This window comes from Falco punctatus, assembly GCF_963210335.1.
Source record: "Falco punctatus genome assembly, chromosome: 8".
NCBI classification, from domain to species: Eukaryota; Metazoa; Chordata; class Aves; order Falconiformes; family Falconidae; genus Falco; species Falco punctatus.
Window position 1 is genome coordinate 36871 of NC_137588.1, and position 70361 is coordinate 107231.

At 49.1% G+C, this 70361-nt stretch overlaps 2 protein-coding genes and 1 long non-coding RNA gene across 4 annotated transcripts; 2 read left to right on the top strand and 1 right to left on the bottom strand.

Annotated features, from left to right (window-relative positions):
* Positions 1 to 4763: 4763 nt before the first annotated feature.
* On the top strand, positions 4764 to 26665 carry LOC308068990 (heat shock factor protein 5-like). The gene is made up of 6 exons (XM_080400606.1): positions 4764 to 4950; positions 7714 to 8088; positions 11308 to 11405; positions 16426 to 16938; positions 21634 to 21793; positions 26052 to 26665. The coding sequence occupies exons 1-6, from the start codon at positions 4830 to 4832 to the stop codon at positions 26117 to 26119; spliced, it is 1335 nt and encodes a 444-aa protein (XP_080256732.1). The 5' UTR covers positions 4764 to 4829; the 3' UTR covers positions 26120 to 26665.
* Positions 26666 to 44091: 17426 nt separating this feature from the next.
* LOC308068331 lies at positions 44092 to 45819 on the bottom strand. Its single transcript, XR_013929933.1, has 2 exons — positions 44917 to 45819; positions 44092 to 44883 (listed from the first exon to the last, which is right to left on the bottom strand). It is a non-coding gene; the product is annotated as an uncharacterized lncRNA (long non-coding RNA).
* A 2986-nt stretch (positions 45820 to 48805) lies between these two features.
* On the top strand, positions 48806 to 53599 carry LOC308068084 (uncharacterized protein). Of its 2 annotated transcripts, none has more exons than XM_080398054.1 (2): positions 48806 to 52609; positions 52727 to 53599. In XM_080398054.1, exons 1-2 carry the CDS (start codon positions 52500 to 52502, stop codon positions 53484 to 53486), a joined length of 870 nt encoding a protein of 289 aa, XP_080254180.1. In that variant the 5' UTR covers positions 48806 to 52499; the 3' UTR covers positions 53487 to 53599. The 2 variants fall into 2 exon arrangements, 1 of the variants encoding a protein (XP_080254180.1); XR_013929851.1 differs by having other exon boundaries at positions 48807 to 52609; positions 52727 to 53060.
* The last annotated feature ends 16762 nt before the right edge of the window (positions 53600 to 70361 follow it).

Consider the following 70361-nt stretch of genomic DNA (forward strand, 5'->3'; position numbering starts at 1 on the left):
ATCCTGCAACAAAATTAGAAAATTCTAACATGTTTTATGGCAACAGTTTTAAATGAAACTGTTTCAGCATTGAAAATCCATTAGAAGTGGGACAAAACCTCCCAGCATAAAGACAACTATCTAGGGATTCAATTACTGAAACTCCTTGTAATCAACTTATTTCAGTGGAATATTCTTTTTTCAAGCTTACAAGAAAAAAACATTCTTGAAACGAATCAGAGAAATCAACACCAAAGTTTCTCTGCATCAAAAAGCAATAAGGCAATTTAATACGGTATTAACACATGAAAGAGGTTAACTATGCTTCTCAAAGATCACTTAAGACAGAACTGAGAAAAATGGGCTGATGATATGTTCTTAGGCTTCTGTTCTAAAATTGTCATGTTCCATAGTTTCAGATGAGTCAGCTGAGTAGGAAAGTTGGTTGTCTTGTACTGTGCTTGTGCTTCCGGACCTAATCCCATCCCTAATTAAAAATAGAGATTATTTGCCAAAATTTGACAGATCTGAAAACAGTTTTGAGTTTAATCTTATCTGACTTATTAGCAAAGCATCTAGGTCCTTCTTTCCTTCCTAACTAAGATGAAATGGATAGAAATACTCAATGTTTACTTATGTTGATCCAGAACAAATTAAAATGTAGTAGTATGAGACTCTGTCTTAGCTGCGTTACAAGAGGTCTGGAGCTCAAAGATTTGTACTGCTATACATTCAATAAGAAAATAATACCCATCCTTCTGTACTAGCTAATTATTTCTTTAGCTAGAAAAAAAATGTAAGAAAAATCACTTTTCTTCCAAAATGTTAATTCTCTAGGGAATGTTTCTCAACGGTTCTTTGTTATCTTCCTAACAAAACTGAAAATAATTACAGCAACACTTCTTACCACTCACAAATCTAACATGCCTATAATCATGGTAAGAACAGTTATTTTCCAGCTTTGTATTATATATGTACATTCCTCTTATGCATTTAGAGGTGGACATTTTCAGCCCAGGAAGGGTGACTGTACGTAGCATGTCTGGCCTTCTGCAAATTACAGGCTTGATAACGTAAACTGGTCACTTCCTCAACTAACTGGTAGCTGAACAAAAGCACACATTGATTTACATTTTCCAAGTGATGAAAAATCCTCCACTTAACCTGGTAAAACCTTCCAGGGATTAAGTGCTGCCTTTACTAACAGTGGTATGTCCTTGGATGGTAGTCAGGGTCAGCACACTGCATGGAAATGCAGCTGTCCTTGCCCTGACATACAGTAGACAAGCTAACAATAACATTTTTGTTCAGCTCTGCAGAATCAGTTTGCAAAATGTGTAATCTACATCGTTAAGTTGGTAGGGGGTTTTTGTACTATATATAGATGTATAAGCAAGGGAAATGTAGAAAACCAGGAGGTTATTACAAAGGGTTGGAATGGAGGTTAAGCACTGGCAGAAGAGGATTATGAATTTCTGGCAAAGGCCCACCTTCTCGTCTGTACAATGGACACATCGCTGGTGTCCCGCAGCAGGGAAGGAGGAAGAAAGCTAGCTGCAGAGAAAGGCACAGCTGTGAGAGAGGCAGACACCAGAGAGTAACTGCCGTGGTACATGGCAAATAGGGGCGTGCGGGCTAACAGCAATTTGAGTTCACATGGGTGAAAAAGAAGGAAAGCACTGAGTCCATATGTCAATGACGCAAATTAGTAATAAGCTATTTATTCTTGCAGCTCCCATCACCTTTGGCTAATAACAATCTTTGACAGTAAAGTAACAATTAAAGTCCTCAGGACCAAATTTAACCCACTGACCAAGAAGTGGCAAATGAACCCACTCTTGTGGCTGAAGTCAAGAATGGCCAGTGGTACGAAAGGGACCGCTGTTTCTGTGTGTTAGTTTTAGGGAATCATGCTCTGCATTTCAGTTATGGACGACGTATTGCTGGCTCTGCCCTGATTTACGGATGATACACTAAAAACCTCACCTGTCCCACCATCAGGTAGTCATGGTCTTCTGGCACTCTTGCTGCACAGGGAGAAAGAAACCCAAATTCATTTCACTGAAGTAATGCAAAAGACAACCTCAAGAATGCCGAGAAGCATTTCTTTGTGGACATTTTTCTGGATTTTTCAGATTTGCTTTACTTAAGTTTTGGCTGTTTACACTGAGCAACGTAATTCTGAATAAATTATTACAGAGGGGGAAAAAATGCAAAGCCTCTTGAGAAGATGACAGCATGAGCTTACTAGAATTGTAGGCCATTAATTCCTTGGGTAAAGCAGCATCCTTCTGTGGTGCTGGATTTCAGCTTTGATGACAACATTGACAAAATTTCTGCTTCTGGTTTAATTTGAAGTGTGAAACTCTGTTAGCAACCCCACCCAAACATCATTTTCCTCACTTCAGCTATGCAGAAGAGCAGAGGGATATTACTTTCAGTTTAAAAATAGGAACAGTTTCCCATCAGTTTATTCAATTTTGTCCCCTTTCTGGAAGTTACTGCACTTTTACTTGCCTTGGTGGTTAGGGGCTGTGCTGTAAACCAAAGCAATAAGGACGACTTTAGTTGAAGAAGAGGTTTGGTTTTGTACCTTCTTGCTAAGAAATCTTACGACAACTCCAAGATAATATATTTGAGGTCAAGATAATATATTTGAGCTCACAAAACACACAGGTGCTCAGTTTTCTCACTGTCTTGCTTTGAGGGCAGCCAAGACAGAGGAATGTCATTTTCTTCTGCCACTGCTGGTGACCTGTGGGCAAGATGCAAGCAGAGAGAGATCACCGCACTCTTCCTTCCCTGGCTCCCTGCTCTTCTTTGCCTGTTGGTTCATAGCAGATTGCTGTTCTGCAGCGGTAAGGATGGTTCTGCTGGCTCCTGCAGTCTGCCTGCAGTCACAGCTGACAGCACAAGGCTGAGGAGAGGGCAGATCTGCACCAGTGCAGCTCAGGCACCGCCTCAGAGCTGTGCCAGCGCACAGTGCAAGCCCTCGCAGTGACAAAGGTGCCGCTTTAAGAGTTCTAGTCTTTGTGAATGTAGCTAATCTTGTTCTTTTTTCCTCTCTCTTTTCTTCACACACACGCACCCCCCCACACCCTCCCTTAGCCAAGTAACATTATGGTACCCAAAACATCCTGTGGCAATCAGTTCCCCGGTTTCTCTGTGATTTGATTTCTCCTGTTTGAAATCCTCCATTATTACGACGCTTGCCTCCTTTACACTAACTACAACTTTACTACCTATCTTTTTATACAATAACTGCCCCTCTGAAGATTCCTTCTTCAGTATTTCCTTCCGCTGAAGCTAGTTCTTATCCTCGCTGCTGATTTTCTCTGCCCCATTTTAACTCCACCTGATCTGTTCTGGCGTGGGGATCAGAGCTGCACAGGTCTGGGGTGGGTTTAGGGCGAATGTGACACAATTCCCGATTTGTTCCGTGTTCCTCTGCACTCTTTATAAATTTGCTTTTCCTTTTGTGAACTGCCAGTGGTTTTCAAGCCGACACTTTGCAACACCTGCTCTGCCGGCAGCATTCCTCCCGGCGGGGTACGCACCAGCCCGGGGTGCCCCCGGCACATGGAGCAGCTCCCCAGCCCCCGCCGCCCGCACCCACTCCGCCCCCTCCGTCCCCGCCGCCCGCACCCCGCGGCAGCCGCGGCGGCCCGGGCAGGTCCGGCTGCTCAGCAGAACCCGCCCCCGCCCCGCCCCCCCCCGGGATTCGATGTTGTGTCACGTGGCGCTGCGGCCCCGCCCCCTTTCCCGCGCGCCGTCCCGGGGCGCCGGGCAGCCATGGCGGGGTGTGGGGCCGCGGAGTGCGTGTTCCCCGCTCTGCCCCGCCTGCAGCCGCTTTCCACGGCCCGGCGCCCACCCGCGCCGTGGTTCAAGGACCTCCAGGCTGCCCCCGGGACGGCTCTGGGCTGGCAGCGGGGCCGCCCCGAGCGGCAGCTTTCGGCCCCGGGCCTCAGCCGCCCGGTCGCTCACAGAAGCTACGGGAGATGCTGGTGGCAGCGGAGCTGAGGGGCCGGCGGGGTGAGGGGACCGGCGGGGCGGAGGGGGTGGCCGAGGGGACTGGCGGGGCGGAGGGGGATGGGGGGGCTGAGGGGCATGGCCCGGCTGAGGGGACTTGGGGAGCTGAATGGACGGGGGGAGCTGAGGGGGGTGGCGGGGCCGCGGGGGATGGCGGGGCCGAGGGGATGGCGGGGCTGAGGGGGGGCCGGGCTGCGGCCGTGCCGTGCCGAGGGACCGGGGCGCTGCGCGGACCAGCGCCGCGGCGGGGCTGAGGGCCGGGGGCCGCGCGCGGCGGGCAGCGCCTCGCGGGCGGGGCACGTGCCGTTCGGCGCGTGGCGGGGGGAGCGGAGGCCGCGCGGGCGGCGGTTGAGCGCGGCGTTGGTGCCACCTACCGACACGGACGCGTCGCAGCAGCCCGTCCCCGTCAGTGCCGACACCTTCCCCGCCAGACTGTGGCGACTGGTCAGCAGCCCGCGCTGCCGCTCCGTTCGCTGGGATGGCTCCGGCCAGGGGCTGCTCATCAACCAGCCGCTCTTTGGGTGCGAGCTGCTGGGCGCCGGGCCGGCCGTCGCCGCGCAGCCGGGTGGCGACGGGGCAGCGGCAGCCGCCGGTTTCAGCAGCTTCATCCGGCAGCTCAGTCTCTATGGCTTCCGCAAGGTGGGGATGTTGCCGGGGAGCAGTGTGGTGGGGCCCGGGCCTGGGCCGGGCCCAGAGGGTGGACAAGGCAGCGGTGGCAACTGCACCGGGCCCTGCATCACTTCCGCAGCCCCCGCTTTTGCCGCGGCCGCCCCGACCTCCTCGTCCACCTGAAGCGCCTGACGAAAGGCAACAGGGCGAAGATGGCAGCGGGCCTGGCTGTGACCAGCCGCCCACCCAACCGCTTCCAGCGCTTGCTCGGCACGCCGCTGAACGGGCAGCTGCTGCCTCCGCCCTCGACGCTCAGCAATGCCAACAGGCCTGGTGAGTCGGAGTGGGCCATGTGGGATCTTGGTGGGTTTTTGAGAAGCACTGGGTGGCATGGGATTTGAAAATCAACGCTCTCCTGAGGGAGAAGGGTTACCTGTCCTTGCCGGTGGCATCTCAGTTCACCTGGTGTAGGGAAGCTGTTGTTGTTTATGCAGGTAGATCTGCTGCCAGTAAGCATGAGTAGCATGGTTCACATGTATTTCAGGCTGCCTGTAGACTACAGTACAGTCTCTGTTGCGTACTACACTAAGAACACCCTTGCTCGATCTCTGGAGCTGGCACAGCTCTACCAGATGAACGTTACTGCTTCTTGCCCGTCAGTAAGGATGCCCATCAGTAGGGATGCTTAATAAGCTCTCATTAAATGTGTGTGAAACAGTGAGTCATGTGAAGTGGTAACTAGAGCATCCTGTTAGTTTTGTACAAAGGAGACAAGACCTGGTAGTAAGATTTTTGTTAGTTGTCTCCTGAAAAAGAATTCACAAGCTACGTAGTTTTTAAAAGGGATTGAATGAGTAGGTGAGAGCTAATTAGAAAATAATACTGCTGAAAAGCCCTAGAACGTGTTTTCTTTCTTTCTAACCCTCTTTGAGAGGGTCTGAGTTTTCCCAAGACAAGTCTGAGCCCTCAGGATTATTCCACAAAATTTGTATCGGCCCTAAAGCTTTGTAGTTGGCGCTGTGTAAGGGAGATGTGAATATTTTGCTTTGCAGTGCTCTTGGGCTGCTGCCAGAAGAGCACTCCGGCTTCCCATTCCCTTGGTGGCATGTTAACTGTCATCTTCCTTGCAGCTGATACAGCAACGTGTTGGTTCAGCGCAGTGATCGGAGAAGACTTTAATAGCCTATTTGTGGCTGGCTCTTGGACCCGGGTGATGCACCCCATGGGTGCAGAGCTGTAAGGCGTGGTGTAGGAGAAGCGGCAGGACTGTGCGACCAGGAGAAGGGGAGAAGCAGTTGACGGTACTGCTCTCTGCAGCACCGGCTGGCGTTTAGAGCAGAGTAGGGTATCCCCATACTCTTGGTTACTGTGTCAGGGTAGGAACTGTCATCTAATTCAAGTGGTGTTTTCCGTGATGTGTGTGGAACTGCACGTGCAATACCAAGAAGACAAAATGAAGCATCTGAGAAGGGATGGAACTTATTTCAGTAGGGAGGCTAGGAAGCATTTAAACTAATGATTTGATGTTAACCTTGTTAAGGCTAAGGTGAGTCATTGCAGACTTCAGTGACATGTGGTTTGTCTGATGTAATGCAGACCATTGGTAAAGGAAATTATGAGAAAGAGATGACTCTCATTTTTTGTCCTCTGTTTTTATGGCTGCAGTTTCAGAGTTTTTGCTCTAGGAGTCTCATTTTCTAGAAAGACAGAACAAGGAAAACATTGGGGTTTCTATGCAGTCAAGTTCTGACAGGCTGACAATGCACTGTGCGCTCTGTACTGACTGTTCAGGGGCACGTCTGTTCCCAGTGTCTTGCAGGGTGTAACGCTCTGTTAAACATTCAGGAACAATTCCTGGACAGCAACTGGAGGTTGGTAACTTGGCATCCCGTGGTGTCTTGTTTACGTGTTAGAACTAGATAATCTTCATGTCCCTATCCAAAGGTAAAATATAAACAAAAGAATTTTCATACCCCTGTTCCTTCTCTGTTTATAAATGGTGAAAGTACCGAACAGGAAATAAACGGTCCTATACATTAAGTCTTAGCAAATCTTCAGGGTCAGCTGGTATTTATTTAGTGATTCTTGATGGTTAAATGTGAACTTGCAGAATAATGACTGTATGTTACTGATTTCTTGAATTAGTTTTCATCAGAGGAGTGCAAGAGGTAAATGTGAGGCTATTTTTAAAAAAAGTCCTTTTGAGTGAGAATTGGAAACTTCAGGTCTGAGAAAGCCTGGCTTCTAGATAAACCCTATTGACGTGAACCGTCCTGAAACTCGTAATTCTCATGGCTAAATGCAATCCTGCAGGGGAGTCACAAATGCAGTAGTTCTTGCAGAAATCAATGAGCACAGGCGTTTGCGGTGTTACTGTCAGTGTTTCCACAAAGTCACTAAAACAGAAATTGAGCTGTCATGGTATAAAAGCAAATACCATTTCATGAAACAGTAACTGTCTGAGAGAGGAAACTATAAAATAATAGAGAAGAATAAAAGGACTCTCTAGGAAATAACAAAATGGCAAAGTCTGGGATATTTTAGTCTGCACTGAACTAGTTGAGCTGACTGCGAAAAAAATTGGCTTTGAAATTTTTTTCTTGACCAAATAAATGACTTGTCATAAAGTACTTGCAAAGTCCTTTGGAGGATTTTGACATTGCCCTTCCCTTAGCTGTTTGTGAGCTGTCAGTACTGGAGTTTGGTCAAATCTTGCTTTATGATGTCCCTTTTTTAGAATGTATTGTCTGATTTAACACACCGTACTTTCAAAATTGCTTTTGTTTGGTTTAGTAAGTTACTACGCATTTTGATTTATAGCACGTTTCTAAATATAGGTAACTCGTTACTGCCAGTTTAAGGAGATTTTGAATGCTACGCAGACACCTCTGTGTTGGCGCTTCGCTCGTGTGCCACACAGCAGTTACTGCATGCTCGGGTCTAAGAGTACAGTCTCCTTTCTGGATTAAGTACGCTGGAGCAAAGGTCGTCTTCCCAAATCATGTTGTAGAGCCTTGGCTCCTCATATTGCCTTTCTTTGCCTGTGAAAACTCCTTTCCTTAACACTTGTTTCGCTTTATTTTGTACCCACTGCAGGACTGCTGACTGTAGGACAGTTTCATCAACTTTACGGTCAAGGTGTTTTCTCTCCTTACTCCTACACGGCAACCTCGTGCCAAGCCCCCAGCACTTTACCAGCACAAAGATTAGATACGACTCCAGTCCCTTCCACTTGGATCCAGCAGGGACCACTTGGGTTGCTGCCAGGGCAAGGGGCTTCCCCAGCTTTTCCAGATAAAGGGGCTGCCTTTCCTGTACTCCAGACACTTCCAACAGGAGCCACGTACACACTCCAGCCTGTGGCTTCTCTTCCACCACTTCAGCAAGGGACTCAAAGCGTTGCCACATCCATTGCAAATTGCAGCAGCTCTGCATCTTCAGTGCCGTACTCACAAGCCTGCTATCCAACAGGTATGAAAAAAAATATCTGCATTTGCTTTTCAAAAATAGATTTTAAAGTGAGACTTTCAAATATTTTTCTACAATACTCCGCCATGTGTATATCTCAAGTGAGAATTAGAAAGTGTCAAGTCTAAAAGGAAGATGGACCTAAAGCAAAAGGAGTTTCTGTTTGGTATTCGTGTCCTTTCTCTAGATTTTGTGTGTCCCCTGGTGATTTTCTGGATAGCCTTTCTGTTGAGGTGAAAGGGCGAGGAGAAGAACATTTGTCCAAAACTAGTCGGTGTGAGGCTAACTTTCATTTTTGTTTTTTTAATTAAGCAAAACTTGGACAATGATATTAAAGCACTGAGACCTTGTTAAGAAGTAGTATCGTAGGCCTTGGTCTCATGTTTTTCCAGGTTGAGGTTTTAAACTCAAAGATCAGTCAAAAGTATTGTGCAGAACAGGGGTCCTCAAACTTTTTAAACAGGGGGCCGGCGTGCGGATTAGATGGCAGGAAGTCATCTGCAGCTGCTTGGTTTCCCCCTCCAACCCCCGGCGGGGGTGGGGGTGGTGTGGGGGTTCTGTAAATACGGGGGGCTGGATTGAGGACCCTGGGGGGCCATATCCGGCCCGTGGGCCGTAGTTTGAGGACTCCTGGTGTAGAATATTTCATTCTGCTCATACTATTTTTGTATCTGAATTTTTTTTCTTGCTTAGCTTCTTTATGTTGTATTTTTTGATGCACTGAAGACTAGAAAGTACAAAAGTCTTGGCTCCTTTCTTTTTTCTAAATTATTTCTGCCACAATTGTCAGTCTCACTTAATCACTCAATTACAAAATAAATCAGTCTCACTTAAGTGTTTTTATTCTTCAGAAGAGGAGTTGAAGCAAATTACTGTTCTTTTCCTTGCCCTTACCTTGAATGGGAAAAATCACATGATAGGGTATTTTCTGGGGAGTGGTGGTGTATTTGTTGTGGGTTTGTGGTGTTTTTTTTAATTTCCCTAAAACTTCTGAAATTCAGAACAGTGACTCTTGCCTTGAACAAACTAAAGCTCAGTTATTATTCTTTCCTTCTGCCTGCTCCTCCTTTGGCAGCCGCACCTTCACAAAGACAGCTATCTATCCGTGTTTAGAAATCCTACACAGTGAAATCATTAAATCTTTTGTGCATCTCTTCTGAGACCTCTGCTGAGAACATTTCAGACAATAATCAACAGTTCCCGTAACGTCATTTTTGTCAAGGAAGGGTTCTGAGGAGCTGGGCATTTCTTGTAGACACACTTAAATGTTTAAGAGACAGGCAACTTCTGCCACGTGCGCCTTATGCAGAGATTACTGCGGTGGCCAGAGTGTGGAGCCTGCCTTACCAGCTGCTAACTATTAAGTCTTCTCCCAGGAGCAGGTGTCCTGAGAATCACAGAATGGTTTGGGTTGGAAGGGGCCTTAAAGATCAGCAAGTTCCCACCCCCCTGCCGTGGGCAGGGACACCTTCTATTAGACCAGGTAGCTCCAAGCCTCATCCAGAATACTTGCTTCATTAAGGTGGGAGGTGGTCCCCGCTTTGCGTCTCTATTGGTACAGAGCATAGGCTGAAACTCATCATGATGAATTGTAGTTGTCTCTGTCTCAGCTAAGGCCCCAGCCCTCTCCCGTAGTCAAGGGAAGGAAAGGGGCGTCTCGGGTGCGATTCACGTAGCTCGGTTTAGAGTTTGTCTTGGGGTAAGATTACTGGTGTCCTGGAAGTGCCTGTTTTGAAGTACTGCCTGCAGGGGAGCTGAGGGAGACCAGCGTAGATTCAGACATGAATATGGAGATCTCTCTCACTGGATGACGCTCCTTTTGCTTTAAGTTTAAAGGACAACTTGGCTATGTTGCTCAGGTAGAATCTTCTGGGGTGGGAGGTGGGTGTGAGAACGCAGTGAAAACATACCAAATTTTGCAAGGTGTAATCAAAACTAAAATACAGAAACTTAGGGAACCTGAGGCGTTTGAAACCTCCAGTGAATTAATTAGCGTTTCTGAGAGTGTAAGTGACATTTCACTGGAGTATGATAAATCTTTTAATTTTCACTGTCACTCTAGGACTGTCTCAGTGGTTTTACTTCTGTGCCTGTGTATCTGTTAATCTCTCCGCTATCCTTTCTTCTATATATTATACAGAATGCTGAAAGCGTGTTTCTTCATATGTCCACATGAAAAAGTCTGGTTTCCTTCATCATGAGAGCACAGCAGCAAGATTAGTTTGTTTGGAAAGTGATAGTTAACCTTAAGATACGTATTTAGTAAGTGAGAGAACTAAAGAATGTATGTTCAATCTTATGCTTGACTCTATTCATTTCACTTTTGAAGTCCCATTAAATGAAATCAAAGTAGAACTTTGTCAAAAGATTTCTTTTTGTGTGTATTCAAACTTGTTTGTTAACTTCCGTGACAAAAAGATTTCCCTGGTTTTTCATTATGATTCTTATTGAAAAGTCAGTAACATAAAATATGCTCATCTAAGTCTTTTTTTTCCCCACTAGCCTTAGACCATAATTAAAGGATTTAGTTCTGTTTACTTTCAACTATCTGCAAAACCTTTGACAGTAGTAGAATCGCATCAAAGAAATGCGTTGAAGCTTTATTATCCGAGAGTGTCTAATAATGAAAAATCAGTCATGGAGACCATGTGAGACATATTAGTTATTGGTGCCACCTGACAGTGCAAGTCCAGTCGCGCCTTTTGAATGCATCTGTGCCTGTAGGGTTCATTTACATAAGAAGACCTTTCTGGTGAGTGGTAGTTTAGGAGTAGTCATGATATTCTTCGGAATGATACACTCTTGGTTAAGATAATTCATTTTCTTTGCAAGTCTTAAAATTCACATGGTTACAAGTGTGTATGAACACCTAGGCTCAGCTATGTGAATACGCTTTCTGTGGTGTATTGTGACAAGAAACTCAAGCAGCCAAATCAGAGAGGTGATACTAAGACACAAAAGACTCTGATTATGAAGTTTCTGCATGTATGTATGTGTGTGTGTTACCAATTTTACAATATATATTTTTAATGTATTTATACATATCTTAAATATTTTTAAGATTAAGAAATTGGTCTTAAAATGACTTGGGAGGTAACAATAAATTTCTGGAATTTCGTTTACTGTGTGATTATTGAAATGTTTAATCAAAGTAAGCAATAGAACTCTGCACACCAGACAACAAGTTCTTGCAGTCTGACAGCTGTGTTTGAATTCTTGCAGCCACACCACAGAGCTGTTCAGCAGCAGCCCACACAGATCCTCTGGCTGGCTCCGCTGGTCCTGCTGCTTCAGCGTGCACCCACGACAGCTTTGTCCAGGTGAGCGTAGCCTACTGAAAGGAGGTGAAAGCGAAGGAGACTGTATGAATGAACTGCAGGTTTATACACTTGTGAAATTAAGGATATAAATTTGAAAATGGATCTGCTTGATAAAGTGAAAGTGATGTGGTTTACAAATACCTATTTCAAAGAACCACTGAATGTTAAACGGGTAGTTTTGTAATTCAGGTTAGGTTTCAGGGTAGCAGCATAGTGGATGTCCTCATCAGTGGAGTGTTTTTGCTTGACTTCACCAGAATCACTTTTAGTTAATGAGCCTGCATTTGTATTTGAAGAATGTTCTTGCCTGGACAAAAAGAGATTCTTTAATATTATGAAAATACTGAGAAGCAGCTCCACTTCTTTGTCTCAGATAGTTTCCTGCAGTCCTGAGTTTGATTTGATGAACGAGAAAAACTAAGGTGACTTTTTGGAATGGGTCTCACCTCAGAGATCTCTTATTAAAGATAACTCCAGTCTTCCTGTAAAATGCGTTATGTAATTCTAGTGGAAACTGCACCTTATTTGGAGGGCCTGGCTTATCAGATATCAGAAGATCTGAAGTAAAAATGCAAGAGCTTCCTTTTTTATTACAGCATAACGCATATACTTTTTTCCCCTCACAGAGGACAAGCGAAGCAAGTTATGCTTATGCGTGTTGAAAAAGGGTTGACCTACCCAAGCTTGATCATCCAGTTTCCTGTCTTGCAAATATCAACCTTTCTCTTTTATTCGTGACTTCTTTTAAAAAATAAGCTTATCCAAGATGGGCAGGTTATGGCCAGGATAACACGTTAGTGTAAGGCTATAAATAGCCAACAGCCAGTCATGCCGTCGATATTGTAGTATTTGTTTTTCGCACAGTACATCTTTGTCCTCTCACTTTGATTGTGAGCTGCTTTTTTCATCCAGGACATGAGGATCCGTCTGAGCGATGGGCAGTCACAATTAAATAGCTTATCTCGGAAGGCCGAGATCCATGGGATAGTAAATCATTCCAAAGGAGTTGTCAAAGGTGGTGTTGTGGCTAGATTGAAGGATAATATACAGTGTCCAAAGGGTCTAGTAAAAATCAGTTGTTTGGAGAAGCAAGTCCGTGGGCAGTGTGTGGAGTCAGAAGAGCTTTAGGCCACTTGCTAGTGGTTGCTTTGTTTCCTGGAAACCCCCAGCAAAAAGCTGCCGAGCATCTGGGCAGACTGCGGGAAGGCGATCCTCTGCGTGAGAAGGCCAAAGGCGAGCAGTGCCCTGTATCAGTTCCACCAGGTCAGTAACCGGCTGTCTCTGAGCAGGGTAACACAACTATCGTACCGTGTGGATCAACGGGACTTCTAGAGATTTCTGAGTCTTAGCATAGCATAGGTCATTTCTCCTGGAACGTGGTGACAGGCTGTGCAGGTGGTACAGAAGACAGCAGTTTGCCTGCGGTTCTTGCTGAGCTGTGGGGAATAATCAGTTTGCCTTTTGTGTGTTCTGGGGCATATACTTCCCCAGACTTCTGCTGGGGGATGTGGCAAGCTGCAGTATTGAGCATCCTGCCCTGTTGGTGTATTGATCATCCATCAGTAATCACTTGCACAAATCCTCAAAAGTGGTAAAATTCATCAGCCCTGGCTGACTAAGCATTTTTATTGTTCTTCACAAAAAATAGAACTATTGCATGGTATATTTCCTATCGTTCCACTCAATACCTTCTACCAGTTGCAGGAATTCAGTGCAATGCTGTTGAAGCGTGGTTTGCGGGGCGCTTTAGGCTGTTTGGTCCCGCTGTGTGCTGCTAGGTAGGAGTGGCAAAGCCTATACGAAACTGCTGGACCAGTCCCGAAGACAGCAAACCGTATCGGCGCGCTAGTAGTCAGCAAGCTGGTTACCAGCCCCGTTTCTGTTGGATCCAGACGGTGCTTTGTGGTCTCAGAAGGAAAAGCGGGCACTCTTGGACAAGGAAGCCTAAACCTTGTGCTGTTCCTTACTGGGTCTTGCAGAGAGCATCGCTTTTAAGTTTAGGAGAGATTTAAGACAGGTGGAGTTTCTGGGTCTTGGAGGCCAGCTGCTGGGCTTGTACAGTACACACCTGAGCTGCTGAAAGTGTTAGGTGACCCTGACTGGAACATGGGCAGACCAGGCCGGTAACTTAACTGGTTGGTTGGCTGCAGTTTGCTCTCCAGAAAAAGCTACAGAGAATTACTGCGTGGAATGGCAAGGGGACATAGGTGGTTATACCCAGACATGGTGGCTGATGATGGTGTATCTCACCAGGTTTCTGAAATCGGGGTTTCAGAGGTTTGTATTACACTCTCATCACGGTTGGTTACAAAACAGGGAGCTCAGGTACAACTTCTTACCCATTTTTCATTTGGGTTCTCTCAAGTGGGGTTTGGATTAGTGTGATGAATCAGTATCGTTGGGTAGGAATGAGTCTTTTGAGAGACCTCCTGCTATCTTCTGCAACAGCAGTGCTGGCAGCTCACAACCATTAGCTCAATACTTCCCCACTGCTTTTATCATAGATGTGAACTGAGGCTACATATTGGATTTCAGCGATTTTTTAAATTTTTCTTTTCCTGCCCCCACCTCGTTTTGTTTTTTTTTTTTTAATGGCAGCCCTGCTGTTTGATTATTGCTATTACCATGGTTATTAAGCTGTCGGTATTTCCTTGTGGAACTGAAGCGAGAGGTAACGGGAAGAAATAAACATGCAAGAAAAAAGAAGAACTTTCTGACCTTAAAAGCAGTCCTAAGTAGTTTGCTTTTATTTGTAATAAGGAATGATAATCAGCCATGTTATTTCAAAAAGAAATCAAGTCTGAACTAATTCCGATTGCCCAAGCACTCAAGCCAGATTTGTGTAGTCCTAGCGGTCCCTGAAAAGGTGTGGTTGTGCTTTAATTCCTGCACACGCTATGCTAATCTTGTAAGTGAAATGCCCATCTTCTCTTTCACCACTTCTGCTAAGTCAGACCATTTTTCCTCTTGAGCTTGAATGACCAGCAAGCTATTAGTCTTTCAGGCCCTGACTTCTCAATCTTTTATCGGTTTTCCTTGTTTTGTTGCTGCCTCCCCCCATCCTTCTCCAGGTGAACTAAAAGGATTTAAATTGTACCTTTGCGTGGCCCCTTTCTCCTGTTGGAAATACACACGAGATCCTGTAGTGCATCCAAGAGGACAATATGTGCTGTAACAGCTTCAAGCTGAGGTCCCCTAAGAAGAGGCAGAAAAAGATTCAGTATGGGTGGGTTGGTTCATTGGTTTTTGGCAGGGATGATCTTATTCCTGGACGGTTCGGTAACCCAGACCTTACTTAGAATCCTGACTACTTATGACACTAAACAAGCAAAGCAACAGGAAATGAAACACCTTATTAACATTTTAAAAAAATAGAACTGAAAAAAAAATCAAATGAGAGGAATAATGTTTGAACCTATCTCATAAAAACATAAAGGTGGCTTAGCCTTTAATGAAAAGATTTTGCTTAACAACCTAAATTTCTCAAATTCCAGGTTTTATTTCCCCCTCCGTTTCCCCCCACCCTCCACAGTTTGTGGCTATCTGCAAACTGGCACATCTACACGAATCCACACTAGGACTTGCCTTCACACACCCAGGAGACAGGATCTCATCTCTTTGTGGTATCTCCATCAGGGAGAGACCAAGTCCTTCACTGGCATTTGATCTGATACGGCTTTCCTAGTAGGTGATCCTGTAGCTTCCTGTTCTCTAATTTACTCGTCTCTGGAAGTAGCTTTTCATTAACCATGAGCTCAGCTAAAAGGTCTAAGGATAGTCAGGCACTAAGGACTACTCCTTCATACTGGATCCCTTCCAAAAGAAGGCTGTATTTTAAATAGACCTGAGTTTCTGTTCAACATCATTGTATGACTTGTATTTGTCAGAAGAAATGACCCTTCTAGTGTCCTTTGACTGAGTCACCTCCAGAAGAAGTAGCAGTACAGACACTGGCTGTTAAAATGTCATCTGTCATTTCACTTGGGTAGGACTTGCTGCTTTGGAAAAACTCTTTCATTGTCTTCATTCTGTTTTAAAGGTTACTTGATATATATGAATGCTACTAAAAAAATCATCACTGGATTGCTGATTGTGTCCTGTCGTCCTGTGATGTCATTACAGTGAAAAATTTTAGTAGTGTTCAGGCCTGATCTGTGATGGCAAAGGCAGAGTCTCTGTAGGTTCTACAAGGAGTGTTTCTGACCTGAAATTCTGTTGGGTTTTTATGCAGATCGATGCAGACTTTGAGTTGTGCCTCTGTGGGACACTGTCATGACCGGAGAGTCCAGATGTGAGGCTGTGACAGGCAGGGCAGTTTTGCAGTATTTGCTTTCACCGGTATTTGAACTCCCACTCATCCTGGGACTGGGGCATCCCTGGGGGGCACCCCTTGTGTAGATGTGCCTATGGACAATCACTTGAGGAGGAAAATGGTATTACTGGTTAAGAAGCGGTGAGCTCCTCAAGTTGTGTTGTCCATATGCACATTTACAGCATATGGACCTTTCTCTTTTGCTTAAAAATGTTGCAGTTTATACTGATTTTTTTATATAACAGCAACAGGAATGCTTGAGTTTTAGAAGGAACTGAAGGCAGGTGGATTTTCTCTCTCATTTTCTATTACGTATGTGGCACGTGAAGAGGGTGGTTCTAGTGTACCCCCACAGGTCCTACTAAGACCAGAAGTCTCTGATTTGAATGCTTGGGTATATTTAACACCTGCAGTGCAAAGGGTGTGCAGACAATGCATCTGCAGGCATACACCAGCTCCTAGTAAGTAACCTTCTCTCCAGGATAGACCATGAATAGAAGAAAGGAAACGTGCCAAGAGTAAGGTGGTTAATGAAAACCAAGACAAAGCAGTAGCTTTTTTCTTTTTTCTTCTGGTTAAACTTGCTATTTTAACTGAGAATAACGGACAATCTTTCAAGCTTTTGGATAAATGGATAAACAGAATCAATACACATCCTGTCACGGTAATTTTTTGATACAAAAGCTCACTGCATTTTGTTTTTTCCAGAATCCTCCAATGCAGTCATCTTACGAAGCTGAACTGATGCCGTCTGACTGGCTATGTAATATATCTGAAGAAAACAGGAAGGCAGAAGTCAGTCTTGAAGCCACGTTTCAGGTTGCCGCTGAGGTGCGTTCATCATGCAAAGCTGAAAAGGTGGAAGTGGCACCTGTAGAGAGCCAGTATTCGATCCTGGAGTTTAATGGAAATCAGGCACTGCCTGTTAATAGTTACACACCTTCTTCAACTGAGGAAAGCCAGCTGGAACGTCTCACTCCTGTAACTTCAGACACATCATTTCTGGTGGAAGCAGGTGGAGCACTGGATTTGTCTCCATTACAGCCTTCTGACATTCTTTGTGCTGCCGATACCACTCTGTCTATAGAAACTGCTGCTAAAATACTACAAGAACTTCTGACCACACAGGAAGCAGATGAAAAATGGAGCAAAGAACCAGATCACCGCCCAGCTGAGTTCTCCCTCATGTTTTTTGAGGAAGAATTGTTCAGTCCAGAGCAGGTAAGGGGTAAGGAGAGGTAAACCAACATCTTTCTTGAGGTAACTATATTTGATAGTAATGCTAGGGTCTGGACTGATAGCTTTTCAATATTCTTGCCTGCTTAAGAACTGAAGGCTTCTTTAATTAAGCTTTTAATGGACAGTGAAGGGTTTGCTTGGTAAAGCAAGGTATAAAAAAGAAGACGGAATGAAAAAGTATCCCATGTTTCCCATGTTAACGAGCATGACATGTGTCAGCCTGTTGGCCGAGTTAGGGTGCTCATTTGCATGGGAAACATGCGTAGTGCAGGTGTATTCGTGGTGATGAAGTGGATGCTTTTTTAAGTTGTAACATACCATCTTTAATCTCCAACAAAGAAGAGTATTTTGAGAATTGCCGCTGGAGGCAGATTTTTGCTTAAATTTAGATAAACGGTTAGATTGTTTCTGATAAATAGTTGTTAAGTTCTGTTTTCTGTGGAAAGTATAGTTTATTGACATTTGACTGGTATAAAGCATCTTCACTGGTTTATACTTTGTGGTGTACAACAAGTTGTAATTGTACTTCAGTCTACCTGTACCTGGTCTTCCCGGTATGTAAAATTGTAAGTCTCATGAGGGGTGAGGGGCATTCTAGATGTTACTCTGTTAAGGCAGCAAATGCGTGCTCTGCTTTTTTTTTTGTTTGTTTGTTTTGAAAACAAGGTAAGCTCAGGAGATTGACTGCATCTGTTTCTGCTGCATGAGACCTACCTTGCATGTAGGCACTCAATCTCATTTTTGTGTGTGCATTGAAGCTACTGTTTTATTGTTCTGTCGGTAGCTTGACGCCTTCACTGAAGTTTCTAGATTGGGAATCATCAGCTGGCGCAAACCTCCCATTGTTGCTTTCAGCGTTATAAAGATTAGTCCTCTTCCTCTTGGGTATCTTTCTAGAAAGGGATGCGTATTCTGATCAAGCCTCTGCATAGCTCAAGCCTAGACTAGACTGTTCTGCTCAGTACCGTGTAGGGAAGAGCACATCCCTGTGCTAGTGCATAGAGTTGGCAGTACTCCTTAATTGGTGCCCACTCATTATATTAGGTGTTGACCGCACTTTAAATGTTGTCAGTTTTGAGAATTTTTGAACTGCATTTTTAGAATGATAGGTTGTCCCTTGTTGAAGGCCTTTGGAGTCCGTGACCCAAACTTCCTTGTCAAGAACCGGGGGAATTAAGCACATGAACCACGTAGTTGTTTGGGAGGGAGGTTTTGTATATTTGTGAGAATCCTGGTTAAATAACTGGCCTCATTTTTTGAGCAATTGAAAAGCAATTCAGGGAATGTTCAGCGTTTTGTTTGACAGATTCCCTGTTTCTGATAGAACTACTCTTCAACTAGTCTCCTCCTCCCAAACTCGGGAGAGGGAAGGTTAACTTAACACCCTGCTTGTCCAGAGCCTGGGGTCATGGCAGGTGCAGAACTCTCCAGAGGAGGCTTCTGTGCCTGTACTCCTCACATCAGGCTCCAGCACAGTTTTCTTCCTCATCCCTGAATCTGGAAGCACTCAGGCTTTCAGTGCCTGTTGGTACCATGTGTTTTAGAGCAAGCTTATGACAGAATAGTGGACGTGCACAGAAGACCGCTCTATTCCTCTCTATACAAGCAGAGGGGGAGCAAATTCCTCCACCGTTCATACAAGAGCATCAGAACAGGTCTGCTGGGTCAGATCAAAGGTTTGTCTTGCCCAGCGTCAAGTCTCAAAACAACAGCTGTAACCTGATGTGTAGGGAAGAGCAAGAACAAGGAGCGCAAACAGAGCAGGGCATTCCTGCTTACACATTCCAGCTACTTTCAGCCCAAAGACTTGCGATGATACCATGTACTTCATCTCGGGTTTCTGCTCTGTGGGCTGAAGTCAGCCCTTGAAACTGTCGGTTTTAGCATACGGGACCTTTTGACCAAGCTGGTACTGTTCTGTTTTCTGTTCCGTTCACAGTATTTCCCAGCATTTAATTACTCTTGTGACCAGCACTGAGCCTTGAACTGTCTTCCTCATAGAAGTAACAGTTTAGTAGAAACCTGCTTTATTCTGCTTTCCCGATTTCCTAAAAGACAGCAAATTAAAGAGCAGCTCTTTACATGAAAAGAGTTAGTACATTCAACAGTTCAGATCCAGCGTTGTCCTCTTAGCCTCAGTGAATTTCTGTCCTAGACTTCTAGAGGCTTTGGCCTTCAATGGGCATCTCTTATTCCACTCCTACTCCTAAGAAATGTTTTATTTTCTTGTTAAAGTGGAAATAGAACATTTCTGTAATGCTTGATCAAGAGGAATTTGCCTCCGATTTCGTTCAGTCTCCTTGGCAGCATACCTATGTGAAGGCTGAAACGCTTGCTTTCTTTGGGGAAGGTTAATCCAGCAAACCCCATTCATGCGAGTTGCTAATTTTAGTGCCTCAGCTTCCCATCATGGTTCCAGCTGGGTATAGGTATAGTCCAGTCAGTGTCTCGTAAGTCATGTAAGTAGTGAGATGCAGCAGTTTTGGCGTTTTTCAGTAACTGAAGTGAAAAGGCAAAACTTTCACGTCTGTCAGCTTTGGTAGCTTTGCTTGATTCTCTGCCAAACAATGCTTCGGACTCTGAAGTTGCAGAAGTATTAGACCTGAGTGGAGGGTCTGTCCACAGGTGCGGTGAATCCATGGTCAGAAACATGCTCGCTTAAAAGACCAAACAATAAAAAAAAGGGATAGCTTGGGAACCAGACTTGTGTGGGCTAGGCTGATGCTGTTAGGATGAAAATGGTATTATTACCTATTACATTAGATTACTGAAGAGTTGGTGTGTAAGATTCTATAAACACAGTGATAAAAAGAAATCTGAAAGGGGTGCTGTGCAGTATGACTGCTCTTCAGTTTCCACACACGCAGCTGTGAGGGTTAAAATTGGACACAGCATTGGAAGTACAGGTTCACCAGTGAGGAGGAATGAAATTTCCTCAGTTTGCTGGCCACGCTCGTCCCGGTGTAGCCCAAGGTGTCGTTAGCCTTACTGGGCACTGCAGCATCCCCAAGTCCTTTGCAGAACTGCTAGTTAGAGTGTCTAGACTACTTTCACCACGTAGGCTAGTAACAGTGTCTTAATAATGGTGATCCCAATATGCATGTTATTTGTTTTTTCTTTATCAGACACCGCAATTTGGTTTCTACATCCCCTGCCTGGTATTGCTTTTCATTATTCTCTTCTTTTTAAATAATGAAGTTTGCAGAATTGTTTCTAGAGCAGTTGTCCGGTGGAATATCCAGTTTAGAATGCTTACCTGAGAAATCTTCCTTTCTCTCACTACTTGATGAAGGCTGCTCACTAATTTTTCTAGAACTTGCTATTATGTAAATGTCGCCAGGAATAGAGAAGTCATCATCACTCATGAGACTTGGATTCTAGCTGGTGAAGGTAGTGACCTACAGCCTGCCTTCCTTCTTTGTTTTTGTGCCTGGGGAGGGGTTGTGGTTCAGACATCAGACAAAAGGCACTGCTAGCCACGTGTTTTTCACGTGGCCTTGTTAACAGTACTAAAGCAATACATCCAGACAGCACATTTCAAAGAGGAAAAAAAGAGTCAAATGGGTATCCAGCAGGTGCAGGAGGTGTGTGGGAGGGAACTAGTTCTCCCTGGAGTACTCCATTACTGTATTTGCACAGGCCTTTTTGAATGTTATTATACAACTTTGTCAAGCAATGTATGTGTGTTTCTATTGATACGTATACACATAGGCTGTTATATACTCAACATTGAGTAATGACAGACTCAAGGTGGTGAGCGTGATTTTTGGAAAGACTATCTTATTACCAAGTGTGACCTCTTGTCTTCTGTAAACTCACACATAATGGTTTTCAAAAGCTTTTTTTCCCCTTAATAGAAGGAAGCATTGCAGGCTCTGAGCAGTCATTCATCTTTAGGTTATTGATGGATGAGATATTTGCAGAAGAGATGGCTATTCTAGAACAGGTGATACTGTGAAAATTTTTCTGTCTAAAGGTAGATTCCAGGTGCTTAACTTTGGGCCTGTACTGCCTCAGTGAAAATGAAACAGAACTTGGTTGTTCGGGCCTTTTTTTTTTTTTTTTTTTTTTTTTTTTTTAAGCTACAGGTTTTTGCCACATGATCATGGAAATGTACCGGTTTGCCAAATGGTTGCCTGCAAAATACATGTAGAGCAGCAGCAGAGGGCTCTAAAAAGCAAGCAACACATTATAACTTAATGTCTTAACGACTGGATGGGGTGGGGTGAGATTCCCAACCAGAAATGTGTGGTTCACATGTGGTTCTGCATCACACAGCTCTGTCAAGTTGTTTGAGCTAGATCTGTCATTATTATTACACGTGCTGGTAAGAATGAGTGCACCTGTATTTCTTGTAGCTAGTTTAATAACTGAGGGAAAAGTTCAGACTGTGGGGACATGTACCCTAACTTTGTGTATTCTGGTTTTCTGATCTCATATTTTGCTTAATAAGATGTTTTGTAAGAGGTTGTTTCAATTTAGCAACCTTAATTCTGAGTTAAAAACACTTACTATGTCAACTGTTTAGGCAGTGTTCACCACCTGTTAGATGCCCTTTTGGAGTGGAGAAGAATAGCTTTTATTTTGTTTTATTGGTTTTATATTAGTTTTATTATAAGATAACATTGAGTGATCTTTGGTTTTATTTCTTTTGTTGTTGTGTTGTGTTTTTTTAAGGAGAATACTAGTGTTAAAAGTGAATCCAGGACATCGGAGACAGAAGAGAGACAATTCACTTCAGGAGCTGAGCCTGTGAACGAATCTGTAGAACAGACAGATTCATCTGTAAAATCTTTCTCCCGGAAAAGACGCAGTTCAGACACAGGCAACTCTCTCGGTAAGAAAGATTCTACGTTTTCTCAGAGATTACGGTGACAGCTGCTCTGAAACTAACTATTACAGAAAGGGGAGAGTAGAAGAATTTACTTGTTGTCTGCCGTGTAAGTACCTCATTGTTCCTTCAGTTAAAATACTAAACTTGTACAACCTCTTAGTGTACTTACCAACACACTTCAATAGAGACACTTATGATGTGGGCAAGGGTATAAATTATGTAAGTAAATAAAACTTGAAGTTCTGGGAGTTGTGCCAGAAACCTGGATGTCACAATATTGAGATTAAGTCCATAGATGTGTTGGCTGGAGGGCGACAGTGCTGTGAAGGAAACACTGAGTAATGAGGTAACTATGGAAGTTCCAGGGGCAAAAACCACCGAACTGATGAAGCTAGTGTAGAAGTCTGAACTCTTTGTCTCTGATCACTGAATACATTGTACCAGTCTGGTAGTGTCCTGAAGCACATGAGAAAAACAAGCCGCAGAGTATCTGAGGCTAAAAACTTCACAAATCTAGTAACTAAAGGGAAAACCTAAATGTCCACAGATTAGAGAGACATAAGAGGACACAAAAAGTACTTGGGATCCATTCTAGAGGGGAATTTGGTTCAGCTTGCAAGTCTCTAAGAGGCTGTTTCCCTCACAGCTGTTCATCAAAGAGCCAATGGTAGAGTTTGAAGAGCTGTTGCTCACTTCAAAGGGTAGTTTCTAGATTCCAGATCATGATGCTAGTTAATAGTTCAGCTCATAATGCCCATCAGTTTCAAACATTTAAGTAAGGAATAAAGTCTTTCTGTCAGGAAGCTGAGAAAAAAGGTGGGATGCCACCTTGAAAAAAGACAAGCTTTTGTTTAAAACACATAATTGAGAGTTCTTGTTCAATTACTTCCTGGTATCACAGTTAACTAGCAAACTTCTCAGCTTTCATATCTGAAGCAAAACATCTGCTTAACGTGCCAGTTGTAAAGTTATGTACAGGAACATGTTGGAAAGTATTCCCATGGGATTGTTCCACAGGGATGAAACACTGTTATGCTAACGCTAATTAGCAACAATTGGCATAGTCTGCTCTCTGGGAAATGTGACGGTCATCCAGGCCTGCATCTCCACGGTTGTACCTTTGAGGCTTGGTGTGCGTGTTAAGGGTAGAGATAGACAGCACAGCTGAGCCAAACGTGATCAGGCTCAAGCTAGCCCAAAGTCAGTTGGGTGCGTGATAGAAGCCTCCAAGCTGGCGTAGCCTGTCGGCTGCATGTCAGCTGTAAGCCTGAAGTAGGCAGGCTCAAGTGCAAGCTGACTTCTGCTGCTCTGACTACACCTTTGTCTGTCAGCACCTCCTGTCCTCTGTGAGACTTTGGAAACAACTTCTTTTTTAATCTCTCTGTGCTAAAATGCATCACGATGATTTCCAGGTGTTTCTTAGCAACTTGCCCTCTGAGTGTGATGGAGTCCTCTCTGTTTTCCTGTTTTCCTTTGGGCACTCCTTTGCAAGTTTTCTGAGCCTGCACTTTGATACATACACCCTGCTGTGAAAAAGGCTCTTCTTCCATCTATTTCAGTAGGCTGTTTTTTTCTATGTTAATGTCACTTTTCTTTAACATCACTTTTCTTTGTTACGCGGTGACACCAAGTTCTAGATACCACACAGCAAGAGCCAATATAATGTGGTACATTTCAGTGACTGGGAGCAGCTCTGAGCCCAACCCAAGGTGTTAATCTGTAAAAACGCACCAAGAATCAAACCCCCGCCTTTGTGGAGAAGGCATTGCTTCCCTCCAAAGAGCTGGACTGGACTTCTTTGCATTTCACAGCTGTTCTGTAGCAAGAAAAGACAAGCATCTTTTCACTAAAACACCGTCCCCAGGGTTTCCCTCCATAGCTGCCAACCCATCTCTGCAGCACCATAAATCACTGAGATGGGTTATCTGCTTCCTTCAAATGGAAAACCAATGTATTTAACCAGCCTTCTCAGCTAAATTCTAGTTTACCAGTTTTAAGACCGTTCTGCCGAGCAGAATCTAGACGAAAGGTGTCTCTAGTTCATTGTCCTGTCTCCAACAGTGTCTTCGGCATTTCTGTACCATTAAGCAGAAAAGGCCTCAGTAACCTTCAGTTGATTTTTAGAGTCCCTTTTTGAAGCTGTGCAAACATTTAGCATCCACTGTGGTTTTTGTAAGTTAATGTCATTAATGCAGATTAACTACACAGCGGGTGAAGAACCCTCCTCTTCAACTACTTCTGAGTCCTCCCGGGAGCCAGAGTCTGCTACAAAGGGTGCAGAACTTAACTCGGCGCTAAAATACATCATTGCAAATGATTACGGGCTGTGTCGTCTGTTCCCTTCCCACTCTTTTTCTTGAGAAGCGATGGGTATGGTGCTCTAGCTCCTGCCATGTTTATCACACAGAGGTGCAAGGAATGGTTCACCTTTCAGGGACTGCTTTTTTTCAGCCCCAAGCTCGCTCTTAGGACATAGATTTGAAGGTGCTGATGATGCATCTGCTTTTCCCACTACTTTCTAGCTGAGCTCGTCTGTTAAAATGGGAGTTTTGAAATAAATCTGTCCGCTTTTGTTGGCAGCATACACACTTGCAACAGGAGTCCTTTTGGACTTCACAAAGGATTGAGAGGAACTCTGTAAATACTTTTGAGTCCCCTTCTCCATCTCCTCTGCATTGTGCTCCACAGGTACACTCAGCTAGTGAGCACAGCTGTACCGGACCTAATATCTGTGGCTTGTGCTTCCTCTTCTAAAAGAGCACGGGAGAAGGACCAGATTCTGATGGGAGGAATTTTTGTTTGCAGCCCGTCTTTCTGGAAATAGGCATCTCAGAATGGAGCAGGGGGAATTTGTTACTTCTGGATTGAAGCATTTAAGCTGATGCTGAGACATTAAGGAAAAAAACTTTCTTTCTCGATGGCTGACCATATATTTTCTGTGAGTCGTCTAGTCCTGCAAATAATCTGATGACTGTCTCTGACTTTTTTTCTTTTTTATGCTGCAAGGTGCCCTAGACATTTACCACCCACTCCCATGCCGCTGCAGTTGTGTCACTGTGTGTTCTCTCTCATTCCCTCCAAGGTAAATAGATATCTAGGTGCAATTGCTACGGGCAAATCTTCATTCAGGCAAGGTCTCCCATGCTGTCGTCTGTTCCCTTGAACTGTTTCCTGCACCTTCCAGCCAAAAATATTGTTAACGTTCATTTAGTTTTCCTATCCGGTCACAGTGAGATCTCTTCCTACAAAGGTGTTAAGAGTTAATGTGGGGACAGGCCTGGCCCTGAACTCTCGAACATCTGTGTGAAGCCCAAAGCGAAGTTGCTCTCGGGAGTCTGAGCAGCAGCTGCTTGCTCCAGCTCAGTTGCCATTACCTTGACGTCATTATATATTCATTGAAGGCATTTCAGATTGCCTGTCCTGGCAGTCTGCTCTTTGGGATGAATGGGTGTCATACCCTGTGTCTTAACTTGCCATAATTTAGAGGTGCATTGTTACAAGCCCCCTCATTTCTCCATCCCTATGCGTTTTCAAGATGTGTTCCCAACAGAGTCTGCTTTGGCAGGAGGCAGGTGTCAGAAAGTGCAAAAGTGGTGCCTATTGGGCAGGAACTCCGTAGTACAGAGAACGAACAGAGGCTGGAAGATGTGAATGTGTTTGTTTAGAGGTTAAATTTCTTGTGGGTGATGTTTGCAGTGGTAGCGCTGTTGTGACTTTATCGGGGTACTTGTTTGCTTTCTTGACCTGCAAGATCTGGCCATACGTGGGAAGTATCTCTGTTTTGCTGTGGATCAAGGTAACTGTCAAAAAAGGAGCCTCTTGTCTGTCCTCTCTGTGAGGCCACGAGTTTTTTCTGGGATCCTGGCGCTGGCTGTGGGGTGCTTTGAGGCAATTGTGCCTTTTCTGGGTAAACAAAGGGATATGGCACAAGCAGGTCAGGCCTTTCTGTAGATACTGCCCGGGGCTTATAGTAATTAATGTTTGGCTTTTGGTATCCATGGTGGCAAAGGCATTTCTAAATAATACATACTGAAGAATGGGAGCACTTTTCTTATAATCTGCTTTGGGTTTTTATATTTAAATTTTTGAAAAATTGGAAGAATTCCTGTTTCTTTAAACAGCAGGCCTCAGGTGATCAGGTTATAGTCTGACATTGAAAGCATATTTTATAGTACCTGATAGAAATGAAATTGCTCTGTATGCTGCCAAGGGAAACATATCCAAGCACTGATAGGTGCTCAGTATTCCCTTTTCTTCCTAGATCTCCGTCTGCCGGTGGATGTACCTCGGAAGCGGGGGTGCTTTCTGGAGGACGAAATAAGAGAGTGAGAAGTGGGTGACAAATGTGCAGCAGCTGCCAGCTGGATTCCCCTGTCAGACTCCAGCAGCAGTGGAGCTTTGCCCACAACAGCCACTTTGGATCATTTCAGCTGTGTTAAAAAAAAAAAACAACAACCAAAAACAAAACCAAAAAAAACCCCAAAAACCTCCAACAAAACACAAAAGACCACACACAAAAAAGCCCAAAACAAAACAACAAAAAAACAAAAACAAAACAACAAAAAACCAACAACAAAACCAGCCCCACACCACTCTTATTTTTTGCTTTCTTTTTAACTTGGTAGGGTATTGTTTAGTAGGCCTCTTTCATTACATTTTCTACCCGTCAAGTTATAAAGCACCTAGTGGTCAGAGTAATTAATACGAAGTAATTCCTTAGCTGTTTGTATTCTTTAGATTTGGAAAGTCTGAACTTTACAGGAACCCTTAAACACTTTCTTGAGACATCCTTACTGGGAAGCAAATGGGTTTTAGTGCTCTGTTAGGAATCTGTTTCACTTATTTATTTATCTATTTAACGTTGGGAGCTACAGTATGCTCAGCATAGGTGGTGGTTGGTGCTCTCACTGTCTTTGCTTGCAGTCGTACCGTGGCCCTTTACTGGGGATCGTGTATGAAACAAAAGCATTGGAAAGTCGCAAAATTCTGGGTCTGAATGGGTCAGAGATTTCAGGAGAGCAGCTAAAGGAAAGATGAGCTAATTTTCTAAGTGATTAACCGGGAAACCTTCTTCCTTCCTGAACCAGCTCTCTGTTTCAGCAGCAAGTGTATGTATGTCACAGCTGCTGATCTTTTACGTTCCTGGGGAATTCTTCTGGTTTAATAATTTCCTTTTGATGCTAATGGTATCTGTAATGATAACTTATTTATTATTCTAATACTCTGTTCTAATTATGTCTTGAAAATATTTTTTAAACTTTTAGAGGAAGATTGTGTTTATGTTGATAGCAGATCTTAAGTTTTTAATAGCTATACATTTGTGTTCATGTTAAAATACTGTTTGAAGGATAAAGGGGGCACATCCTCTACTTGTGATGTTCAGGAGATCCATGTGGAAGAGCGCCTGAACCATCCATGTAATGGCTTCATGCGTGTTCATACGAGCCAGCCCTGAGCAAAACGCACGAGAAGGGAGCAGAGAAGCTGTCAGGACCGCCTCGGCTTGTGTAGCTCCCAGCTGTGGCCGGGATGTGCTACGGGAGCACCAGGCAGTAAGATGAACTGAGGCGAAACCTTTCCTTACAGCTTCTGTAATGAGATCTTTCTTAACTAGTAGTAACTTCTGTAATAAGGTGGTTTGTAACAAGATACTACTTTTTTAAAAATAACTTGTGTAATAAGATGTTTTGTAATAAGGTATTTTAAATAAGTAGCACCTTCTGTAATAAAGATGTTTTTACCGGCAGTCTTGTTACCGGGAGCAGGGCGGGATGTGGTTTCCCGTGTGTGCCCTGTTGTGCCCCTGCCCAGGCAGGGTTGGCCTCAGGTGATCAGGTTCTAGTCTGCCGTTGGAAGCGTATTTTGTAGTGCCCGACAGAAATGCGGTTGCTCTGTACGCTGCCGAGGGAAACATACCCGAGCCCTGCTGTGTACTCAGCGTTCCCTTTTCTTCCTAGATCTCCGTCTGCTGGTGGACGCACCTTGGAAGCGGGGGTGCTTTCTGGCGGTGACAGACGTGCAGCAGCTGCCGGCTGGCTTCCCTTGTCAGACGTGTAGCGGTGTTGCAATAAATGGAGCTTTGGCACGGCAACGGGTGTCGCATCAGTGTTCTCTCCATGTTCTCGACGACCAAGGGTGAGCGTGTCACAGCTGGAAGAAACAGCTGCTTCCTGTTCCAGCGGTTCTTGCTGACACGTGTATCACCCAGCGGCCGCTGCCCGGCGGAGCAGTTCCCAAGCCGGCGGCCCGCTCTTCCTTTGCGCCATGTCCCAGTTCCTGCGGGGCGGCTGCAGGGGCGAGCCTGGCTGTGCGGCAACGAGCCGCCCCGGCCCCTGGCCCTTCTCTGGGACCCGCGGCAGCGGCGGCGGCTCCCAGCGCCGTGCCGGCCCGTGCGCGCTTTGTGCGCGGCTGCGGGGGCTTTGCGGGGTTTGCGGCCGTGGCAGCGAGGGGGGGGCGCCCCGCGGGGGGGCGGTGCGCGGGGCTCTTGCTGCTGCGGACACTCCGCTCCGCTGCCTGCGGCGGTGGGTGCTGCCCTTGATGCTGCTGGGGGCTCTGGGCTCCGCTCGCACCTGCCTGCCTGCTGCCTGCACGCCATGGGGACTGCCTGCTGGCTTTTAACCCTTACTAGAAATACCGACTGGGGGGGGGGAGGGTTTAAAAACAACGACCAGACATCACCAGACCCACGCAGTTTTCTTAAGCTGCAGGAAATAACTTTGGCCCAGGATTTACAGCCCAGTTTCCACCCACCCCGGCCCTGGGCTTCCCGGGCTGCAAGCACACGTTGCTGGGCCAAGTCGAGCTTCTCATCCACCAACACCCCACAGTCCTTCTCCTCAGTGCTGCTCTCCATCCGTTCTCTGCCCAGCCTGCGCTTGTGCTTGGTGTTGCCCCAGCCCACACGCAGAACCTGGCACTTGGTGCTTCTTTCCTACTTTCCGTTAGATCTAAAGATGTGGGTGACTTCCCTTCTACGGAACATGCAGCAAGAGCACTATGTCAAATCAAGGTTCTCTCTCTTTGAGTTTCAGATTTTTTTCACAGATTGGTACTTGCGTAATGGCTGCTTAGAAAAGAAATCTTTGCCCAGAGGAGCCTGCTGTGTGGCCCAGCTCTCAACAAGGTGTTCAGGCCTGGACATAACTTTTAATACCAAAGTGCAAACCAGTTCTGTTTTGATGGAGTTCTGAGAGTTCTGCCACCGTTTAGGTAACAGCATGAAACGTTGGCATGTGGCTGAACTTTGTTGATTCAATAGCTGGTAAATATTCCCTGGTCAGCCTTCCAAAAGTAATCTGCCCAGGGGAATGCAGGAGGCTTAGCAGCAAGTAAAGCAGGGCTCTGCAGGGTAGGGGGGTGGTTTCTCATTGAACGCGTCCTCAGGGAGACTGACATGTTTGAAGCAAACGGGAGGCTGGTGGAACAGGTGCACACAGCCAGTGTGCGTGTTGTAAATAGATGTTGTGATTACTAGCCTTAGGCTCTGTGTTAGCGATTACTATATCCAAATATAAAAAAATCGGAAAATATCAGAGCTGCACAACAAAGGACAGCCCTGGGAAGCACAAAAGCCGGGAAACAAAACCAGTGCATTTACAGGTACCTTAACTCCGCATCTTCACGTTATATGGTTTGCTGTTAGGTGCTGGCGAAACAGAGTGTATTACTTCTGGAAGAACTAAATTCTGCAGCAGAGTAATAATGAGTGCTGCTTATCGTATGGAGCCTTTCCCTCTTTGTAGACAAGTCAGCTAAGAAGTTAATTGTATTTGTGATTGCTTTTGCTAAAAATGGTCTGGTGCTGGAGGCTGTCCCAGTGTGCCTCCCCAGCCGAGGGCAGAGCCATGTCTTTTTGCTACTCGAACGTTGTTCCTTACGTGATAATACCGCTGTAAGGGTACCCAGTAATTCACAAGTGGAGCTGCAACCCTTTGCAGCCTGGGATCAGATGAGAAGATGCCAACAAGTGATGTTGCAAGGTGGGACAAGTGCTTGCCCCTGTGTCTCTCTCACTTTCATGCACTCTTCACCTTTGCCCTCAAGATCGAAGTCTTTTGGCCAGGAGGCTCCGTGAGGCCATGGCTGCTTCTGGAGTGCCTTGTGCTGCAGGAAAGGGGAAGAAATGAGAAGCCCTACGCTCAGTTCCTCCTCCTCCTCGCTCATAGTTCAGGAGAGAGCGCAGAACCCAGCTGGAGTGTGTGCATCCCTGTAGGGACTCTGTAACCGTAAGACTGGTAGACTTCAGAGCTTTTGGAGAGCAACTCTGAATTCATTGGGTCACAGATCTATACAACTTGACACCAAAGGTACCACGTGATCAGTTTTCTATACAAAGTATAATTTAGCTGTTAGGCAAAGCAGAAGTTCAGGTCTCCCATCTCTGGGTCCTCAGTGGAGATGTACAGCAGAGATGCAGGAGCCTCCAGGCACAATAGTGAATTGTGTAAAACGGCGCCAAGGATGCAATTAACCATTTAGCTGACTGCAGAGGCAGACGGGCACTGTATGCCAGCCGCTCCTCGTTACTACTCTCTGTCTGCACAGCCACCTTGAGAAGACCTTGGGACTATGTTAGCGAGAGAGCTCCTCACAGACACTCAGCATCACCTTGCCTTGCTCATGCTGCAGTGGCTGTCGGGGCAGCAGCGGGAAACCAGTGGGCGTTGCTCCAGCACCATGGCTGAGCGCTCAGTCTCAGGCTCTTCAGATCACGCCAGAGTGAGCCAGGAGTTTAGTTGAGGCTTGAGAAACGAAAGCACTTGTAGACGTGCCTCTCAGCTGGGAACCTTTAGGTGACGGCTGTGTAAACCCTCTCTCGGCTTTTTCTTGTTTCAAGCTAAGCTGTTTGGCTTTGCATTGTGGATGAGCACTTTTACGGCCAGAAAATAACAGAGAGGTTACTTGATGCTTCTGGATGATTGCTGTGGGCTAAATGGCATGTACTGATGGTATCAGAAGCACTTTAGCCTTGTGCTCCAAACGAATCTGGGAGTAAAAACTCAACTGATAAACTACAAATGCACCGCATACTCTGGCTTTGGGTTCTCGAGTCATTAAAAGTAAACTGAGGCTCTCTAAAGAATAATTTTGTCCACATATGTTAAAACACCATGGCACCTTCTGCCATTCCACTTTCAAGAAAGGAGCTTTTTCCTTTCCCCCCCTCCTCCCCCTCCTCCTCCTCCTCCTCTGCGGTGTGCGGCGGGCGAGAGGCGCGGGCATCTCCTCTGCCGGGCAGGCTCAGCCGGCAGCCTCTGCACTGCGAGGCCCAGCCAACTTGGGCGAGTCGCCAGAGCCCCGGCGCGGCAAAGTCCCTTCAGTCCCTTCTGGCCACCCTGTCCGGACTGCGCGGCCGGGCTGAGGAGGGGGGCGGCTGCCCCGTCTCTCCCTCCCTCCAGCTCCCGGGCAGGACAAGCAAGCCAGCACCAGTGGGAAGCGCGCACACCATCATGTCAAAGAAAAAGAAAAATGGACTCTGAGTGCGGGGTATTCCAAGAAAAGTGGACTTCCGATTATTTTTTCACGGAGTACAAAGAAAGAGCTGTTTGTCTGATATGCCAGTATTCAGTGTCTGCGTTCAAGGAATACAATTTGCGTCAACACTACGAAACTCAACATAAAGGTAAATATGATTCTTTGGTCGGACAAGTGAGAAAAGTTAAAATATTAAGACTGAAACATGGGTTGGCAACTCAGCAAAAAACTTGTGAAGCAAAAGCAGCTCAATATATCATCACTTTGAGCAAGCGATCAAGTTGCCAAGCTCATAGCATGCGCTGGCAGAGCATTCATAGAGGGAGAATTTGTTACGTGTTTCGGTAAAGCACTTAGAAGAAGAATTAAATTATTTAAACTAACCCTGGTACTGAATTGGAAATTATAATTAAAAAACATAACCTGCATTGTGGCAAAATACGTAGATACACTATTCATGGTGGGTGGGTGGGTTTTTTTGTTTTGAGTGATCTACGCAAGTGAGTAAAGTGTTTCATATGTGAAACTGTATTAGGAGTCATCTGAAAATACTGAGGAAAAATAAAACATTGTGGAGGCAATATTGAGGCAAAACCCATCACTCGGATGCCTGGAAAAGGCAAGAGCACGCCTGCAGTCCAGGCGGTGAGGCTGTAAAGAGGCTGTGTAAGGACACCGGTGATGACTAATACCTTGTCCTCTCGAGATGCAGACATGTGTGGTTTGCAGCAAAACAAAATAGCACGTCAGCACAGGATACGGATGCATTTCCACAAGTCATGCCAAAACGAGCTGGTTTGCCTTTACAATTCATTTATCAAAGCCGCGGGGGTCCCGGTCCCGGGGTCACGGTCCCGGTCCGAGCCCCGTGGTTCCCGGTCCCGGCCCGGTCCGAGCCTCAAGGGTCACTATCCCGGGGTTCCCGGTCCCAGTCTAGGTCTCGAGCCCTAGTCCGGTGAGTCCCGGTCCGAGCCCGGGGGTCCTTGTCCCGCTCCCGGTCCCGAGCCGCCGGGGACCCTGTCCTGGGGGTCGTGGTCCTGGTCCGAGCCGCGGGGGTCCCAGTCCCGGTTTCGAGCCACGGGAGTCCTGGTCCCGGGAGTCCCGGTCCCGGTCCCTGGTCCGAGCCGCAGGGGTCTCGGTTCCGAGGATCCCGGTCCCGGTCCCGAGCTGAGGGGTGTCCCGGTCCCCGGGGTCCGGTTCGGTCCCGAGCCGCCGGGGTCCCGGTCCCTAACCGCGGGGGTCACGGCTCCCAGTGGTCCCGGTCCCAGTCCTGAGCTGCGAGAATGCCGGTCCCGGTCCCGGTTTCGGTCCGAGCCGCGAGGGTCCCAGTCCCGGTCTCGGTCCAAGCCGTGGGGGTCCCAGTCCTGGTTTCGAGCTTCGAGGGTCCCGGTCCTGGGAGTCCCGGTCCCGGTCCCTGGTCCAAGCCGCAGGGGTCCGCTCCCGGGGTCTTGGCCCCAGTCCCGGTTCGAGCCGCGGGGGGATCCCGGTCTCGATCCCCAGCCGCGGTGGTCCGGCTCCCGGGGTCTTGGCCCCAGTCCCGGTCCGAGCCGCGGGGGTCCCGGTCCCTGTCCCGAGCCGCCGGGTTCCCGGTCCCGAGCCGCGGGGTCACGCGTCCCAGTCAGTGGTCCCGGTCCCAGTCCTGAGCTGCGAGAATGCCGGTCCCGGTCCCGGTCCGAGCCGCGGGGGTCCCAGTCCCGGTCCCGAGCCGCGGGGTTCCCCGTCCCGAGCCGCGGGGGTCCCGGCCCTGTCCCGAGCCGCAGGGTGTCCCGGTCCCAGGGGTCTCGTTCGCCGTCCCGAGCCTCGGGGGTTCCAGTCCTCGGGGTCCCGGTCCTGCCCGCGAGCCGCGGAGGTCCCGGTCCCGAGCCGCGGGGGTCCCGGTCACCGGGTCCCGAGCCGCGGTCTCGAGCCTCGGGGGTCCCGAGTCGCCGGGGTCCCGGTCCCGAGCCGCGGGGGTCCCGGTCCCGGTCCCGAGCCGCGGGGTTCCCCGTCCCGAGCCGCGGGGTCCCGGCCCCGTCCCGAGCCGCAGGGTGTCCCGGTCCCCGGGGTCCCGGTCGCGGTCCCGAGCCGCGGGGGTCCCGGTTTGAGCCACGGGGGTCCTGTTCTCGGTCCCGAGCCGCAGGGTGTCCCGGTCCCCGGGGTCCCGGTCGCGGTCCCGAGCCACGGGGGTCCCAGTCCCGGTCCTGAGTCGCTGGGTGTCCCGGTCCCGTGGTCCCGGTCTCGGTACCGAGCCAGCCGGGGTCCCAGTCCCGGTCCCGAGCCACGTGGGTCCCGGTCCCGAGCCGCGGGGGTCCCGGTCCCGGGGGTCTGGGTCCCGGTCCCTGGTCCGAGCCGCAGGGGTCTCGGTTCCGAGGATCCCGGTCCCGGTCCCGAGCTGAGGGGTGTCCCGGTCCCCGGGGTCCGGTTCGGTCCCGAGCCGCCGGGGTCCCGGTCCCTAACCGCGGGGGTCACGGCTCCCAGTGGTCCCGGTCCCAGTCCTGAGCTGCGAGAATGCCGGTCCCGGTCCCGGTTTCGGTCCGAGCCGCGAGGGTCCCAGTCCCGGTCTCGGTCCAAGCCGTGGGGGTCCCAGTCCTGGTTTCGAGCTTCGAGGGTCCCGGTCCTGGGAGTCCCGGTCCCGGTCCCTGGTCCAAGCCGCGGGGGTCCCGCTCCCGGGGTCTTGGCCCCAGTCCCGGTTCGAGCCGCGGGGGGATCCCGGTCTCGATCCCCAGCCGCGGGGGTCCCGCTCCCGGGGTCTTGGCCCCAGTCCCGGTCCGAGCCGCGGGGGGATCCCGGTCTCGATCCCCAGCCGCGGGGGTCCCGCTCCCGGGGTCTTGGCCCCAGTCCCGGTCCGAGCCGCGGGGGTCTCGGTTCCGAGGATCCCGGTCCCGGTCCCGATCCGCGGTGGTCCGGGTCCCCGGAGTCCCGGTCGCGGTTCCGAGCCGCGGTGGTCCCGGTCACAGGGGTCCCGGTCGCGGTCCCGAGCCACGGGGGTCTCGGGTCCCGGTGGTCTAGGTCCCAGTCCTGAGCTGCGAGAATCCCGGTCCTGGTCCCGGTCTCGGTCCGAGCCGCGGGGGTCCCAGTCCCGGTCCCGAGCCGCGGGGGTCCCGGTGCCGGGAGTCCCGGTCCCAGTCCCTAGTCCGGGTCTCGGTTCCGAGGATCCCGATCGCGGTCCCGAGCAGCGAGGGTCCCGGTCCCCGGGGCCCCGGTCGCGGTCCCGAGCCGCGGGGGTCCCGATCCAGAGCCGCGGGGGTCACGGGTCCCAGCGGTCCAGGTCCCAGTCCTGAGCTGCGAGAATGCCGGTCCTGGTCCGAGCCGCGGGGGTCCCAGTCCCGGGGGTCTGGGTCCCGGTCCCTGCTCCGAGCCACGGGGGTCTCGGTTCCGAGGATCCCAGTCACGGTCCCAAGCCGCGGGGGTCTCGGTTACAGGGGTCCCTGTCCCGAGCCACGTGGGTCCCTGTTCCGAGCCGCGGGGGGTCCTGGTCCCGGTCCCTGGTCCGAGCCGCAGGGGTCTCGGTTCCGAGGATCCCGATCCCGGTCCCGGTCCCGAGCTGAGGGGTGTCCCGGTCCCCGGGGTCCGGTTCGGTCCCGAGCCGCCGGGGTCCCGGTCCCTAACCGCGGGGGTCACGGCTCCCAGTGGTCCCGGTCCCAGTCCTGAGCTGCGAGAATGCCGGTCCCGGTCCCGGTCCGAGCCGCGGGGGTCCCAGTCCCGGTCCCAAGCCGCGGGGTTCCCCGTCCCGAGCCGCGGGGGTCCCGGCCCTGTCCCGAGCCGCAGGGTGTCCCGGTCCCCGGGGTCTCGTTCGCCGTCCCGAGCCTCGGGGGTTCCAGTCCTCGGGGTCCCGGTCCTGTCCGCGAGCCGCGGAGGTCCCGGTCCCGAGCCGCGGGGGTCCCGGTCACCGGGTCCCGAGCCGCGGTCTCGAGCCACGGAGGTCCCGAGTCGCCGGGGTCCCGGTCCCGAGCCGCGGGGGTCCCAGTCCCGGTCCCGAGCTGCGGGGTTCCCCGTCCCGAGCCGCGGGGGTCCCAGTCCCGGTCCCGAGCCGCGGGGTTCCCCGTCCCGAGCCGCGGGGGTCCCAGTCCCGGTCCCGAGCTGCGGGGTTCCCCGTCCCGAGCCGCGGGGGTCCCAGTCCCGGTCCCGAGCCGCGGGGTTCCCCGTCCCGAGCCGCGGGGTCCCGGCCCCGTCCCGAGCCGCAGGGTGTCCCGGTCCCCGGGGTCCCGGTCGCGGTCCCGAGCCACGGGGGTCCTGTTCTCGGTCCCGAGCCTCAGGGTGTCCCGGTCCCCGGGGTCCCGGTCGCGGTCCCGAGCCGTGGGGGTCCCAGTCCCGGTCCCGAGCCACGTGGGTCCCGGTCCCGAGCCGCGGGGTCCCGGTCCCGGTTTCGAGCGTCGAGGGTCCCGGTCCCGGGGGTCTGGGTCCCGGTCCCTGGTCCGAGCCGCAGGGGTCTCGGTTCCGAGGATCCCGGTCCCGGTCCCGAGCTGAGGGGTGTCCCGGTCCCCGGGGTCCGGTTCGGTCCCGAGCCGCCGGGGTCCCGGTCCCTAACCGCGGGGGTCACGGCTCCCAGTGGTCCCGGTCCCAGTCCTGAGCTGCGAGAATGCCGGTCCCGGTCCCGGTTTCGGTCCGAGCCGCGAGGGTCCCAGTCCCGGTCTCGGTCCAAGCCGTGGGGGTCCCAGTCCTGGTTTCGAGCTTCGAGGGTCCCGGTCCTGGGAGTCCCGGTCCCGGTCCCTGGTCCAAGCCGCAGGGGTCCGCTCCCGGGGTCTTGGCCCCAGTCCCGATCCGCGGTGGGCCGGGTCCCCGGAGTCCCGGTCGCGGTCCCGAGCCGCGGGGGTCCCGGTCCCCGGGGTCCGGAGGTCCCGGTCCCGAGCCTCGGGGGTCCCGGTCACAGGGGTCCCGGTCGCGGTCCCGAGCCACGGGGGTCCCGGGTCCCGGTGGTCTAGGTCCCAGTCCTGAGCTGCGAGAATCCCGGTCCCGGTCCCGGTCTCGGTCCGAGCCGCGGGGGTCCCGGTCCCGGTCCCTGGTCCGAGCCGCAGGGGTCTCGGTTCCGAGGATCCCGGTCCCGGTCCCGAGCAGCGAGGGTCCCGGTCCCCGGGGCCCCGGTCGCGGTCCCGAGCCGCAGGGGTCCCGGTCCCGAGCCACGTGAGTCCCGGTCCCGAGCTGCGGGGGTCCCAGTCCCGGTCTCGAGCCGCAGGGTGTCCCGGTCCCAGGGGTCTAGGTCCCGGGCGGGTGCAGTACCCACGTTTGGTCGCCAGGTGGCAGCAGGTCCCCACCAGCCCTGTGCTGAGCACCGGCCGGGCGAGCCCTGGGCCGGGTCTCAGCCCAGTTTACACCACCGGACCCCGGGAGTGCCCGCTGCGGCTGCGGGGTGCCCTGCGCTCTGCCCTTTGCCCACTCGCAGCCCGGGCACTCATACTCATTGCCTCCGTATGCAAAAGCATCTACGTGCCTCAAGCATTTCAGTCCTTTGCGTATGATGCGCTCTGTTTCGCTGTGGGAAACGGGTGCATCTGCTCTGTTTGCATTTGGAAGCAGCTGTTAGTAACAGCACCTTTACATTATTTTTTTACAAAAGAGAAGAGACCTTGCAAGACTGCCCTTTTTGAGTAGGGGAAAACGAGCGGTGTAAATATGTGGCTTAGGAGAAGCTCCCACTAGGTTTCCCCTTGCACCACTAAGCCATCACGAGCTCTTGTGTTCACAGCCGCTCCCCGTGACGGGAAAGTCAGCCGTTACCGGAGTGAAGGGGTGCAGAGTACGCGGCAGCGCTGAAAGGTGGCACAAGGGAGCGGGGCCTTTCCTCCTCCTGCCTCCCTCCCTCCCCCCACCCGCCCCCGCCCCCCGGCAGCGGGTACCCTCCGGCGAGGATTTGCTTTCCGCTGTGCCAGCCGGTCGGAGGGGCAGCTCGGTTGCTCCCGGCAGCGCGTCTGTAAGCGAGTGCAGCGCTCTGCAGGGCGGAGTCAGCGGCGGGCCGGGGGGCTGTGACACCGAGCGGCAGCTGCTCTGGGCCAGCAGCTTCGCCTCGGGACCGAGCCCCCCCAGGCAGCCGCTGTGGGCACAGCCCGCACCCCCCCGCAGAGCCCCGGGGCCGGCAGGCTGAGGGGAGCCCGCGGCGGCACCGAGCCCCGGCCCCGCGCGGAACGGCAGCCCAGCCCCCGCCCGCCGCAGCTCGAACGGGCGGCTGGTGCTTCTTCTCGTGCTGGTGCTTCTCACTTTGCCCCGGTAGCCGTGCGGAGCACACCACAGGAGCTGTGCTGCCCGCTTCCTGGGGCGAGATGCGGAACCGCTGCCTTTGCACTTGTCCGCAGCCAAAATGCTGCGTAAGCCGGGTTTTGGCTAGCTAGCGACTATGAAGTCGTTCTCGAAGCAAGTGGTGGAGTCATAGTGTTACCGAAATCTCGGAATGAAGAACTTATCGACACCAATGTGATGTAGATAAGCAGACACTTCTTTATTGACGGCTGCGTGCGTGAGCGAGTCCTCTCACGATCAACGCACGCCAGGTCTCAAAATCAGACACCATATATAGAACTTATTCATACATATTCATTAAGTATTCATACATAATCATAATATTTCCAGTAAATCATTAACATACTCTCCTCCTATATCCGATTCTGCGCAGTAAAGCTTAGAAAGGTCTAGAAATGGGTCTGGGGTACCATTTGGGTAGGTGGTATGTGAGTCGGTGGTCGCGATCTCCCCCTGCCGGAATTACCTTTTACTAAAGTGCACGGTTTCTTGGCAGGTAACCACAAGCTGTCCCAGTTGACTCTCCCCAGTTTCCATTAATCTCATATTCTGACATCTCAATACACTTTCTACATACAGAAGACTGGTCAGATACAAAGAAACCTTTCAAACCCTAAATTATTACCGAAGTTTCAACAATAATTCCAGCCCATTCTTCTGGCCTTGGTACGGGATGTACAGAGGGTCTCATAGCAGCTTTTACTGAGCAGTTATAAGTTTCCTCAAAATATATTTTTATCCTTCTATATTTCTATTCTATAAAATAATTCTATAAAATCAAATAATCAATCAAATAAAGTCAATCAATCTTAACTTATTAACAAATCGACAACATTTCCCCCCTTGAAAGTGTTGAAAATCATTATTTCAATACTTTCACATTATTTACATATCATTTGTTTCAACATATTTTGGTGGTGGGCTATACCTTGGTGGACTAGTAGGTACTTCTCTCATAATCATACGATTGACTGCAATCCTACTGGTAAACTGCTTCTTCAAACATGCATATACTAGCATGATCATCAAAAAGACAATCAGTAACAAAAACAAAGTTTTGATTATGGATTGTATCCAAGAGCTCAAGTGTTGCAGAATGGCTGTGTGATCACGGCCATGACTCCCTTAAAGATCTTTGTGAAACAAAGTTAGCGTAAGTTAGCTGAAGCAGGCCTTGCAGCTGTGCTGAGGCATGCTGATAAGGAAGCTGAGAAAAACACACTGACCTTGTGCCTAATGCTGTAAATAACTTTGAGGAATTTGCATAGACAAAAGAGAAAAAAAAAATGTAGCTAGCTAACCGCAGAAACCGCAAGTAGGAGGACGTATGAAAATGTAACCCTTTAGAGCTTAGCCAATCAGCAGATGACTAGTAGGCATAATTAACTGGAACCGTATATGAGACATAATCGCGCCGTAATAAATCGAAGCTTGCTTTATCACTCATATTGAGTTTGCCCGCTTGACTTCCCTCACCGTCAACACTCAAGTTCCATCCTAATTTGTTAAAAATTTTTCCAAGCCAATCTTCTGACATATCCTTTTGAATTGTTTCAGTTTCTTTTTCAATTTTTCCTAATAGGTCTAGATCATGTTCCACATCCTGAGTGACATTTGGAATGTGGATACAACAGTGGTCCAGTTCATCCTTGAGATATCCACATACTCCATGTTCTTTAAGTAGGAGCATATCCAATGCCATTCTATTTTGTAAAGTCATTCTAGAGGTCGCCTGTAATTGTATGTTCAATTCCTTAAACCCCTTTTTAGTAACGTTTGCTAATTTTTCCACTCGACCAGTTAACTGATAGAGCCATGCTCTGTTTCTGTATGAAGCTATAGGATTTAAAAGTGATTCAAGTGCCCAGCCAATTTTCACTCCTGTAGATGGTTCATTCCAATTATCATCATTTGTCTCAGATCTCTTTATTTGTTTCAGTTCTATATTCTCTAAGGATCCTCTAAATGGTGATTTCTTCCAAATCGGACACAATGTTGGCATGCCTAAAGTAATTTGTTTCACTTTACCATCTAATGGTAGATGAGTGGTCCAGGTTCCATCTCTTAATGCCCGAACTAAATATCCTGGACTTCAAATAGTAGTTTTACTACAACTAAACAAAGTTCCTTTTCTAACTATAAAAGTGCTGGTTAAATTGAGAGTGTTCTTAACCTCGACAAAAACAACCATATTTTAAAACAGTGGCCTACAGAGGAATTCTTTGGATTACTAAGTCTGCTTTACTGCAATCATACACTTTTTCACATTTCCACCATGGCACTATTTTATTTTCCTTCTCTCCCGATGAAGTTGACCTATCATTGACCCAGGGTAATACTGAAAAAACTTTTCCATCCCAGGTAAAACACCAAGAAGTTCTTGCCATATACTGAAAATGAGAAAATATGGACATAGACCACATAGAGTCCCATTGTTCTACTAATTGGGCACCTTGGCCAGTTTTGTTACACTTCCATTCCATGATACTTCTGCTCACATTGGTTTTAAGTTGTTCATCATAAGAACACCATCCTAACTGGAGATTTGGACCCCCAGGAAGAAGAACTCAAGCTATGGCACTAGGTTGGGATCCTGTTATAAAATCATAATTCAATAGTTTGGTTTTTTGTTTTTTTTTACAATCTGTTTCTTTACCTGGCGACTTCCACTGTTTTCTAATAACCTTTACTTGTTCATACCATTGAGTTACTGGCCTTTGTTCACAATAGGTGGTTTCATTTTTATGTTCCAGATTAGTCAGATTCATAGTTAAAATTCCCCATGGAATAGATTCACCTACTGCCCTCGGTATTGGCAAACAAGCAGTGATCTGCGTGACATTTTGTAAATTGGCAAATTCTTTAATCAATCCTACCATCAAATTTTCCTCAGCCATTTGTTTGGGAATGTCAATTACTTGTTCTGTTTCTATTTGTCTTTTGTTCCTGTCCACCAAGCCGGCCCATGATCCCACCAACACTACTGACCAAAATAAAATCCAATATAAAAATTAGACATGTTTCAGAGTCAATTTTAAAGTCTCTGAGTCACGATTGACAATCTTCCATGGAGTAGGTGCTTTCTTCACTCGAGTATAATGTATCCAAGCATCTGATTCTGCTATCTTGATAGCTGTAAAAGTGGTTAACAGTATCTGGAAAGGTCCTCTCCAGCGCTCCTGCAAAGGTTCGGAGGCCCAGGTCTTCACATAGACATAGTCTCCTGGTTGGAAATCATGCACTGAATTTTCCAGGGGTAAAGGTCTATTCCAAATTACTACACTCCAAATCGCAGCCAAAGTTTTCCTTAGAGAAAGCAAATAGTAATACACATCTTGTTTTCCTTTTACATGTATGTTTAGATTTGGTTCTGGAGACTCATATGGTTTTCCATATAATAATTCATAAGGACTGACTGAGGTTCCACTCTTTGGCTGTACCCTGATTCATAATAATGCCAATGAAAGTGCCTGAGGCCACTTTAGACTGGTTTCTTGACAAATTTTACTTATTTGTCGTTTCAAAGTTTGATTCATCTTCTCCACTTTTCCACTAAATTGTGGTCTCCAAGACGCATGCAAATCCCAATTAATACCCAGTGCTTTGCTAACACTTTGGACTACTTCAGCAACAAAGTGTGGACCTCTGTCAGAGGAAATTCCAATAGGAACTCCAAATCTTGGAATTATTTCTTGTAATAACCACTTCACAACCTCTTTTTGCTTGTGTGGTGCGACAGGGCAGGGCTTCTGGCCATCCTGTAAAAGTATCAACCCTTACCAGGATGTACCGGTACCCATTTTGTCTAGGTAACTCTGAAAAATCTACTTGCCAATAATCTCCAGGTTCTGTACCAGGTTTCAGTCTACCCATTTGAACCTTTTTCTTAATCACTGGATTATTTTTCAAACATACTTCACACTTTGAGTTACCATTTTAGCTATTCCCAACATTTTAACTGATATTACTTGCTTTCGTAAAGATGTTACTAAGGCTTCTGCCCCCCAGTGACATTCCTGATGTCTTGTTTGAATTATCTCTCTCATCACAAGAGGTGGAATTACTACCTGTCCATTAGGAGTTATCCACCATCCAGCTACGTTTTTCTTAGCATTTAATAACTGACCCAATTTGTCATCTTCCTCTGAATATCTCAGTTTTTCCCTAGGAAGGGTTACTGTTTTAGAAGGAATTATTGCCATTTGCAATGCTTGTTTCTTTGCTACCTTTTTTCTTTTTTTTTTTCTTTTTTTCTTTCTATCAGCTAAATTATTCCCAGCTATTATTTTTGTATTCCCAATCTGGTGTGCCTTACAGTGCATGATTGCTACTTGATCTGGCTTTTGAACTGCTTGCAATAATCGTAAAATTTCTGTTTGATGTTTAATGTTTGATCCCTGAGAGGACAATAACCCCCTCTCTTTCCACAAAGCTCCATGGACATGCACTACCCCAAAGGCATATTTTGAATCAGTCCAAATATTTACTCTCTTGTCTTTGCTTAGTTCTAAGGCCCGGATTAAAGCGATGAGTTCTGCCTTTTGGGCTGATGTGTTACTCGCCGATGCTCCTGCTTCTATAGCTGTAGTCTCTGTTGTTACCGCATATCCGGCATATCGGACTCCTTGTTCCATAAAGCTGCTTCCATCAGTACACAGTTCCCAGTCTGGTCTCTCCAATGGCACATCCTTCAGATCTTCACGACTGGAATAAACATACTCGATGGCAGCCAAGCAGTCATGTTCCAGTCGTCCTTCTTCCTGTACAGAACTTAAAAACACTGCAGGATTTACCAGGTTAGTTGTCTTTAGAATCACATCATCTTATTCAGTCAATACCACCTGGTATTTCATCATTCGGCTGGGGGACAGCCAATGTCCCCCCTTCTGTTCTAGGACAGTTATCACCATGTGTGGGACATAGACTGTTATTGTTCTTCCCAAAGTTAACTTCCGAGCTTCTTGTATGAGCATCACTGTTGCGGCCACTGCTCAAAGGCAGTTTGGCCACCCTTTGCTCACTGTGTCCAGTTGTTTAGAGAAATATCCGACTGGTCGTTTCCAGCTTCCTGTCCTCTGGGTTAACACGCCCAGTGCAAGGTGTTGCCTTTCATGAACAAACAGCTGGAAATCTTTGGTTAGATCCAGCAGTCCCAAGGCAGGTGCAGACATTAAGGCGTGTTTTAACTCTACAAAAGCCTTTTGTTGTTGTGGGCCCCATACAAAGGGGGAATTCTTTTGGGCCTCGTACAGCGGTTTAGCTATTAGCCCATAGTTCATGATCCAAAGGCGACACCACCCGCTCATTCCCAAAAACGCTCTGAGTTCATGAATATTACTTGGCTCAGGTATACCACAAATAGCTTCTGTGCGATCTTTTCCTAATTGCCGTTGTCCTTTTGAAATCTCAAAGCCCAGATATATCACAGTCTGGCAGGCTATTTGGGCTTTCTTCCTGGATACCTTGTACCCATTTAGTCCCAGGAAATTCAAGAGGTCAATAGTCACCTGTATACAAATAAATCTTTCTTCTGCAGCAATCAATATATCATCCACATATTGTAAAAGTAAATGCCCAGGTCTTCATTTATCCTGTTTCCAGATTTCAAATTCCTTTGCTAACTGATTTCCAAAAATAGCTGGACTGTTTTTAAATCCTTGGGGTAATCTAGCCCATGTCAGCTGCATCTTTCGCCCAGTTTGAGGATTTTCCCATTCAAAAGCAAACAGTTTTCTGCTTTCCTTTTCCAAAGGTATACAAAAGAAAGCATCTTTTAAATCAAGCACTGTAAACCACTGATAATTCTCCCTCAATGCTGTTAACAGTGTATAAGGGTTTGCTACTACAGGATAAATATCCTTAACTATTTGATTTACTGCTCTCAAGTCTTGTACCAGTCTATATTCACCCGAAGGTTTTCTGACTGGTAAAATAGGAGTATTATACTCAGATTCACATTCTTCCAAAATTTTATACTCCAAAAATTTATCACTCCATTTCTTCAATTACTGTCTCACTTCTGGTTTGATTGGATATTGTTTAATTCTCACTGTTCCTGCGCCTTCCTTCAAATCTATTTTAACAGGTTCTGCTAGTTTCGATTTACCAGGAATATTTGTTTCCCATACAGTAGGGATCACTGCCAAATCCACCTCCGGTGGAATTTCTTGTTCCTTTACTTTTTCTTGTATCATCAGGATTTCTCCCGTTTTTGACTCAGGTATTTTCAAGAAAAGTTCTCCTTCGTCAAAAACAATCTGTGCATTTAATTTGGATAACAAGTCTCTTCCTAAGAAGGGTATCAGACATTCTGGTACACACAAAAATTCATGTGTAATTATCTTATTTCCAAATTTCAAATCCAGGGGTTGCAGGAATGGCCTGGTTTTGTGCCAATTTTTCCTTTACAGGTATTTAATAAAAAAAATGTTGCTCCTGTATCCACTCCCAATCTCACAATTTGAACAACATTTTTTTCCACTTTCTTATTATCAGAAGTTATAGCCATTACCAAATTATCTCTAATAGTTAGCTTACATTCATCCTGCCAATCCTTTCTTTGTCTTAAGTAAAAAAAACCAAATCCACATTTGGCATTTTATTCCATTTCCCTTCTCTTTTACAATACAGCATTAACTGCAGAATAGTGTTATAATTCAGTGTCCCATTCGTGGGCCACTTTTCCTGATCATCCAATATATACAAAGGCCACCAATTATTACAATACTCAAATTATTACAATACTCAATCACCTGGCTCTTTTGCAGATCATCCTGTAAATTTCCTCAATGTGCCAATAAACATCCCAACAAAGAATTTTTCGGGATTTTGTCATTTACAGCAAGATTACCCATGCTTTTACTTTTAAACGACCGAGTTAACTTAGTTGCCATGGTGTAATTACTCACAGTACAATACACAATTATTCAACTCTGTCACTCCGATCCGCGGATCCACACTCCACACTCGCTTTCGTTCTCAATTACACATTGCACCCTTACAGCCACACTCACACTTTCCCACAGTTACTTTAAACAAACATATAACACAATATTATACCTCTTAATTTTCTTCTTAATACACAAACTCACAAAACCAACAAAAACCCCCAAAAACTTCTTCTAACTTCTTGTTAGAGGCACTACCTTAGAGAACACTATAGCATATAGTTTCTCTTGTTTCCACTTTTGTGCAACCCTGCAATAGCTTTCGCTTATGTCTTACGGGCAGACGCCTAGGCTTCCACTTCCACAAGGATCCTTTTAGTCCAACCCTGCGCAGCTTTCACCGCGTCTTACAGGCAGACTTACTCAGTGAGACTCAAACTCACTGGTGGGTCTCCAACCCACTCCTTACCATACACTTATTATAGTGGGACTCCTACCCACTTCCTCTAGTGCACTTACTCACTTACTTTAGTGGGACTCCGACCCACTTACTACAATTAAAAAAAGAAGTGTCTTACCAAAAATCCAGGGAACGTCGCGAAGAGCCTTACAGATCGGGGATTGATGGGGATCCCCGAGAAATCCTCGGTGCCGGCTGGAACCGATCAGGTCCCCGACTCCTCCGGTCTCCTTCAGCGAGGTCCCATCTGGGTCGCCAAAACTGTTACCGAAATCTCGGAATGAAGAACTTATTGACACCAATGTGATGTAGATAAGCAGACACTTCTTTATTGACGGCTGCGTGCGTGAGCGAGTCCTCTCACGATCAACGCACGCCAGGTCTCAAAATCAGACACCATATATAGAACTTATTCATACATATTCATTAAGTATTCATACATAATCATAATATTTCCAGTAAATCATTAACATACTCTCCTCCTATATCCGATTCTGCGCAGTAGAGCTTAGAAAGGTCTAGAAATGGGTCTGGGGTACGATTTGGGTAGGTGGTATATGAGTCGGTGGTCGCGATCTCCCCCTGCCGGAATTACCTTTTACTAAAGTTCACGGTTTCTTGGCAGGTAACCACAAGCTGTTCCAGTCGACTCTTCCCAATTTCCATTAATCTCATATTCTGACATCTCAATACACTTTCTACATACAGAAGACTGGTCAGATACAAAGAAACCTTTCAAACCCTAAAGTTATTACCAAAGTTTCAACAATAATTCCAGCCCATTCTTCTGGCCTTGGTACAGGATGTACAGAGGGTCTCATAGCAGCTTTTACTGAGCAATTATAAGTTTCCTCAAAATATATTTTTATCCTTCTATATTCCTATTCTATAAAATAATTCTATAAAATCAAATAATCAATCAAATAAAGTCAATCAATCTTAACTTATTAACAAATCGGTAACAATAGTATACTACTGTGTGTGGGTGAGTGTCCCGCAACCCAGGGGAAAACTGTCTGAGCTGCAGCAACAGCAAGCTAGTTGTCCGATACAACAGTTGAAGGGAAAGTCTCGCGCTTCCCCTGTTCCAGCCTTGCAGTCCTGCTACTGCTTGTTGTGTTTGGTGAGCATAAGGACCGCTGAGCTGGCTGGAACTGACTGAAATAAGGACTGGTTGAGCTGACCAAAGAGCGAGTCTCCCCTAGAAAAAGACCATTACTATAGTTATACAGCAAGCACCCTAAAAATCATTCTTCTTGTTTAAGTTTTATAAGAAATATATATATATATATAAAAATAAATATTTAAAGAACTGTATAGATCTGTGCTAGAAAACCTAGGACATCTACTTACAGCTAGTACAGTAGAACTCCTCCTTACTGATTCAAAACAATCCATCCAAGACACAAGCTGAGGGAAAACTTCTGCTGTTTTTGAGTCGGTTACTGTACTCTGTCAGCAGCACATTGCTGGAGACAGAAGAGAAGAATTAATGTCTTCTGGAAGAATACAGTGTCCAAAAGAAATGCAAACCCAGCATCACTAAATTTGCACCCCAATCTAGAATGTTAACTCTGTCCTCAACAGCATCAAAACAGGTTTGCAAATGCACAAAATTTATAACTATTGCATGTATTGTTGCGATGACGTAATGAAAATAAAAAGGCATGCCCAGTAACTAATGTTCACTCTGATTGAATACTTATTTCCATTGAATTTTAAACTCATTGGATGAAAAACTTGCTCAACAACTTTTTTTTTTTCTGGAAAAGAGCCCTTTAGCAAGTGTTGTGACCACTCCTTAAATGGTTTTCAGTTCAGTGGTCCCCCTAAAGAGTTCTCCAGTTAAGCTCATTCTATTATGCACGTGTGAAATATTTTTTTTCTTCCTAGCCTGAAGTTTTCTTTTAACCTAAACGTAGCTAGCTTAAATTGATATCACCTAGGCTCTTTTACCTTTATGCTACTCTTTTCCAATAGCCATGATGTTTTGTTCACCTCTCAGATGGGAAAAGTGTGTGGTTGTAGAATGGTAGTGCATTTTTGTCCATGGGGTACAAAAACAAGGGCGTATTGGAACCACGCTGTTACAGGTCTGAATGTTAAAGCTTGATCTAAAAACAAAAGAGTTAACAGAATAGTGATTTGAATTAAAAAAAAAAAAAGGGAAAGGCGGGGTGGGGTGGGGGGGGGGGGGAGACACGGACACGACACACACCAGAATACAGTAATATTATCCGGAAATCCTGTGTCTTTGCATCTCACGTACATTCTCATTGTTTCTTCACTCCTTTCCTGTTTGCACAGGTGAAATGGATCAGCACTTCATGTGGCAAGTTGTTTTTCTTCCCTTCCTCCTGAAGGGGAGGCAACTCCCTGCTACTCTTGGACTTCTTTGTTTCAGCAACACCTTGATGGAGCGGATAGAGATAAGGAGCATTAGATGCGGGAGCTGGAGCAGTATCAGAAGACTGAAGCCTATAAATCTTTAGCAGGAAAGCACAGGACAGACAAAAGCCAAATCACACAGACAAGGTATTGAATGGGACAAAAATATGTGCCTGGAACAACACAAGATTCCCAGCTGGTTGTGCAGACTGACGCTCGTTTACAGCCTTTGATGTAAAGGCTTGTTAAAACGTGGATGCTCATCTCAGGGAGCTCATCTGTGGGTGTGAAATAGAACATTTTTCTTCGGGCAAATCCTAGTTTCATAAATATGACATACAGCAACCTACACCAGAAATAATAATTGTCATTATTTCGTCACAGCAGTGACCAAACCATTGTTAATTGGTCTCCATTGTTCTGGTATTGCTTGTTAAAGAAAATGTGTTTTGAATTCAGAAATTTAAAGTGCTAAAGCAGCTAAAGTGGCAGAACCAGGCCTCGTCCCCAGTATAGCCCTAATCCAAGGCTGGTTTAACACCCAGTCCAGTTAATCAGTGGGAGAACAGAGAAACAACAGATGATCAACTTGTGCACACAGGTGCTCGCAGAAACGCAGGTGTTCCGAGAAAAAAAAATCAGTAGATGTGAATAGGAATTGCTCAAAGACTAAGTGTGCTTGAAGGAGTGTGTGAGTTAAAGCAGGCAGAAAGAAGATCACGATCCGAGGAGGAGCTTGGAACCGAGGCAGAGACTGGAAGCAAATAGATGAATCAACAGGGACAGGGTCAGGTGATGGATTTGCAGAATGTACAAGACCAAAGGAAACTTCTAAAAACTTCGGACGTTGACTAATGATTTGATAAGTGTATATACGCCGTGCTGTATCCCTTTGCTCTCTGCCACTCGCTGGGGCGGTGGCCCAGCTCTGCGGGGCGATTAAAGCAAACCCAGTGGTACCCACGTCTGTGTAAATTTCTCCTTTAACACTATATGTGAAGCATATGACGGAAGTGCTGGTAATCCACTGGTGTTGTGACTGTTGACTGATGTCCCGTGTTAGAATAAATACAAGTACAATGGCTAACAGGCCTCATGTGCATGAAGAACATGAGAACGGTGGTGCTGGGTCAATGGGTCTGTGCTTTTCTCTGGTGCTCTCCTTGCTACCACCTAGCACTCAGCTGGCAAGCTCATGGGCACAGCCAGGACCAGTCCAGCCTCTTGTTTTCCAGGGAGCCGATCACCACACATATGGGAAACAGACAGTAGACAAGACCTAGTTCTTCATATCCTTTCCGTTGTTTTGCTAGAGAATCTAAAGTTTGATAGACCTTATTTTGTTTGTATTTACATTGGCACTTCAGTGGGTCCAGACTAAATGGCCACTCTCTACCTGACTGCTGCAAAAATTGGTTTGAGCCCTCGGTTAGTAACCAGCCGTTGGTTAACTTCGTCTTTGAAATACAGCAACCTATGGTGGAATAGGAAACTGAGACAGTTAGGGACGTCGGTTGTATTTACTTGAAGGAGGTGGAAAATTTTCTAGGGAAATTTTTTAATAGTGTTAGCATAAAAATCCTGTATGCACATGAGCGACTGCTCTAGGCAAATGGCTTTTTAGAGTAAGAAGCCATCCCTGCCTTAAGTGACACATTTAGAAAAAGTCTCTACGTGAATATTAAGCTCACACAGCAAAGCTGCAGCTACCTGATAGCACAGTATTTTTCCTGGTTTGGAGGATTTTTTTATTCACCTAAAACTTTCCAACGGTCGTCACTGCTAGTTTATTCCCTGTATGACAAATAAGTAGTAAATGAAGGTGTTTTCATACAATGGAACAATCTGCATGCTTGCATTTTTTTCACAGCTGTTGCAAAGATGTACTTGAAACCCTGAAGAGCTTTTGCTTTTTATACTACTGAAAACCACACTACACAGCTTTTTGCAAATTTCCAGTCTGGAGAATCGCAGAGTAATTGTTCGTTTGTTTCCGTGAAAGAAAAAAACCCCAACACATCTTCCTTTAGAGGCAATATTTTGCTGCAGATTTTAGTTCTATCTTTTCTATTTCATCTACCTCTTCTCCAGCTCAGAAAGGTCTACTTCTTTAGAAATTCTTTTCATTTGATGTGTTAGAATATCTCTGTGTAGTAGTCGAAAAGGAACTGGACCTGCCCTTTGTCTCACTAAATTTTCATTTCTATAATACATGCAGTTTTCCTTTACTTATTAAAGAAAATTACCAAATCCCATACAGCTACCTGGGATCATGGATCAATCTGAATATGCGTGGCCCAGCACTACTTTTTGCAACTGATCTAAAATTCTGTGCCAAATTCTATCATAACCCAGGAATGGAAATAATAGGGATGACATACTTTGCATATCTTCTCTGCAGGTTGTTACGACCCGCTGCAAGTAAATAAGAAAAAATACAGGTAGTGGACATTTCTAAATAAACCTCTGACATCTGAAGAAGTCATTTTAATATCAGATTTATTCTCACCATACTTTCTGCATGGAAGACCAGAAGAATCTATGCTTTTAATACAATTTGTGCAGGAAAGCATTGGCAAAAATACTAGAGTACTTGTAATGTTTGTTCCTACACCAAACATGCTGAGGTGAGGCTTAAAAGCCCACCTGTGAATTCACATTTGCCGCAGTGCTGTTAGTAAAAGCTGTAACTATCCGTATTTTTTTGAGAATGCTTAAAATGAAACACAACCTAACTCTCAGTTATAGAACAGTGTAGCACAGCAAAGACGTTATCATCTAATTTTTTCATTATAAGATGTGGGTGTATAACCAGGAAGAACACTAACAATTATTTTTTAGTAAACCTTTCCAGCATAAAACCATTTAGTGGGGCAGTGCAAATCAGAACATACTCTGACTTTAACATGAAAGAACACTTCTGCTGTATAGGTAGACAAAAAAATTGACTTAGTGGGGTATTTTCGTTCTCACAGTGCTGTTTCCTCTCCTTTCATTGTCAGTAACCCAGTGATTTTTGTGGGACGTTAGGGTTAGCATAGATGTTAGGTTAGCTTTAGATGCTTTACGTGTTAGAGATGTATTCCTCGTGATTCTGCTCCACGCACAAGAAAAAGCCCGGCTTGCCTTTGCCTGGAGTGGGACTCAGTATGTTTTCAAACAGTTTTCCGCAAGGATACAAACACTGCCCCACTATCGCTCACAATGCTCCGGCCACAGCCTTAGCACAGGTCACCATTCCACCTGGCCTCACAGTGTATCGATACATCGATGGCATCCTCAGCGGGGCAGAAGGGCCAGAAAGCATTACAGATGCAATGAAAACCATTTGGGCAACACTAACCAAGTTGGGACTGGAAGTCCCAGAGTCAAAGTGCCAAGGGCCAGCACGAGAAGTTAAATTCCAGGGAGTCTGGAGGGTTGCAGGAGCTGCCTCTCTTCCACCAGACACACTGGAAAAGAAAGAATCCGGGCACAATCCATCCAGTACGCTGGAACTACAACAAGTTCAAGGGACTGTGAAGTACTGGCGTAACCATAGTCCTGCCTTTTCCGTCATTGCTCGTCCCTGGTCGAATTTGTTATAAAAGGGAAAATCATGGCAGTGGACATCTCATCAGCTCTGTGGTACCGTCAAGTTCCCCTTCCTGCAGGAGCATAACAGAGCCTGGCCGCGGGCTCTCCACTCCGCTCCAGCCCCCGTTACTCCTGTCAGCACGTGCTGAGGTTGCAGGCTGCGCTGCTTAGGGAGCCGTGGCAACACACATTTAGGATGGTGAATGCCGGCCATCCTGAAAGCGACAGCTGTCTCTTACCCTAAAAAGCTTCCTGTAATACTATGCTTCTCTGAGGTCCCACTTTTCTCGAATTGCCCCCACCCCAAAGCAATTTCCCCACAGGGTCCCTAAGCAAGGCAGTAGAGGAGTGGCTCTCTCAAACTCCCTCCCAGCCCTGCCCTGGCTGAAAGAAGGCAGAAAGAAGCCTTCCAATGAGGACAGTTCTGGCTGCAAGAGAACACAAGCTGACCAGGTCTTGGGATCCACTGACATCAACAGAAATTTAGGTGAAAACTCCCCTTTCACATGAAACTCAACTCCCAAACCAAAAAACAGTTGTGATGGGAAACTATGGTGGGGGTGGGAAATCAGCACTGAGGGCAGGAAAGCATCAGCAGCATGGGAAACCATTGAGTTGGGAAGTTGTTCTGTCATTAAAAGTCAAACCGTCACAATGCTGGCTGACCCAGGTGCTGGCATAATGATCGCCATGGAGACGGAACCCCAGAACACTGTGTGCCCCAACAAACGCCACACTGGCCAACTGCCACGGCACAGAGCAGCACGCTCCTCGTGGTGCTCCTGCCCTCCGGGTAACCCCCAACCAGCTGTGCCGGCCAGCATCTCACCCCATCACCCCCCTTCGCTTCTGCCCACAGAGAGGTTCCCCCTCCAGCTGCCGACAGGACCAGAGGTGCCCGGCATGAGCTTCACCACCCTGACCATGCCACCACCGGTCACTGCTGGTGTGCTGCCCTCTGTCCCAGGGCTGCTGATCACCGTTCGGCCTTCCCAGCTCCACATTGTCACCCACCAGCCCGCCCTGGCAACCTGGCAGGGGGTGCAGGGGCCCCTGGGGGACTCGGGGCAGGTCGTGCAGCTGCCACACGTGCTGCAGCTCCCCAGCGGTGTGCAGCTGCCCCCTCTGCCTGCTCCTTGTCCCCCTGCCTATGGCTGGGGACAGCAAGTGGTGATGGGGACACTTGTGCCCCACCAGCCAGTGGGGCTGGGCCCATGGGACGTGGGCCAGGGGCAGCCCCTCTACCCTACGGGCTGCACTGTGCTGAACGTCCCTGCCCATGCTGGGCCCCTGCCACCCCAACACCCTGCGGCTCAGCATCGCGTGCAGGTCCCCCCTGTGCTCCGCACCCATCCTGGCAGCGCCCAGAAGCTGTTGGAGGCCTTTAACAACGACGTGGTGGCCAGTGAGGATGGCGTCCCTGCTGCCACCCCCTGCCAGCCCGCCCTGGATATGCTCTCTGGCAGAAGCAGGACCAAGCACCAAGGTGAGGTCTGCAGGGTGGCAGAGCCCATAGGGGGTGACCTCCACCAAGGAAGGCTTGCATCACCCTGGGGGTGGCTTGGCTTCGTTTGCTTTTTCAGAAGTGGTGACCACCCCGCCAAGCCCAGAGAATCTCCTGGACCTGCCCGAGCTGGGGCCAGATGCCTTCAACGAGGCCTTTCCTGAGCTGGCAGAGGACAACCTGCAGTTTCAGGATGAGCATTCGTCCGCCATGGACAGCAGTGACCCGCTCGCCTGGCTCGACAGCATCCTGGAGCTCCCTGAAGTTCTCAGCGGCTCCTGCTTGACCACCCTCCTCAACGAGTTCCCGGAGTTCTCAGAGTAAGTGGCAAAGGGTGGCTGCTCCAAGGAGCAATCGTTGGCGGCAGGGCTGGGGGACAGCGAGGACACCGACCGTGGTGTCCCTGATGTCCCTGTCTTGACCACCACCCTCAACAGGATCCCTGACATCTTGGAGTGCATGATGGAGGGCAACTGTCCCAAGGACCAAGTGGTGGCCGCAATGCAGGAGGACACCAACCCCTCCTGGCAGAGGGTGGCAACATCCCCCTTGCTGGACGCCAAAGGCAAGCAGGGTGGGCTGGCAGCGGTCTTCCCCACCCGGCTGCCAGAGAGCCCCATGGAGCCCTCTCAGGAGGGTCCTATGGACACTTCAGAGGAGAGCCCCTTGAAGGGATGCCCAGAGGGTCCCCACAAGGGTCTCCCAGAGAGTCCTCAGCAGATCCTGCTGAAGAGTCCCCTGGCCAGCCCCCCGACTGCACCCCAGCATCATCCGCCCCGCATGGCCCAGCTGGTGGAGGAGGTGCTGCAGAGGCAGCCCCGGGTCATTCTGACCCAGTTGCCACCACCACCGGGCATCTCCTCCTGCCGGGTGGTGCCCAGATCAGGCAAGGCTGCTGGCAAACAGGCCAAGCGCCCCACATCGGCTGACACCCTCGGGATGCCAGAGATGTCCCCATGGGGCAGCATGCCACCCAAGAAGAGGAAGAAGATGGTGGTGTGCCCGGTGGCAAAAAGCTCCAAAACCCTCTGGGAGGGGAAGCCACACAGGGATGCCACGGCAGTGGGCTGTAGTGGGGAGCAGGGGGGCAGCAGCAAGCAGAGGCCATCCAATAGCGACTATGTGCCCACCAAGCGAGCCAGAACCCTGAGGAACACCAGGAGACAAGGTGCTCCACGCTGCCCCAGTCGCCGTTGATATATTGATAGAGAAGGTGTGGAGCACAGATCCCTCTGACGTGTGACCTGCACCTGCCCACTGCAGCCCCGGCCCTCTACCAGATCTGTCTGTCTTAATTCATTAAAGGTTTGACGTTCCTTGCACAGTGCCTCTGCCTGCGGTCATTCGCGCAGCGGGAGATGAGGGTTAATGCAGCCCTGCCACATGCAGAGACCTGACGCTCCACCTTCCCCTCTGGCTCCACCTTCCCCTCTGTCGAGGTGACACCTCCACCGAGCTGACCCACTCTCTAAAGTATTTACAAATGAAGGGACTTCTCATCAAGGGAGGCAGCCTTGGCAGGGGTGAGGAACAAAGAGCAGGTAGTGAAAAGAGCACCGTTATCTAAGTTGCACAGGAAGAAGACTTCCAATGGGGAAAGTTCTGGCTGCAAGAGAACACAAGCTGATCGGGTCTTGGGATCCACTGACATCAACAGGAAATGAGTTTAAAATAGGACAAAGATAATGGTGGCAGTGGGAGATGGGGACCTCTAACTGAAATAGTTCTGCCCCAGAGAGGCCAAAATCCCGCTTGGGGAGCATGCGTAGTCCGTAAAACACTTCAGCAGTGCTACTGCGGATGCGTACGCGTTTGCATTAGAAGCGAGAAACCAGTCACCAAACCTGTGTATGACACATGACCATGCAACGTGCGGCGCTCTGAGAAAGGCCCCGAACCCCTTCTCAGTGTTCCAATTGGACCTAAAAACTTTGCACGCACTTTTTAATCGCTGCCCCCGAAGCGATTTCCCCACAGGGTCAGTAAGCAAGGGGGTGGCGGAGTGGCTTTCTCAGACCCCCTGCCAGCCCTGCCCTGGGTGCCGGTGCCTCCGGCCCTGCCCCAGCAGACGTTGCTGTGCTGATGGAGGGGCTCCCTCCCTCTCCACTGCATTTGCAAAGGGAGTGGCTGGCTCACCCTTTGCTGCCCACGCAGCCAGCCCTCACCTTTAGCTGCTGTCATTCCCAGGGGCGCCGGCTCTCTCCCAGCACCCTCACACCTTCTCCCTGCGACACTGCGAGAGAAGCGTTCGCCAGGCACACGGGTGCCGTCACTGCCCTGCGCAGCTGGGCACCCCAGACTGGCCCTGCCTGACTGCCTCCCTCACCAAGCACCTCCACCTCCACAGTCTCAAGCTCCATCCCTTTAGGCGGAAAGGGGGTCACTTTATTGAGAAGTAACCGTTCCTCATGAGGAACACAGTCTCTTCAGGAGGCAAAATACTTTAATAGCACTTAGAAACAAAGCTGGGGCATCTGGGGGGCCACCTCATCACTACTCCAAACAATGTGTCCTTTGTGGAGAAAAACTGAAGAGCTAGACAGTTTCCAGAGGACAGCAAAACCTGACCTGCTGAGAGCTTAGGACAGTGCACATCATGTTCTTCTTCACACTTGGTGCACGTTTGACAAGCTGCGAGATGATGGTAAATTACTTCCTTCAGAGAGGACAGCAAGACACTGTTGCCAACTCAGCTTAGGGTTTTTTGGCTTTTTTCTCTGGTTGGCTAAGCAAAGAAACGGAGGCAGTTTCAAAGTGCACAGAAGCACAGCTGCAGACATAATTCCTGCTGTCACGCAGGCAGCAGGAGTGAACTTCATCCCTTTGGGTCCTTTTGAGAACACCAAGCACCCAGATTGTGCTGAAGGATGCTTTGTACATAGGGGACCCTTGGAGAGAAGCAGACATGTCCAGTTTTATTCCCTGGCAAAATGCCCTGACACTGTCCTGCCCCTCAGGTGGTGTAGGACAATTAAACTTATTAGTAAGCATGGGCTGATTCCTGGCCCACCATGATTTGAACAGCAGCCCACAAATCTCTCAACTAGTTTTGCTCAGCCTGTATTTATGACAGTTACATTGCTCTATGTTGTGGGGGAAAGCAGGTGACACAGCTTGCCCCCTTGATGCACAGGGCTGTGTTTCAAAGGACTACAACAATCCCAGAAGAGCACAGCACAGTACGGCTTACGAATCAAGTAAATATTGCATCACAAACCATAATGCATGTGTCTGTCTGAGAAAATGGGGTTTATGTAGGCACATGCAAAATGGGTCTGCTGCTCAAAACCCAGCAAATCCTGTTTAGAAAGTTCATATACTAAAACGATAGGGCAACATACTTTTGGATTAGTCTCTAAATCTCCACGTAGATGTAACTCCCTCACTGCCATCTGAAATTGTACAGCTTGAGGCACTTTTATGTAAAGCCAAGAAAGCTCAACTCAGAAGGCAAAGATCCTTCTTAAGGGAACGGATCATCTCTAACTACAAGACACCTTCCCGCCCACTGAAACATAGCAGCAGAGTTAGAAGCAGCTTTTAAATTCCAAGTGGAGAGGTGCAAAGTTTGAAAACTACAGGACATTCTCTTCCTAGCACAAAATAATCAACTTTTTCCCACTTCTCTGCAAACCTTAACCCCAGTGTTTTGTGTTTTTCACACTGCAGCACAGAAAGCCAGTACCCACAGCTGCACAAGGACTTCCAGTGCCAGTGTGCAAAGCATCGAGGAGTCTGGGCTCAGTCCTGGCAGTACAGGAGTGATCCACCTCAAATGCACTGCACAGTCTGCACCTGGGGGTATCACAGGTCAATAGTTAATCACTGCTTTTCCTCCCAGTAACAATAAAAAGAGAAAAAAAGAAAATCTCCTTACATCCACGGCTCTTCTTTACAGGCTAGAGGCTTATGGAAGTGATGACCCATTTCACCCAACATTCAAGACACTTTTTGAACAATTTTCAGAACTGTCCCCAAACCCCCAGATCTTACACAACAATCAGTCCAAAGAAAGTACAGAGGTCTCTGCGCTACTGGACACATGCAGGAACACTTGTGTTTACTGGACACCTTTGTAAAGGGAAAAGGCATTACACCAGCGTACCAGATCCTTGCCCAAAAGACTTTTCAAACCACCTATTTGTTGACGCAGTCACTGCACTTCAACCCTTCCACCCACGACAACATCCTCTCAGGGGGCAGACTTGCCTGCTCTTGATCACAGAATCAGTCAGCAGAGTTCATATTGAACCAAGCTAAAAACTGGGCCCAACCTCTACATTCACGGTTGGGATACACGGCTCCTATCACAGGGCTCACATGGCAGTCCCACCTGGGTTACGTATCTGAAGTTGCATTTCCCACGGGTCAAATATTCCTCTTCACATCTGCCTTGAAACTGAGGGCTCATGGTCAGTGAGAGAAGAGAGTTCCTTGCCTCCTGTGCAGCCAGGTCACGTTCCCCTGCTAAAGGCAGCCTGCTCAGGCCTCCCATTTGTGTACAATCTGTTAAAAGAGTAAAATCAAGTCTGAAGGTTATTCATTTGCTTCCTTAAACATCCTACCATTTGCAGCATTCGGCCCCCAGAAGACGACTTCTGTCATAGCAACTTCTCCAAGCAACCTGCTATAAAAGGCAGTTCAACAGAGTCACCGACAGCCAGGTCTGTACCCTTGGGGAGACACTTTCAAAGCTCTTTGGAGGATCACACTGGATCTGTGTGCTTTAGACCCCACTGCGTGGATTTACTGTTTTACTGGCAAAGGTTTTATGTACCACATGTGAACATCTTCAAAACACCTACTGGAATGGTCTCATGCGTAAACAGACACAATGATCCTCTAATATCACACATGAAGAACTCAATGGATGCTCCTACCAAGGCAGTGGTTCCCTTCTGGAGCCACTGAACAAGCAAAAGGATGGATCAGAATGACATTATCAAGCTCTGAAGCAAAACTTCTGTCTTCCTTTAGCTGTAATTTAGAGCTTCATTGAGTGCTGAAGAGTGTCAGCCTGACAGCTCTGAAGCATGAAGCGCTTGATCCTCTGTGCCAGAACCACACCGGCACTGGCCACACAAGCTGCCTGCGTACTCACAGGGTCAGGGTCCGGGTCCGGGTCCGGGTCTGTACTGCCCTGCCACCGCTACACAGAAGTGAGGAAAGTGAAATGGAGATAGAAGTGTTCGTTTTCCACGTAGTTGATGCTGGCAGCTTCTTGCCTCCAGCATTCCTGCACCTCAGGAGCCTGGGAAATGACAACAAATGTGAAAGTTCCTAAAAATAATTTGCCTAACACACCACAGCGTAGCACTTCCATATGCCCACACCACACCTCTGGGTCCCAGCTGCTCTCCTGTGCTTCCCTTTAGCTACCTGGGAGGCACCTTTTCCATCTCCTCAGATCTCAGAACACCCAACTCATGGCTCTAACATTCTTCCCCTTCCTCTCAACATCTTCCTGGTGGTCTCAGCTTTCTGCCCTCCAGATTAGGGCCTTATCATAACAGGACAAGGATAGCACTGGGGTTTTTTTCTGTAAGGAAGCCAAATACTCTTTATTAAAATATAAAAATTAAGAGGAAGGGAAAAGCCAAAATGGCAGCCAAGTGGAAGTTTCATTTGGTGCTCAGACCACCTGAATACTTCTGCTGCAGCTGCAGCCGAGAGCTGGCCCTTAGATGCCTGATCAGGATAAAGCCCCAAATCCTGCCACTAAGGTTTCAAATGACAAAATAACATCATCTAAGCGAAGGCAAAATGCATAAACACAAACATTGCCGTATGTTTACAGGGCCTTCACAGCACAGTGGTTCTCTGGTGGCACCCAGAACTTAAGCACTATGAAGAATTACAAAGGTCAAGTGCTATTTATAAGCAATGCACCCTTAAATCAACACTAGTGACAAAAGAGCCAAGCACTTGACTTGCAGAACGGCAGATGATTCGTGACTTTCTCCACAGCTTTTACTACTGATGAAGCTTACAACCACCTCACCATTTGGGAACGACATCCGTTGCTAGTGTTGCTCTGGGTGGAAACTCAGCACGCTGGCACGTTCATTCCTTCAGAGCCAGAAGCAATTTGTCATTACAGGAATTCTCATGCCACTGAACTGGCAGCAAGGTACACAAGCCTCTTAATCCCTTTTTATACTTCTACACTTGTGCCATAAAACCATTCTCCACTCTCCATCTCACCACCTCTCCAAGCAGAAAAGTCCCATCTGCCACACACTTGTCACAAACTACCTAGGATATGACACAGGTTTCAAATACATCAGAAAGTATCAAATCAGAAACTTTAAAACATAAAAGAAAGTTTAAAAAAGGTGGCAGTGGGAAATTATTTTCTACCTTGACTGTGAGGTTCACAAGCTGCTAGTAGTTAACATTAATGGCTCACTATTTCAAGGTCATGATGGCAACCTGCAATGTGTGGATACCAGCGAGAGAATTGCTGCCTTGCACCAGTTCAGGTGCTCCACCTATACCTTGTCACAGATTTGATTTTTTTTGTTGTTGTTTTAAATGCTTATCAGGGTAGGATCTGCCTACCAAGACCAGATTTTAAGTGAAGTTACATTATGCTGCTCTTGATTTAAATACAGCAAGATAGCTCCACTGCTACATTCAGCCACAAGAACGTAAACACCTCCAGCTCCATAGACACCCATACATTATTTTTGTAAGGAACAAATGACTAAACATGGAACAACACTATGAAAAAAGCAAAAGAATGCACACAATCAGCATTTCCCTATTTGGACCAAAACCCGAACATCTCTAACAGCAGATAAGTCTGAATTAAAAATCAACCACATCCAGATCCCAAATGGGGTAGGGGTTATTGTATGCCACAGACCTGGACTTGACTGTTGAAGGAAATCACGCACTACGGAAAATTTGAGGTGGTTCTGCGGAAGTTTAACTAGAGCCTTGGCAACTTCACTTGGGACATGAAAGGTACGTGTGCTACAGTACCACCCGCAATAAAGGAAACTAGTCTCGCAGTTTGAGTTCAACACCACATCCGCAAACCAAATGAGGCTGCTACATTTGAGGAACACTGATGGAAACCTCACCTGCCATCCCAAAGTTATGCTACGGCATTTCTTCCCTTTTTGCCACTTTCCTCAGCCTTGGTACATCTTTTGCAGAATCTGAAGCAAGGGCCCACAGCTTCTTCCTGTTTCTAACAGTGAATGTCTGGGTTTCACACATTGGTTTCTTGTGCGGCGCCAATAAGACCCAACACTTGCCTTCATAAATGCATCCGTACACTAGGCAAGAAAAGGAAAATTATCGGTCACAACACTGTACTGCCCACAGGGCAACAGAGTGCCCCACTCGTAAGAGGATTGAAGACAGTAAATAACCCTCAAATATCTTCATGAACAAGCACAGTTTAATCATGTGCTTTTAATCTGACTACCGACACAATCTAACAAGAAGACACATTAAGGGAAGCAGAGCTGTAGTTAAAAAAGTGGGGCTTCTCTTTCCTCTCCTGAGGGTTTACCATCCAGAGCTGGCTGAAGTTCTGAACCTCTAAACCGCTCCCCCATGCTTGTATGCTCGCTCTGGGAAACAAAGACGGCTGTTTGAATTCTTTTGCAGGTACAATCTTTCTTTACTTTTGAGTTGGAATGAAATGAAAAGCTGCCATCAGTCCCACTTACGGCACAGAGACACACCTATGTTCCATGCACATGCCTGCCCAGAAACGCATGCAGAGGGAAACCATCCCTTGGGTATCAAACACAGAAACAGCACTGAAAACCTTGACTTCTGAGAGTCCCTGCAGCGTTCTCCCAGGTCAGTACACAGCACGCTTGTGGCAGGATCACCACTGCGTGTGCGTCACTTGCTTTCGTTTCCATCTTCATCTCTAACCTGGCACTTGCCACATCCAGAATGCAGCATACATAAAACCAATTCCATTTACTACAAGCACAGCACCGTGTGAACCTTCTGCATGAAGCACGGTATTTAAAGAAATTGCTATAAAGAATAAAAATCTGCCGGCACCACTGACACACAGACATGCTGTGTTTTCTGAACAGGGACGATACATTAAACCTGCAAACTAAGGACTGCGACAGCTCGCTCCTTGCCCCTCTTCTTTTGCCCTCAGGCTGGTGCAGGAGCTCCTTTCACCAGAGCAGGCACACCACAGACACAGCCTCACCGAGGGGAAGGGTGGGGAGGGGATAAGGGCAGAGGGGGAAAGGAAAGACCCACAGAAGCAGCTTTGCTGCCCACTGCCAAAGTCACAAGCCGCTCACGGATCCTGTCCCCTCACCCTGCCTGTGCTGGTCTGTGCCTCCGTCCCCCTTCCCACCCCTCCGCTCCTCTCCCTAGCCCTCTCTCCTGCTGCTGATCCTGCATTCCTTGCGGCACCCCCTGCCCCTCTGTCTCTGTCCCGCTCCATCCCTCTGCCCGCTCCTCGCCAGTCCCTGTCCTTTCTCCATCCCTGCCCAGCCCCTCCCGCTCCCCCTGCCCCTCTGGCCGCCTCCTGTCCCTCTCCGGCCACCCCTCCGCCTTGACTCACTCCCTGCTGCTCGGTGCCTCCCTTCCCCTCGTCCCTGCCCCACGGGGGCTCCGGGGCCGGGGCCTGCGCTCGGGCAGCCCCGGGCAGGGGCCGTGGGGCCTGCAGGGCTGGGGCTGGGGGCTGGTGTCCCCCCAGGGCCCGACTACAGGGCAGGGATGTCCCATGGCCTGCTGGGAGAAGGCGTGCCCCGGGGCATGCTGGGAGCTGTAGGCCTGGGGCTGCCCCATGGCCAGGTTGTTCCCAGGGCGTGCTGGGAGCTGTAGGCCCGGGGCCGCCCCATGGCCAGGTTGTTCCCGGGGCATGCTGGGAGCTGTAGGCCCAGGGCTACCCCATGGCCAGGTTGTTCCCGGGGCATGCTGGGAGCTGTAGGCCCAGGGCTACCCCATGGCCAGGTTGTTCCCGGGGCATGCTGGGAGCTGTAGGCCCAGGACCGCCCCATGGCCAGGTTGTTCCCGGGGCATGCTGGGAGCTGTAGGCCCGGGGCCGCCCCATGGCCAGGTTGTTCCCGGGGCATGCTGGGAGCTGTAGGCCCGGGGCCGCCCCATGGCCAGGTTGTTCCCGGGGCATGCTGGGAGCTGTAGGCCCAGGGCCGCCCCATGGCCAGGTTGTTCCCGGGGCATGCTGGGAGCTGTAGGCCCAGGGCTGCCCCATGGCCAGGTTGTTCCCAGGGCATGCTGGGAGCTGCCATTGCCCACCCTCAACCTCCTGGCATCCCTGTTGGTCTGGGCAGGCGCAGCCTGTGCTGGGGCTGTGGCCCGGCTGAGGGGACCTGTGGCCGGCCGTGGGGCGAGGGATGCCCCTTGGGCTGGCACAGGGGTGTCTGCTGCCTGCTGGCTGCCCGGGGGTTCTGTGGGGAGGTTCCAGCCCCCCGCTGTGCCAGGCCCCGGGGCAGCTGGAGTCAGGCCTGGCCGGGGCAGCCCTGGGGGTGAGCCGAGAGCTAAGGAGGGAAAGAGGCGCCGGCAGGTGCCCCGGGCACAGGCACCGGGCACCCCGACTCGCAGAGCCCCCTGGAGCCGCCCCGGCGTCTGTAGTTCCTGCAGGAATAGGGCTAGCGTGTTTTCCTGCTGACTCCGGCAGGGCTCTGGCTACACCTGTCCTGCTGAGGAACTGGGAATATGCAGCTGCCTGGGAGAGTCACCAGCCAGAGTATGAGTGCTCAAGCCTTGTTTCCCTTGCTGGAGAACACTTCATTTTTAAATACAGCCTCTCAGCGGCGAGATCCAGGCAGTCGGGATTGCTTCCTGTAGGGAGCAGGCTGGTGGCTGGAGGCTGCTGCCTTCAGTGGCAGAGCTGGACGCTTCTCGCTGACAGGACTAAGTTATAAAGAATTGCAGGAGCGGGCTGGAAACTAGGACCATGCGTGGCAATCAGTTAGCTGAGGGGAATGTGCTCGAGCTTGTCTGGACAACAATTAACATGATGAGGCATGTTTACAGAGCACAGGGGAGTGGGAGACGGATGGCGCCAAGGAAAGGTAACCCCTTGCTGTTAATTGCTGGTAGTTAACCACCAATCAGGGATTGCCTAGTATGCAAGGCTTAGCTTCAAGGACCAATCTGTTTAAAATGCGCAGCTTCTGAAAGTGTATATAAACTGGTGCTTCTGTACAATACATTGACATTTGCTTGCATCAAGCTGTGTCCCGTCTCTTCATTCGCCGCAAAGAATCACTCGGAGAGGCTGCAGCTAAAGCAGTGATTAACTCGACCTATTGAATAAGCTCAGTAAGGGGTGGCAAGCTTTCTGAGGCACCTGGGCTATACCAGTCGATGAGGTTAGTAGGGTAACGGTGTGTTGCCTTCAAGACGACACAGCACAGAGAATAAATGAAGGTCTATAACCACACGTAGAGTACAGGTGCCCCAGGAAAGTTCAGCTGAAGTTCACCAGGTTGTTGACCACCAACGATCTCTAAAGACCCCAAGAAAGGCCCCCAGGAACAAAGTGACATATGCAAGTGCCTTATGCATATGTAAATAATTTTGAGGAAGTAGTTAGTGCAAAGTACATCTTCCCATCTGAACATGCTCAGAAAGGACCCTGAGGGGCTGGATATTGAACGGTGGAGTGCGTTGATGGGTCGTAGCATGTTTTTTTCCTTCTCACACAAAATTCATTTTGTTTTGTGGGTAAGCAAAACTGCATATTGCAATGTGTTTCCTTGATTGGCAGTTTTTGCATAACACGTGGGATCTCCAAACCTGCAAACCTGTTCTGCAAACGTGTTATGCAGTTTAAACCCTGGTGCCTGAAAACAAGGACACATGCCTGGAATAAGGGTTCGCAAGTCTGGGGTATACCATGGTTCTATTCCACGATTCACAACAAAACGTTCACGAACAATTCCTGAGCGGAGTGTTCTGATGGGGTGGGGGACTTATTCCCATGTTTCAACTCTGTTATCTAGTTTGGACAAAAATGTTTAAGGCACCAAGGCCATACCCCATTTATTAGCCATTTGAATATGCCAAGCTGGGGATAACATGACTTTCTATTTGTGGTGTATGGATTCACCGTGGGGTCTCACTACATACTAGTTCCCCCCTTTGCAAGGGGCACAGATCCCCTTCCCAGTAGGCAGCTCGTTGAGGGGCCCACCAGGACCTTCTCTGCCAAGCTTCTTTCCAGCAAGGTGGCCCCTGCCTGTGCTTGTTCCTCCTGGGCTTGCTCCTCCCCAGGGGCCAGAGTTGGCACTTGTTGGACCTCATGAGGTTTCTGCTGGCCCCTTTCTCCAGCCCAGCCCGGTCCCCACCTGCCAGCACAACCAGTGTGGTACCAGACACCCCCACCCCCCATTCTGTGGGTGCCAGCAGTGCCCAATGCCAGACCATCCCCACTGGGTTCAGGCACTGAGGGTGAAGCAGCCCCAGCTGCGGGACGGATGGATGAGCTCCACAGGTAGATCCATGGATAGAGGAAAGATTGAACATTTCAGATGAGGGGGCAGGCCAGGGGGGTCGCAGCCCTGCACCCCACCAGCCGCTCACTGGCAGGGGAACCCATTGCTCTTGTGGGAGCAGCGCTGCCACCACGGGGGCTTGCAGAAACGGACACAATGGAGCCGGCAGTGGCATCTCCACCAAGCCTTTGGGCAGCCCCACAGGCGGGAGCAGCCCTCCTGCAGGCACAATCCTGCCCAGCACGGTCCTGAGGCTGCCTGCCCACGTGCCCTGCCCACGGGGATATGGTGCTGGGGACTGGGGTCTGCTGGGGTGCTCCTGCCCGGCCCCACGTGGATGGTGCTGCCCAGGCCCATGGAGCTGATTCTGTCTGGAGTCATGAGGCTCCTCTTCCTCATCCCCATTGGGCTCCTTCTGCCCACCTGCGCAGGGCTGCTTCTGCTTGGCCCCGTGTCCTCCCCTTGGTCTTTGTCCCCATCTGCCATCTTCTCCATGTGCGCATCTGCCCCCAGCAGCTCCACTCTAAGGCCCTGGGGAAACCCTCTGGGCTCCAGCAGCCCTGGATAGAGCTGCTCCTCTTTCCTGCTGCTCCTCTTTCCTGGCGGGGGGGAGGGAGACAGCTGTGGGGTGGTGGTGTGCGTGGTGTGTGTCCCACTACAGACCGCCTCTTGCCACTTGGCCATCATTACTTGCAGAAACTTTTGGTACTGCCTGGTCACTATGAGGGTGCCCTGGACGATGCAGATGAGCTCCCCAGTGAGGTTCTGTGTGACCGTGGCCATGGCTGAGGGGTTGCCGGGGGTGGCTGCACATCGATGGGGCTCTACGCCCTGTCCCTGCCATCCAATGGGGAACTCCTCATGCTTTGGCATCCCTGCCATCCACAAGGAATTCCTCCTCTGGCAGCTCCAGGGAGAGGCCCTGGCCAAGGGCAATTCCCAGCTTCTCACTGGCACCCAGGTTGCCCTGATGGACCAGGAAGGTGCAGTGCCGGGCAGTGCCACTGGCTCTGCCATCACACCAGGCCAGTGGTCTGGGACACAGTAGAGGGAGCCCAGGGTAGAACGGCCAGTGCATGACAGGGAGGGCAGCAGGGCCCGTGGGGACTGGTGCTCCCTCCACAGAACATCTGCACTCGCCCTGCAGTGGAGGATGGGGAAGAGAGAGAAGGCTGTTGCCCTGCAGTGCTCATGCACATCTGCAAGCCCACGTGTGGAGGTCCAACTTCTGTTAGGGAGGACTGGCAGGTTTCTTGGGCAGGCACTGGGAGGGCAGTCAGGTGTTGTGTTGCCTGAAGATCCTGACTTCTTCTTCCTCATCCAAAGTGCCAGGAGTCACAGAATCACACGATGGTCAGGGTTGGAGGGAACCTCTGGAGATTATCTAGTCCAACGCCCTGCAAAAGCAGGCTGTGCTAGAGCAGGTTGCACAAAATCCTGTGCAGGTGGCGTTGGAATGTCTCCAGAGGCCTCTCTGGGCAGCCGGTGCCAGTGATCTTAAGCTGGAGTGCTGCGCGAGGGTCCCTGTGCTGGTGGGGGGCAGTGCCTGGGCTAGCTGCAACGTCAAGACACTGCAAAGGGGCAGGGAGACGATGAGCACAACAAGCCCATGCCACGCTCCCTGCCTCCCCACATCACAGTGCCTGTGCCCAGGTCCCTCACAGCTGCGGAGGCCACCTGGCCCTGGGCACCCTCTACCCTGGGGTGCGCTGGAGCTGTCTTTGCCCTGGAGCTGTCTTAGGCTCGCGCTAGTCCACCCAGGTGGACTAGCCTCCTGAGACCTTCCTTGCACCCCAGACCCCTCTGCAGAGCCTCAAGCACTCAAAGGAAGCCCGCTGGACTGGGGGCCTGCCCCCCTAGACTCGACCATTCCACTTGAGTCCCCGCGGCACTCCTCCATAGGTGTCTGTAATGCCCCAGAGCCTTCTGTTGCTCGACTAGCCAGACCTTGGGAGCCCTCCCGAGGCCATCATGGTGACCCAGGCACTCTGTTTGTCCCCCAGTCCCTCTGGCCCCCTTAGCACCTCTGTACTCTGCATGGAAACCTTCCTGAGTGCATCATGGTGCAGGGACGTGGCAGTGCAGTAAAAGCAGATACTGTGGTGTCGCTGGGGTACCCGGAGAACTACAGGGAGGTCAGAGCTGGGACCACCCATCCCATGCCCTCTCCTCGCTGCCCGTCAGTTCTACTTGGGAAAGACGCCCTGGGTTCAGGCTTCTTGTTCCAGCTTTATTGAATTGCAGCCGTTCTCTGGAGAAGAGCTGCACCTCTGCCTGGCTTAGCAGCACCAGCAGCACAGTGATCGCAGGGTGCATCGTGACGTTTGCCGCACCCTTGGAGTGCTCAGGATGGAGGTGGTCTGGGCTGCCAGGGAACAGATGGAGGGTCCACTGTCTTCCTCCAAGGCCTGAAGGGCTGTGATGGAAAGAAACGGAGCAGAGATGAACTGCCGTGTCTGCAAAAACCACCAGGCATCCCCTCCAGCCCATGCTCCCTACTCCCTGCTGCAGATCTCAGCCAGCTTCTCCTCCCTTTGGTCCCTCAGGAGCTGCCCAGCAAGCCCTAGGGACAGAGCTTCATCAGACCCCCCCCTCCCCAGCGTGCTCCCAGCAGCACAGCCCCCAGCTCAGCTGGCTGGGCTGCACGCCCTCCTCCCCCTCACCGGGCTGACCCCAGGGAAGAGCAGTAGCTGAGGCCGGTGGGACTGAGCAAGGCAGCCACCGAGCCCACCTGCATGGTCAAGGGTGGGAGAGAGAGGCCAAGGCCCTGCACGGGGCAGCCGAGGCTCTGGCAGCCACAGGGCTTCTCCTTGCTGCCGGTGCAGCGGCGGGACTGGGGCTGGGCTGCCAAAAGCAGGACCCTGGGGGCTGTGGCTCACCGACGAACCTGACGGCCGTTGTTCGCAAGGTGGCCTGAGCATCCTCCAGGTATGGCAGGCTCTGATTCAAGTACTCTTCGGTCCTGCGCCTGTCCCGCTGTAGCTGGAGAGAGCACAAGGGTATGGGGTGTCACACAGCATCCCCAGCTGGCCGGAGCAGTCCCGCCTGCCAGCCCCCGCCGCTGCCCAGAGCCCTCCCTCCCGCTGGGTGCGGGGAGAGGGGTGTGGAGAAGAGCCCTTGGGGCTCTCTTCTCGAGGACAGGGAACAAGGATGCAGCTCCAGGCTGTGGGCTGCGGGCTGCAGCAGGGCAGGTGAGGCACAGCTGCAGAGCGCACAGGGCAGACCCATGGGGCAGCGCTCCTGCAGGGGTTGTCCTCACCAAGCCCTCTGCAATCCTCCATGCCTGATGGCTCTGCAGAGGTTTTTGAGCTTTTTCCACTTGAGGAGCTCTGCTGCAGCGAGGAGGGCTTCCCTGGAGGCCTCAGAACAGCAGAAACTGGGAGGCGGCACCACGGCCTGGGGAAGGAGACCTGGCATCTCCCTGCCTTTTCCTTTCTTCCTGGGGTCATCCTGCCCTTAGGAAGCTGGGAGGTACCCTGGCCCAAACATCTCAGGTTTTCATCCCTACATCACTGCTTAGCTTTGGAATCTGTGCCTTGGCCACGCTGTGGATTTGGTCGCTCATGTGAAAGATGAGAGGGAACAAGCCCATTTCCACTTTTGTCTTCACCTGCCTCTTGTTTTTCCTCACCACAGTCTTCATTAGGTCTCTGAAGAGGCTGATGGAGAGCTCTCTCAGCTCGCTGAAGCCCTGGCAGAGAGAAGCAGAGTAGGACTCGCGTCCTTGTAGGTAGCTGTCCCCGACCAGCGCCTGCCTGCCCACGAGGCTTGGGCTCCCCCATCAGCCTTACCGCAGCAAAGAGGGGAAGGAGCTTCCCCATCAGCTGGACAGCGATGAGGCTGGCCTTTGTCTTCTTCAGGTGACCCACGATGTTTCGTGCGACTGCCGGGGACTTCATCTTGATATATCCACAATGCACATCACACCAGTGTCTCCGCTCGTGTGACTATGTCCTCAAACTGCTGTTTTTTCTCACCACTGGCCAGTACTCGCCCCATTGATGACACAGCCAATGAACACACCAACCACTTTCACAGTGAGCCTGTCAGCAGCACCTTATCGTTCCTGGCGATCACCTTCACCTCCACCAAAGGCCCTCGTGGGCAGCAGAGACACCACTGTCAGCAACCTCTTTTCTTGTCAGGGCTGTGCTTCCCAGTCGTGTTTCTCTCTGCTGTTGAGGACAGCAGCGTTTGCTCACGTCCTTGGCATCCAGTTTCAGCTTTAAGATTCCAGGTGCCGTCCCCTCGGCCTCGTCTGCTGCTGCTGATCGTTTCCCAGTAAGGGACAGACCTTACGCACTGCAGGTGCTGCAAACTGTGCCTTGCACAAAGGCACAAAATCTGTCTACAGCGCTGTCTGGGGTGCCCTCTACCCTGCCCTGGTGAGGCTGCATCTGGAGTGCTCTATCCAGTTCTGGAATTCCTAGTTCAAGAGAGATGGGGAACTACTGGAACAGGTCCACTGTATGGATCCAAACAAGAGGGGACCTGGAGCATCTCTCTTAGGAGTAAAGGCTGGGAGCTGGACCTGTTTACCCTGGTTTTCACCCTGCCCTGGTAGCCATGTGAAAGACATCATAAAAGTTTTGCTACCTGCTTTCTGTGTTGAGAAATTTAAGTGCTCCCTTTTGCATTCGTACAGAGCCCAAGTGCTCCGTGGAAACCTCCAGCCACAGCTCCCCCAGAGAAGGTGTCAAGAAGGATTTCTCTTGCTGGATCTCACCTTGCCCTGGTGCCTATGTGCAGGACACCACAAAAGTTTGGCTACCTGTTTTCTGTGTTGAAAAATTTAAGAGCTCATTTTCGCACTCGTACAGAGCCCAAATGCTCCACTGAAATATCCAGCCACAGCTCCGCCACATAAGGTGCCACGGAAGAATTCTCTTGCTGTTTCTTACCCTGCCCTCCTAGCCATCGAAAGGCACACTGCAAAAGTTCTGCTACCAGCTCTCTGTACTGAGAAGACTGGCCACTCACCTTTGCACTCATGCAGAACCCCAAAACACATTGGCAAAGTGCAGCAGTGCTCTCCTGGAGAAGGTGCCACGAAGGAATTCTCTTGCTGCTTCTCGCCCTGCCCGGGCAGCCATGTGAGGCACAGCACAAAAGTTCTGCTCCCTGCTTTCAGTGGTCAGAAAATTGACCCAACACTTCTGCACTCATGCAGAGCCAAAAAAGTACATCTTGGGCAAGTGCAGCACTGCTCCCCTGGAGAAGGTATTTAGTGGCTTTATTACTTTTGCTACAGAAAGGAGGCGATACAGCTGGTCCGGGGAAAGGAGAAAGCCGACAGCTTAAAACAGGCAGGGGAAGGCAGGGCGGTTAGGACTGCCTTTGTGGAGTTCGGCGCTGTTTGCGTAGGCACATACACCTTTTGGCGCGTCAGTGAGTGTAGGGAGTAGGGTTATGGCACTGGCTGCATGTGCACAAACTCGTGCTCTCCGTTATCTATGGGTTGCTTTTATGGCGTGTAGAAACTAGGTTGCAAAATTGAGCCTTGGAGTCCAGAACGAGGCAGCACTGTATTTGCGGGAATCCAAGTAGTGTCTTCTCTCCCCAGAGCCACACCTCACTTGTCCCCTTCAAACCTTGCAGCCGGTCACTTGGTTCACATGTTATCAGAGAATACCAAACAGGTGCAAGAACATGCTGGTACCTACTCCCTGTGAGAGCTTGTTCAGCACTGCTGTCTTTCTCAGCTGCTGGTCAGCCAAGATGACTGCCTCTGTGTGTGACAGCTGGCATTCCAGCGGTGACCTCTGCACGCCGCACAGACAAAAATAGGTGTGAAAGTTCACTGAGAAAGATCTATGGACATCTTTAATGACTGTGAGCTAGAGAAAAGAAAATTTCACATTCAGAATTCCAGGCTTCCCTTGAATATGGAAGGGCTTTGCAACATTGCCATGTAACCTCTGTATTTCACCCCAAGAGAAACAATTCTTACTAGGAGCGTTCATGTCTTTGTCACATAAATGCCAAGGTAAAAACCCTAAAAGGTTCAGTAACACCAGAAGCGCCCCACAACCTTACCCATTTTGTTGGGCAGTTCTTTCTATCGTGGCCAGGTTTTCCACAACGCAAGCAAATGTTGGATGGTGGAGGTGGATCCCAGGGGTCTTTCATGTAACTAGAAGTTTTTTGAAAAAGAAAAAAAAAAGGAAAACGTATGCATGTATCTTTCTTCTTAAAACAAACATCTCTACAATGTTCCCATAATCTTCAAAGAACATACCTGACACTTCCTTGACTGGGTTGTATTCACAGCAAGACTGTACCATCATAGCCTGTACCTTATCCTCTTTGGTAGCATTGTCTTCAGCCAGGTTGTCAGTCTGTTTAACAGGTAATGGTTATTTGACATTCACGTTAGGCTACAAATAGGCTCTCTTTGTACCTTACGTAAAGACTTGTGTAACCAATCCAATTTTCTTCCAAGTGGACTGAAGCTATGTGTAGAAAAAAGTACACCGCCAGCATTTTGAAGCTGGCCTTTAAGCTCCAGACTGGTTGAAGAAGCTACCCACGGTACATTTAACTGAGATGCATGCAAGTAGCATTATTTATGTCTTGCAGCATTAAAAGGACACACAACTTAAGAGTTGTTGCAGAT

Coding starts and splice junctions, on each gene's coding strand:
- LOC308068990 (XM_080400606.1), top strand. CDS start 4,830: ATGGCAGCGGGCCTGGCTGTGACCAGCCGCCCACCCAACCGCTTCCAG. Junction 4,951..7,713: donor CAGCAATGCCAACAGGCCTG/GTGAGTCGGAGT, acceptor TACCCACTGCAG/GACTGCTGACTGTAGGACAG. Junction 8,089..11,307: donor ACAAGCCTGCTATCCAACAG/GTATGAAAAAAA, acceptor GAATTCTTGCAG/CCACACCACAGAGCTGTTCA.
- LOC308068084 (XM_080398054.1), top strand. CDS start 52,500: ATGGACAGCAGTGACCCGCTCGCCTGGCTCGACAGCATCCTGGAGCTC. Junction 52,610..52,726: donor GAGTTCCCGGAGTTCTCAGA/GTAAGTGGCAAA, acceptor CACCCTCAACAG/GATCCCTGACATCTTGGAGT.